The 72,089-nt window shown below is 32.4% G+C and overlaps 2 protein-coding genes across 5 annotated transcripts in view; both read left to right on the top strand.

Annotated features, from left to right (window-relative positions):
• The window catches only part of LOC134254972 (multiple epidermal growth factor-like domains protein 10), a 16,915-nt gene extending 6,781 nt beyond the window's left edge, over positions 1-10,134 (top strand). The window contains exons 5-14 of the mRNA XM_062737507.1: positions 2,365-2,502; positions 4,995-5,123; positions 6,185-6,322; positions 7,110-7,235; positions 8,479-8,616; positions 8,752-8,892; positions 8,993-9,127; positions 9,279-9,419; positions 9,526-9,640; positions 9,824-10,134. Of these exons, the coding sequence (XP_062593491.1) occupies positions 2,365-2,502; positions 4,995-5,123; positions 6,185-6,322; positions 7,110-7,235; positions 8,479-8,616; positions 8,752-8,892; positions 8,993-9,127; positions 9,279-9,419; positions 9,526-9,640; positions 9,824-9,992 (1,370 nt within the window). The 3' untranslated portion in view covers positions 9,993-10,134. The remainder of the gene's footprint in view (positions 1-2,364; positions 2,503-4,994; positions 5,124-6,184; positions 6,323-7,109; positions 7,236-8,478; positions 8,617-8,751; positions 8,893-8,992; positions 9,128-9,278; positions 9,420-9,525; positions 9,641-9,823) is intronic.
• Positions 10,135-33,128: 22,994 nt separating this feature from the next.
• On the top strand, positions 33,129-58,729 carry LOC134254974 (multiple epidermal growth factor-like domains protein 11). 4 transcript variants are annotated; one of them, XM_062737510.1, is made up of 13 exons: positions 33,129-33,242; positions 33,763-33,996; positions 46,634-46,888; positions 52,269-52,403; positions 52,723-52,860; positions 52,979-53,107; positions 54,440-54,577; positions 54,689-54,829; positions 54,933-55,067; positions 55,257-55,397; positions 55,507-55,621; positions 55,780-55,976; positions 58,592-58,609. In XM_062737510.1, exons 1-12 carry the CDS (start codon positions 33,179-33,181, stop codon positions 55,946-55,948), a joined length of 1,794 nt encoding a protein of 597 aa, XP_062593494.1. In that variant the 5' UTR covers positions 33,129-33,178; the 3' UTR covers positions 55,949-55,976; positions 58,592-58,609. The 4 variants fall into 4 exon arrangements, with proteins under 4 accessions (XP_062593494.1, XP_062593495.1, XP_062593493.1 ...); XM_062737511.1 differs by lacking the exon at positions 55,780-55,976 and having other exon boundaries at positions 58,592-58,729; XM_062737509.1 differs by lacking the exon at positions 58,592-58,609 and having other exon boundaries at positions 55,780-56,092.
• Positions 58,730-72,089: the final 13,360 nt, after the last annotated feature.

The following is a 72,089-nucleotide window of genomic DNA, read 5'->3' as shown; positions in this document are numbered from 1 at the left end:
ATCATTTCATCCTCTGAGATAATTAATTCAATCAATAACCATTACTTTCATAAGCTATTCAAGCCGTTTCTAACAGTAGCTCGACGCTTTAGGCGTCAAGATACTAAGTAAACAGAAGAAAAGTGTGTTAAGATGCATTTGCTCATAAACAACGCATTTACGGAACAAGCGTAATAAATCCCAATAAAAATGTTCTTTATTTATCCTCATGTTGTCTTAAAGATAAAAAATACATACTGCTAGCCAAAGGACTTAAATTCATCCCGTCACCACAAAGCAGTAATGTCAAAATGCTTGTCCCTAAGGATTTTGACTGAGATTCAAATTCTTTTTACAGGGGAAAATAATAAACTTCATCCCTTCACAATATCTACTTGTTATTAACCCGATCAGGCATGCGGTGCTAATGAAAATTATATTCAAAAAAAAAAAAAAACAAATTAGAACAATCATCTATGCCAATAAAAAAAATCGGGATGATTTAACTAACCAGGAAAGGGCGGCATTGGTCTCATTAAAAACCAATTGCCATATTGTAATTAAAAAAGCTGACAAAAATAACACTGTGGTCATTATGGACAGAGAAAAATTTTGTCACTGAAGCTTTAGGTCAACTTGAATCAAAGCACTACCTTGAAGTTGGAAAATCTGATTTGTCATATTTACGTAATATCATACAAGAAAAAAACATCTGATATGTTTATTGAAGGAGCTTTAGACAAAAAAAAAAACAAAACATATCGTTATCAAAGTGAAAACGATTCGTCCCTTGAATGCGGATATTTATACTTGTTCCTTAGAGTACACAAGATCAAAGATAAAATCTTGTATGCCTTTATGAACGGCACTTGCAGCCTCAGACGGCTACCACCTGGACAAACAATTATTTTACAATGCGACACACCAACACATAGAATTGGTGCTTACTGTAATTACTTTCTAATCCCGATTGTTCAAAAACAATCGACGTACATAAAGGATACTACGGAATTCATCAATAAAATCGAAGCATGATCACTTACGATGTTACAAGTATGTATACTAACATGGAGTTTGATGAATCGATGAATTATTTAGCGCTGTTGAAGAAGCCTACCGTAATAACAATCGAGATTTATCAGATCTGCCTCATCCCGAGGTCTCAGATATCCTCTTTCTTCTAAAGTGCATACTTGAAAATAATTATTTTGAGTTTAATGGAAAATATTAAAAACAAATAATCGGTTGCCCGATGGGTTCAACTGTTTCCCCGAGGGTATCTGCTATAAGAGTTTTCCAGATAACTCAATCAATCATGGCGCAATTTCAATATGCCAATAAAGTCTAATTTCACGGCAGATTTAGAGATGATGGTTTCATCTTTTTCAATGGATCAGAAAATGAGATTCTTGATTTCTGTCAAATTGGCAATGAATGCCACCCACACTTGAAATTCACTTTTGAAATCTCAACTGACTCTGTGAATCTTTTAGACACAACAGTGTACAAAGGAAGGAAATGTCAAGAATCCAACAAACTAGATATTAATTCGTACATTAAACCAACAAATAATTTTCAGTATCTACACAGAGAAAGCTCTCACAATCCAGCGGTATTCAAAGGTTTTATTAAGGAAGAATGCATAAGACATAAGAGAAATACCAATGACACTGCTACCCTCTGTACAATCCTAGAAGACTTCATGAAACACTTATCAAAGAGAGGCTACTCTGATGCAGAAATAGACCCTATTATCACGGGCGTAACTGGAACGAACAGAAATAAGATGCTTAAAAAAACAACAGTGTATCTAAACTCCGCAATCCATTATTTATGATTACAAAATATAATCCGAGAATCAAAGGATTAAAAAGACTCATCTTAAAAAATTGGAATGAAATGAAAACAGACACAAGATGCAAAGAAATATTTACATCGGAACTAGTTTTAGCTTATAGAAAGCGCAAAAGCATAGGCGATATGATTATTAGATCACGTTTACCATAAAAATACACTGCTAAGGTGGACCCCTGATGAGGCGGACCTTAAGGCATATAGCCGTTTTAAAACCGTTGAAACACTCTTTACTATATTATGATATATTTATCAAAATTAAAAAAATATCATAAAGTTTGGTTAAGAATGTCGGGTTCTTATAAATTTCATGGACGAGTTTGGCTGATTGATGTCGTTTTTCTAACACCAAGATATCAATTTTGTCAATTGTATAAGCTGGACATTTCTTAAAAATACATTTATACAACTGATACAAAAAAATCTCCATATCAAGTATATAAGGGCTTTGATTTTTTCACATATAATTGCCTTATACAATGAGTCTTCTGCACAATTATTGTGATTAATATTCCACATTTATTAAATCAGCTTGTAGTCATCAGTTTTATGGAGAACTTTGTTCACTGGCATGTGGTAACTGTAGTGAGGGAAGAACGTGTCACCATGTGAACGGAAGCTGTACAAACGGATGTGACGTCGGTGTTTATGGGGACAAATGCAAAACACGTAAGTTCATTCACTAATTAATTTATTGATCAAATGATTAAATAATTGACTGGATATATTGAATTACATCTTGTTCGAGAATTCATTTAGTGATGTCGAACATGTTTATTTTTTTAATTTACATCCCTCACTAAAAAAAAAATCAACGAACACCGTTTTTTTTTAATCATCATGACATTTACGATTTTTACTGCATAACATTTCCCTTTATAGAGTAAAATAAATACTTCAGAAAAACAATTCTACACAGATGTTACCAAATTTGAACCTAAACTGTCGCTGAAAAATTGATCTGTGTATGAGTTATATGTATTCAAGTAGTTAAATTTAATTTCCACATAAGGTATAAAATTAAAGTTCATAGTTTTGATATTGAAGTGAATGGTTTAAAAAGAACAAAGTATATAATGGTTTAAGATTATTTTTGCTGAAAATCTTAAACTCTATTCTCTCTCTCTCAAAAAAAAAATACCAAGAGTAAATTATCAGTCGCAAAAGCATTCTACATGCATTTTAATGTTGTGATATTAAACGTGCATTAAAAAAAATATTTTTCCTTCATGAGAAAATTTCTTGATATAAATTTAGTTGCCTTTAGTTGTAAATCAGTTAACTTTCTTTCTCTCATTTTGTTTTGTTTTGTTTGTTTTTTTTAATCACATTCAAGATTAATAGTTTAAATTCATCTGAAAGTCTCCATTCAATCAAATATAAAAAACAAGTAACCTCCAAATCAAATAAACAAATCCTTTATTGACGATATAACAATATAATAAACATTAAATTAGACAGCAAAAATACATTAATAATTAAAGATATTATTAACTTTTGGAAATCTTAGAATCTAATGTTTTAACGAATTATAATGTTTTAAAATATGAAAAGTTTTTATAATCTAAAAGGGAAATGATTTATCTTTTTTTGACATTTTGAAAGACAAGTTTTAAACATATAGCACTCTTAACTTTAGAGATATTTTCCGTAAGCGAGAAGTTCAGTCAAAACATTTTAGCTCATTACATTTCAAAAATATTGTTTATTGTCTAAAATAAAACGTAAAATATAAAAAAAAAACTGTCAAATCTATTTTTTTCTTCTTTATTGTTTTCAAAATAAAGCATTCATCATTTCTTCAAAAGTACTGCCATGTGAATATACAGAAAGTTAAAAATGTTAATTGAACCTGTTTTTGAGACATTTTAAGTACTCTATAATTCCTTAAGGGGATTATATTGTTCATTTACTCATTGTTTTTATCAGAATATGAGTTTCAAATTTAAGAAAGGAAAAAATGAAAAAAGGGACAATTTATCTTTATTAGGACAAATATGAATGAATACTACTGATATCGTTTATTACATTGTATTTATTTGTTTTTTAAAGAATATTAGTTTTAAGGTATTTTGTAAGTTTTTTTGTTTTTTTTTTATTGTTGATAAAACTCAGGGACAGTAATCTTACAGTTTATTTTTTCTTATTTCGTGGTTTGAATATTTACGCAGCTAGGATAAGGCTGCCCGTAAAATATCAAACTGTTCAAACTGTAGTTACTTCTCTGAACTACCTAGATATGACGTCATAATAGAATATGACGTCAAGTCACTGCATACTTGAGCTGACATGACGGGGAAAGTGTCATAATTATTACACGGCATGTAGATTTATTACGGGGATTTGTGTTAAATTTAAGAGTAAGGGTTGTTTTTTGAGCTTTTTTGCGCTATTATAATGTTTTACATTTAATATTTAAACGTCTCTATTTCTTTTGCTTGTCCAATATGCATATATTCAAGCAATAACAAAAGATTATGTTTGAAACGCTCCCCTTACACTTCCCTGGACAGAGTTAGAATTTTTGAATCGTGTTTATATTGGACTGGCACAAGTGAAAGACAAGGATAAATTGAAGATATTCTGCGTGAATCTACAAGAGAAGTATGTCTTCTAACTGAATTTTGCTGGGGGATCGTATGTAGTTTATCAGTTTTTGAATAAATCGCGATAAAGTGCGGAAAATACCCCTCTTTACGTTGGTAATTTTAATTCATCGTAAAATATTTTCTTAAGAGGTACAAATGAAACCTGCCCCCAGCACTTTTTATGTACCAGGGATAACGATTAATTGATCTATGTAACAAACTTTGCACAATATTTTCGTTTTGCACTTGTGCCGAGGCGATTTTTGTGCAACATTGAAGAATATCAAAAATGTCCATCACGTGATCAGCACAGTCATCTACCATCACAGAAATGCTTTATTAAAATACCTGTTTAAACTGTTATCTCAAGTTGATTGCAGTTTCAAACATGGATCACATATTGAAATTAAAATCAAGCTCAAAATCAAATGTATATTTTTAAGATATTTTAAGCCTTCGGACAGCCTTATCATAACTGCGTACCTCTGAATAGAAAATGGTCATTAATTTATGTTTTGAGAAAATAATTCCTAAAAAATCTTAAATTATCTACTTATTGAAAATGTGTTGAAGCATGCCCCGATGGTTTGCATGGGCAAAACTGTTCTAAGATGTGTATCAACTGTGATGAATGTGACAGATTCTCTGGACAATGTACATCTCCCTGCAATACTGGATGGAAAGGACTCTTTTGCAAAGATGGTACCTTTGTTTATCTATTTCCCCCCTCCCCCCCTTTTTTTCTAATATCCTCTATATTAAACAATTATATATTAAATACGTTTAAGATACATGTATTTAAGAAATGAAGTGATTTTTAATATAGTGTAAAAGGCCTTTTTTACTGAAGCACGATTATATCGACATTGATGTAAAAAAGAACAACTAATTTTCTAAATGGGAATAGGATTTTGTCAAACGCAAAGTGGAAAGTGCAAATATTCTCCAAGAGACTGTTTAACCAAATGCTACCTGGAAGTAGTTCATTAATTTTTCTTTTTTTTTTTACTGTTTTAAAATTCGAATGCTAACTGGAATTACAATACTTTTTCTTTTTAATGGCAAGACATGTTTGAACTACAAAAGCTGAGAGATTAGCCGACGTTTCTACATGTATTTTCAGATAGACACCGATGATTGTATTTTTTTTTACTAACAAAAATTAACAAAAAAATCTTAGTGTTCTCTATATGGATAAAATTAGGTCATGTCTAGATTACGCTGTTCCATTTAACACTATAGAGTTAATTATGTCTCAATTGAATACAGACAACTTAAACTTTCCTTGAATAAAAAATAGGTTTTATATAATAGAAGATGTGCTTGTAAGATTATATACTGATTATTTTTTATGAATGTACAGTACCAAAATCAATTTTCTATTTTATTGATTTTTCCACTAAACAACGGAGTTTATTTTGTATATCAGGGAAGTCCATGGAACAGTTCCGATTAACATGAAAACATTCATTCATCAGTTACATTATGACACATTCATGAGGTGTAATAAAGTATTTCATTTGATAATCAAATGTTTATTTCGACTTTGCAGGTTTTTATCCAACCGGTTATTTTTTTTTTATTGCGTTCGTGGTTTTTTTGGAGAATTATGACCACGACATTTTTTAATCTCAAAAAAAAAATGTTATAGTAGTCAAATTCAAATAAAAACTATTAGTCATAAACATGCAATTTTTTGAGCAAATTTATTTGGAATTGAGAAAACATTCATGAATATGGTGAGTTGTTAACTGTTTCATTAGCTTGTAGTGCAAACTTTTATGGATATAGCTGCTCTTTGAAATGCGGTAACTGTACAAAGGGAATGACCTGTAACCATGTCAATGGAAGCTGTACAAACGGATGTGACGTCGGTGTTTATGGAGTTAAATGCCAAACACGTAAGAGCTATCAAGAATTACAAAATATTTTTTTGTCAATTGTCATATTCCTTTTCTATCTTGGCTGAATAACATGGAGTGGATAAACTCATGTTGCAAGTCTTCTTTAAAAGAATACCCGTTTCGTTCATATGGAGTTCTCTACGTGCAAAAAAATATTTAAACAAAAATGCACACTAACCTGTTCAATTATACAGGTGTTATATATAATGTTATATTCTTTACATGTATACGTGCAGTTCCCAATTCATTTAGATTTTTTAAAATTAATACTGTTATAATTAAACATAGATATATCCTGAATTTATTTTGAAAATGTATTCTTAATGGCCAGATAAAATTATCTTCCTACTTATTCAATTTTTATATGTAGTGATAAGAGGCAAAAACCAATATGTTTTGAAGAAGACCCCATTTCATTTTCAAATTTATTAAAATTATTTAGAAAAAAAATATAATTTATGAATGCATTCCCCTTTCCAGCGATCATAGCTACATGAAAGGGTTAATTTCATGACCCTTTAAATAGTATGTGGTTTCTATACAATGCCTCAGCATCTCTCTTTTTTATTTCAGTGAATAAAAACTTTTCCCATTCAGATCCTCCCTATGCTAAAGAACCTTTTAATAATATAAAAAAAACATATTTGCTATCTAATTAGTTTCGTTTTCAATTCTAAAATAATTGAATGTCATCAAAGATCTAATTTGAGTGTTTGATATACGTGTATTATAATGACTCATTTAAATTAGATTTTTTTTTATCTCTACCTTAAATATGCCTCAGCATGTCCCGATGGTTGGCACGGTCATAACTGTTCTCAGATGTGTAACTGTGATGAATGTGACCGATTCTCTGGACAATGTACATCTCTCTGTAAACCTGGATGGAAGGGACTCTTTTGTTTAGATGGTACAGTAATTTTGAATCTTTTCAAGAAAATAATGAAAAACTATCTTTAAATTCAACAAGACTTAATCATAAAGAATAGATATAACTTTATGAATGCTGTATTGCTTTTTTTAAGCGGAATTATATGACAGAGATATCGTGAAGAAATAAATAACAATTCATTCCATTCTTACCAAAAATGGCTTTTATAAGAAATAGAAGATTAAATGATTGTATTTCGTGTTACGTCTCGTTCTTGAAACTTTCACTCATATAGAAAAAACACCATATACTGGTGAAGGGCTTCAAATTTTGACCTTTACTTGGCACGCAGTGAAATTGAGCTATGAGAGATCTTTATCATGCTTACACCTGTCGTGATAGAAACCTCGGCTTTTAAGATCTCATCCCAAGGATCTGCAAATTTTGTTTCAGAATCCGCAACCAAGGATCAACTTCCACTTTGCAACTCTAGAGCAGTACTATGTGTTGTCGATTTCAACCTTAACTGCAAAAACTAATTACACGTACTTTCATAGAAATAATGATTGTTTTAATGAATATCGGCTTTTTCATCTCTGACGCTGATCATTGCACACTCACACAACATTAAAAATATCAGAATTTTGAATCAAAATTTATACAAAAAAGAGAATACCGAGATAACTTTTCATATCATTAAATACTTTCTTTTTCTTGCAATGGTAGCTGCAGTGAGACCATCAGATTGAAAAGCTAATTTAACTATCGGCATCAAGCATATATATATATATATATATATATATATATATATATATATATATATATATATATATATATATATATATATATATATATATATATATATATATATATATATATATATATATATAAAGATAACTAGGAACTGAATGTAAATTAATGTCTCACACCCAATCCCAGTACTCGATCTTGAAGGATGAAGAACTATCTGATTATTTGACAAAATAAGAAAATGTGATTAAAAATTCACATATTAAAAGTTATTAAATTATTATAATTTTATATATTTATTTATTTATTTATTTTTTTTTTTTGGGGGGGGGTATCTTTTTCATTGTCGACAAGAAGGAAATCTCAGAATTCATTTTTGGGTGTAATCTGGAGGTCATAAATCAATGCTTAATTTTGACATTGTCGTTAGGTAGGATCTTAAAAAATCCAGTTGGATCGCTTCAAATTGTTCAATATATTACGACACAATATCTTTATTGAATACCGGTAAGTATATTGATATCACCAATAGATTGTGATGGTGGCAGATATGGACAGAATTGTGGACAGAGATGTGGAGCCTGTCTGGGATATAAACAATGTCATCACATCAATGGGTCTTGTCTTGAAGGCTGTGATGCTGGGTTTGAAGGGAATCTTTGTAAAACGGGTAACCAATAAATGACTCATACTCCGCATTTCTGATTGACATTATTTTTTTATTTCGTTTATCATCAACCATTACAATTCACAATACGTAAACACTTAGAAGACCAATGACTTTCAAGATAGAAATTGATATTAGGTTGTTCATCTGGAAAGTTTGGAATCAACTGTCAGCAGATTTGTAATAAAAACTGTGGTGTACAATATCAATGTAACAGAACAACAGGAGATTGCGAGGGTGGATGTCAACCAGGCTGGGAGGGATTTCGATGTGAACAAGGTACAAAATAAAGGTCTTAAAATTGGTAATGGCTCTTGCGCTATTAATTTTTCTTATGGCATCCATGTGTACAAAAAGTTGACAAGTGTATTTTTTTCAGTGTGTAAGCAAAATAAGTACGGTGAAAACTGCTCTCAATCATGTGGATTCTGTCAGAACTCAAACTGCCATCATGTTAATGGTTCTTGTCCAGGAAAATGCTTGGATGGATATCAAGGAACTACTTGCAATGAAAGTAATCATTATTAATGTAGAAAAAAGTAATTATGACGGCAGGAATTCAATACTTTTATATGAAGTAAAATAACATTTCATGGTTTTAGAAGTCAGGTTGTCAAAGTTTTGATTTTGCAAAGATATAATGAACTTTTAACCTTTAATGACAGTATGTGAGGCAGGATTGTATGGGGGAAATTGCAAGAAAGAATGTAGCCTCTTCTGCAAGTCATCGCGTGACTGCAACCACGTGACTGGACATTGTAATGAAGGGTGTGTTAGTGGATGGCAGGGTCCTGTGTGTTTGCAAGGTTTATAGTCTACTTTATATTATCACAACATTGAAATAAACAGATATTTAGCAATATCAAAAAATCATAAATAAATGAATCAAATTTGATTTTCTTTAATATGCAGTTGCAGCGAAAACGGATGATACTGTTAGCGTTTCAAAATTTAATGGCGTTCTTGCCGCTCTATGTGTCTGCCTTATACTACTCGGAATTTCAATTGCTTATATATTTATTTATAGGTAAGATTTCTTTGATAAATATTTAAGGGCAAACATATCTTTCTCATCACCGCTATACAGAGTAAAATTAAAATCAATGGCTGTATGAAATTTCGAAAATTAGATTGGATATTTTAACGTCCCTAGTTTCGTGTAGAAAAAGTGTTATGTCTTCTTTAATATATATTTTGAACATCTCTGTAGATGGAACATGAAAGGGAAGCTGAAGAAAATGACGTATAAGGAACATAAAGAGCTTAATGAATCAACATTTAACATGGACATTATCTCTAGTAAAATTGACGAAGATGACAAGAACGGGTATCAGGAGCTGGGCGAAGTGGCGCTACCATCAGATTATGATCGACTTTGAAATTTTGCATTTCATACTCATACAATATTTTCCAAACTTATATAAAAAAGTCTTTGAACACATAATTACATGTACTGTACATATCTGTAGCTATTATGCAAAAACATATTTTGGTATAGATTTAGGCTTATATCTTGAATGTTTAAATAGTAAAGACAGACTCATGATACTTTATTAGTTATATCATTTAGTACGAAGAAATTCATGATTAAACTTCTTATAAAAATACATTGAACATTCTATTACATATCGCCTTTCAGCTCTGCGAGGGTATAATATAGCATTATCTCCGAGTGCAGCGAGGCGTATCTCAATTTAAAGAAGCTAAAAAAATAATGACCTTTGTGACGTATACACACCTTTGGTCGGTAGTATATAAAGCACAGCTCCAGGTGCCGAAATCTTTCTTTTTCTCTGACGGGCGTGCGTGTTTACCTGTACAGCAGGTAAACGTTATTGAATAGAGGTGTAACTTAGAACGTTGTTCAAGTTTTTTGGGCAATGTCCTGTCTTTCACGGGAAGTGACCTTGATAACTACGCAGATATTGATAAATTGTTTGCTGACAATCCTCGCACGCGGAGTGTAACAGATGACACTACAAATAAGAGAACTAGAGGGATGAAGCGTAAAGCGCAGATCTCTACTTGTTCTGCAAGTGCAAGTGCACTGCCGTCAGGGGCGACGAAACAAAGTAAAAAATCCAAAAATCAGTCCGTGTCTATTCAAGAATTTGATGTTGACGAACTTAAAAGTCAACTTGGCATAGAATATTGCAAACTCCTTCATCGCTGACAGATACTGTAAAACAGTTTGGTCGTTCTGATTCTATGGCGCGTAATACGTGCATTGAAAATACTGGTACCACGGAATCTACGGTGCACACTTAGGGTAATAATTATCCCGGTGTTTTTACACAAACTATGTTGAACAGATCACCGAGAAATTTGGTTAGCATACCTGATTATTATTTTCATCAAACTATTAATGAAACCCCTGATGACTATGACTTTGATTTGTCTGATTTGAATGGTCAAGTCTCTCCTTCTATTGAAGGTTTTAATCCAGCAGATAGTATTCAAAGAAATAAAGTAAGAAAAAACTTAAATGAGCTTGATCTAAAAATTTTTTTTTACAAGGGAGTTCGGAGTATTCGTTCCAAACGATTCTCAATATTATAAAAAATGTACATCAATATATCAAGTTAACAAAACGTTTTTAATCATATTTTCTTTTTTAATATGCATTCTTGTCACTTTATACATGTTTATATTTGTGATGCTTATTTTGATCTGGATCTGCGCGAGTCAGGGTGTGATTGCGTGTGTGAGTGAGGGTGTGTGTGTGAATGTGTTTGAATGCGTATGTGAGCACTCATATCTAAATATGAATTGTAAATATATACTCTGTTCATTGTATTGTAACCTTGACCTGTTATATAGAGAGGGTATTTATAGGCTTAAGCCTGTTGCCCAATCTATTCAGTTTACTGAATGAATATTGTTTAAATCAAGGTTTTAATCCTCACAAGACATTGAAGGGGATTTTGAATGATGAATCAATTCAGATTACATTTGATAACAGTGCTAGTAACAATCACTGGGATATCCCACAGTAAAATACAAATGAGAAAACTGGTCCAAATATAAACGAAGCACTGGGGAAAGCTGTAAATCCAACAGTCTCTAAGAAAACTAGCAAAGAAAGTATGGCTGAGTTGGATAAATAGAGTGACAGACCAGATAATTGTAATCTATTTAAAGTTCAGCTTCCAGGGCCCAAACACTGTTGGCTCTTGATTTAAAGTACATGTCAGGGTTTGCAGATGAGGTTATTTTTCAAATTCAGAAGTTACTAAAACATGTAAAAATGGAACTCCTGTACATAGAGTTATTTTACATAAATTTTCTGATGAAAGACTTTGTATTATTTCAACGTTACACGAATATTTAAAAAGAATTGAAAATAAAAGAAAATCATCTACATTATTTGTGTCCTATAGAACATTTTAACCTGTTTCAACATGTTCATTAGCAAGATGGCTGAAAAATGTTCCAGAACTGCCAGGAATCAGAGACTTTACTGTCCACCCTTTCCGAAGAACTTCAGCTTCAGTGACCTATTCATTAGGAGTGTCGTTAAAAGAAATAATTGATGCGAAAATATGACTTCTTCAAAAACATTTTTTAAGTTTTATTACAAAGATACAACTGAATGTGATTCAGATGGACTTTTTGCAAAATCAGTATTGAATGGATGAACAATAAATTGTTTGGTGACATTTATTTAATTGTTTTGTTGACAATGAACCCTTTTGTGAATGTGATTTCTCCGAAGTTTATATGTCGTCTATAAGCTTTGAATTTGAATAAAATTTAGTTGCAATGATGTGGTCTTCTGAATGAATACTTTGAAAATATACGTTTTTATTGTAATATTTTGTTTGTGACCAACACCTTAAATATGCTACATGATATCCTCGCAGAGCCGAAAGGCGATATGTAATAGAATGGACCCTCCTCCAAGCATCCTTCAGGATGTACAGGATGAGGGTCATTATAAAGTTATAAAAAAAATACGTGTGTGACGTATACACACCTTTGGTCAGTAGTATATAAAGCACAGTTCCAGTTGCCTAAATCATTCTTGCAAGCTTGTTTGTGACAACTAACAAACATCATTGGTGGGTTATTTTCCCTCAAAATAAAATCAATTTGTGTTGGGTACATGATACCCTCTTGAGCCTCTTGCTCATTACATAGTATAACCCTAATCCTGTCCATCCTAAAGGATGTTTGGAGGAGGGTCTGTTATCTGAAAAAGGGTCTTTATATCATTTTTTCGTATGTTAGGTAAACTTTATACACAGAAAACGTGGATAGTTCCACACAAATGAGCAAGTATAAAAAATTTTTGACAGAGATTTAGATTTGAAATAAAACATTTAAAGATTACGAACAGTATTTGAAAAGCGAAGTCCACAAAACAATACAAAATGGAAGCAGAGAAATCACGGACCTCCAAAACATTAGAGGTAGGACCGGTCGCCACGAAGAAGTGAACATCCCCTGCAAACCCGTTAATCCCGCCATGTGCTTCATCTAATGATCGGGTAATAAAGGGGAAATCCGTCCGTCAATTAAATGTATAAATAATGGACAAACAAGCCTGAAGTGTTAAATTGGTTAAGCCCACTGTATCTTAACTGTCAAAACATATTTGACTTCCTGACCAGATTGTTACTATTAATATTTCATAGAAATAATCAATACTAAAATAGAATCTGGTTGGCTACGAAAGTCACATGACCGCTTTGTTTTCCCTGCAACGGAAGGTTCCGCCACAATGGATATCTCTTGTTTTACCTTTGTTTCTAATGAACAAATTCTGTAACTCAGACGAAAACAAACATGGCAATGTTTCTCCAGCCTGATAGTGAGGATTTCATATCATTATTGCATGAAAATGACGCTATTAAACCGAACAGAAAAAAGGAAGATATTATCTGAGTATTTTGCGGAGTGCTCTGATTCAATAACGAATTTTGAGGATTAACCGGTGGGTATACAAAAGGTTGTGATCTTTATTGTGCAAGAAAATCGTCAGAAAAACTTTTCAAGAAAATGCAGTACGGAACACTTTTTATGTCTAGAGATAAAAAAAGATTGACCTCGTAAAAGTCCTCGTAAGAAGTTAATGAGAGTAACGAGATTTGTAAAAAAAATTTCCACAGATCTGAAAAAAAGACTTTAGGGAATTTACCATCACCCTCCATTTTGGTAAAAGAAATTGAACAGCGTCGATACTCCGGTATTTTGATATTGATACTCCTAATGGGTTGCCGAAAAAAAAGATTGGTTTGAAATAACTGTAACCATGCAGAATAATACTCCCATTTTATAAGTTATCGAAAGAAGACGGAGATAGCAGAAACCCTATGTGCTGCACTTACTTTTTGTCCCTGCTTTCGCGAAAGGGAGGGGGTATTTAATCTTCTTCGTCTGTCCGCCTGTCAGTCTGTCTGGCTGTCTGTCTGTCCGTCACAAAAACTTTCATATCTCACACCATCAGGCTTGGGGCGAATTACATTGAAAGTAATGCATTACCATTACCATTACTTCAACAATTTGGGCATTAAATTACCATTACCATTACACTATTTTCTTAAAGTAATGCATTACATTACCATTACTTCAGTAGAGTAATGCATTACCATTACCATTACTTTTGGTAACAGTTTCCAAGGTCTCCCCCACTACCGAGGGACAACATTTTGACTGTTTACCTCGTAGTCATTAAATAAGTGTATACTGTGAATCACAGTGAAGCAGGAAATACCTGCATGGCTCCTATTTTCTTTGGTACAATGAATTTTTCATGGTCAGTACAAGGTAAATCGATCAGCACAATTAATGTTTTTAAAAACACAGTCAGGAGAAAAGGACTAGTAATTTGGAGCACTTCTCCAAACAATGCATTGTTTTAATTGTTACATAAACCAGAGTCCTAGTGTGTTTTGATGACACTCTAGCTATTCAAAAGGAACCAGTTATCAATTAACAGTGTACATTAATTAGTGTATCTCATATGTGATCTTGTTAAAAAAAATCTTTTATAGCTATTTTATATAATTCTTATCTGAAATAAATTTGAAAACTTTATTGTAAGGTAGGTGTACTTTCAACAGAATAAAAGGTTTATTTAAATAGATATATAAATGTTATCTAAATAGGTAACTTTGCATTTTTATTCAATAGCATCATTTGCCAAAAAAAAGTATAAAAAAAATAAATAAATAACCTAAACAATAATTTCCATCATCCAAGTACATTTCAATTTCTCAAAATAGGTACTTGTCTTACCAAATAATGCTGTGTAATGCTATGTAATGCCAGCATTACACTGGATTTTATGAAGTAATGCATTACATTACCATTACATGTAATGCAAATTTTTGGGCATTACACATTACTACCATTACTTTGCGATCATGTAATGCATTGCAATGCATTACCATTACAATTAGCATTACCCCAAGCCTGCACACCATTATCCCTTAGGACAAGACCTTTTTCTCGGTACCACCAAATTTGATCCTTTGACCACGACCTTGGATTTGACTCACTTTTACACAAAAATTATTATCTTTAATTTGGGCCATATCTTTTGAGCAACAGGCACTAGGACTTATTCGTCGAATATGTACTTAAAAGTACTGAAAATTTCAGAACGTAGTTATGGTTTTTATCCCAGCGTGAATTTAAAACCATTGCAATTGGAACTTTTTGAAAGATCGGGAAATTTAACACCGTAGAATTAAAACGATTTAGTACTATTTAAAATATGTATGATCGGAGAAATTTAATACTTTTAGTAAAAGCTATATCTTTTTGAAGCATTACTTTAAAATGAGCAAAACTACGTAGTAACGATACTGCTTCCCAGAAAATATTGGAATGTAATCTGTGCATCACTTCTCTAAACTACAGATGTATGACTTCATAATAAAAATGACGTCAAGTCACTGTTCACTTGAGCTGTTATAGTGGAGAGAGTGTCATAAACTTTAAATCTAATTTCAATCTGCATATAAAGATGCAGAATATTAGTTTAAAATAAACGTCTTTTAATCATTTAAAAGAAATTTATTATATCGCATTATTTACATAACTCTGTTTTGTTACTAGTATGCAAAAATCAGCGTGTTCAAAATACGTATGAAAACATTTATGCTTGACATTTACCCTTTTTAATACCAGTGGATAGAGGTTGAATTCATAATATTTGTATAAAAGAGCCTGGTGCAGTTGATTAATAAGTATCTATTTAATATCTTTTGTGGACATCTGTAAGTGGAATTTCCCCATTAACTGAATCTTGCTTTGAAAAAAATGTACGATGGCTTTGTTTTAAAACAGATGACGATATTGAGAGGAAAATACCCTCAGATGTTTCGGTAAGTCGAAGTTAATGTGAAATATTTTGTACCAGAGTAATTGTAAAACTTTTCCCAGCACATTTTGGGTTCTCAAGAATGCAACGAGTTCATTTACATGACAAAAAGTTATAACTAATTGTGTTATAGGGCTGCACCGAAGCAAATTATGTGAAGCACTTCAAACAGTTTAAGAAATGACCATCACGTGATCAACGAGGTCATGTTATGTCGTAACAAATGTTTATATATAGCTTTGAGAAATATCTATACGAATCAGGCGTACTTATGTAAATAATTTAGAACTAAAACTCAAAATCATCTTTGTAATGCAGAGTTACATTATCTTTTAATATAAGTGCATTTAAATCTTTGGGAAGCCTTAACAGTATTGCGTATATTTCAAAGTTTTAAGGAGAAGTCATTTTTTAAAGCTTAAATGAACTTTTATCTGAACGTAACTAGACATTGTAATGAAGGATGTGTTGGCGGATGGCAGGGTGTTATGTGTTTGCAAGGTTACATTTTTGTAATGCTTAATAGTGTACGTCATGTTATCATAGCATTGCAATAAACAAATAGTTTGCAATATCAATAGATTCGAGAGAAATGAAACAATTTTGTTGCCTTATAATAATCGGAGTTTTAGTTGCTTATATATGTATTTATAGATAAGATGTTTTTGTGAAATATTTTAGGGCAAAGATCTCTCTATCTCAAATATCCGAAAAGTATGGATATCTTAAAATCCTTAGGTTCGTGTGAAAAAAGAGCAATACTTTTTTTGTATTTTGTCCATCCCTGTAGATGGAAAGGGAGGGAAAAACAAAAAAAAACACGTATAAAGAATAAAAAGGAGACAAAGGCAACAACATTTAGTATGGATATTGTATCTAGTAAAATTGACGAAGACAACATGATCAGATATCAGGAACTGGGCGAACTTGCGCTACCATCAGATTAAAATAAGCATGGCAAACATTAAAACACAAATCTTCTGTCTCAGGAGAGACCTTTATTCGAGGTGGAAAGAGAATGGGTGCATCCTTTTTATCATATCTAATATGTTTAAAATCTAAAGTAAACAATATCTTAGATATTTAATACGTATATCATTGTTCAAATATTCAACTATTTTTCAAAGTGCTAATTAGAGGTCTTTGATTGTAAATTACTTAATTGAAAATACATATCTTTTCAAACTTTCTTTCACTGGGCAAGATGAGAAGTATCATTTTTAATCATCAGCCTTCCTTCACTAAAACGATTAATCCAATCATTAATTGTATTTAAAGGAACTAATTTATCTCAATTAACTGTCTACAAATTATTATATGATACTGTAGATGGATTTTTAAGGTATACAATAAATTGTACAGTCGTTTGTTGAACGAGTTCGACTGAGACAACAATTTTTCGTTACAAGTGACCTAAATAGTGACGTCATTTTCACATTGTGACGTCACAAACAAGGAGAGAAACTTTATTCAGCATCTGCTATTTATAGAACCTGTGTATGGCTATGTGTGTACTGAATTTCATTCTAATCTGAATTGTGGTTTTCTAGATATAGAGATAGTTTGCGAATTTTTGATCACCCTTCGTATATATAAGGGAAGGGGGTGTAAAACAGAGTAAAACTTTACATAAGTAATTGCTAACAAATTCTTTTGAATTAATATACTTTTAAATTACTATTGATATATATTATTGAAATTGCAATTTAATTGCATATACCAAAGGCAAATTAGATGTAACTGTTTTATATGATTCTCATATAATCACTATTTCATATAATTCTAATATGATCACTGTCAAAATATTCATATGATTTCAATCTGAGTATAACAAAAGCAAATTAGTGAATTTAGTTTCATATGATTCTCATATGACCAGTTTCATATGATTCGCATATGACAACAGTAAAAATATGCATATGACCTTCATATGCAAGGCCTTTCATATGAAAATCATATGTATATACAATCATATGATATACATTTGTGTAATCATATGATTCTCATATGATTAGCCATCTCATATGATTAGCCACATATGACTCTCATATGCTTGTATATACATATGATTCTCATATGATCAACATATGATCTTCTTATGAAAGGCAATGCATATGTCGATCATATGTGGCTAAATTGCCTATGTTTGATATAAAACATATAATCACATTCCTGTATCTCTGACGTTAAAGCATATTTATAAGTATACTATAGATGTAAGCTTAAGCTTATATCTCGAATGCTTAGTTCTACATCAGAGAGACAGATTCATGTTACCATTTCAATTATATCATATACTACTAAGAAGTTCATAATAAAATTTAAAAAAATTACACGGTACATTATCTGTAAAAGGGGTCTTTTCCTCATTTTTTTCGTATGATAGGTCAACCATATACAAAAAAGCCCTGGTAGTTCTGCTACAATGAACATCGAGGTTACGTTAAAAATATTCAAATTTGAAATATAATATATAACGATATCAAACAGTATTCAAAATATATAAATCAATTAAACAATATAAAATAGAAGCAGAGCAAACAAGGACCTTCAAAACATAAGAAGTCTACGTCGGGAGCCATAAAGAGGTGAACATTCCCTGTCGAGCAGTCAATCCCGCCGTGTGATCCTTCTAGTGATCGGGGAAAAAAGTTAAAATCCGACCGTCAATTTAGTGTATAAATAATGGACGAACAAACTGGGAGTGTTAAATTGGTCCACTGTATTTCAACTGTAAAAAAGGTATTTGACTTACTGGCTAGATTATTATCATCATATCTCAAATAAATAATTACTACTTAAATTTAATCTGATTGGCTGAGAAGGTCACATGTCCTCTTTGTTTTCCCTGCAACAAAACGTCTTCTGACCTAATGGATATCTCTTGTTTTACCTTCATTTCCAATGAACTAATCCCGTAACGCAGACGAAAACAAGCATGGTAATGCTTTACTAGCCTGATACTTAGGATTTCATATTATCATTGAATGAAAAGGATGCTATTAAACCAAATAGAAAAAAAAATCGAAAATTTCAGTTAGATTTCTCTTGAATAATTTGATTCAATTGAAACATTTAATTTGTTCGCCTCTCATAGGTTGATTTCAAAAAAGGAACGCAAATTATTCTTTACAGTCCGGTTTGGTATGGGGACACACTCATCTATGTTAAGGAAGTTCGGAGTTGACATTCCTTGTACACAGTATTGGATGTTTATTTGTGGCGTCATTATAATTTAACAAACCACAAAAATTAATCAAAGACATGATGATGCTTAAATAAGAACTTGAATTTATTTTTATTTTATCAATTATATATAAAATTTTGTAAAATTGCCATTCTTGATAGCAATAAAATCGAGTAATAGAAGACAGTCTTTCGGTAAATTTGACGTCCTCACCTTGACACGACGCAGTACACGTGATCAAGGGGATTAGATTCCCAGGTTTAATAATTATAAGAATTATTAAATCAATATGATATCATCGCGTATATCAAAACCTAATCATTAAAACGAAAAGGAATTTCCATTAAATATAATTTGTACAGAATATGAAATTATCTAGTAGCATTGGAGGTGCACAGGGACAAGGGATGTAGAGAATATCGCTAAAACGATAAGCTTATTTGTGATTTACATAAAAAGTGCAAGGGCATAGCCATAGTCTATTTAGTTTGAGCAGAAATATGGAATATTTATTGCTTATATTGTGCTTATTTTGAAAAGTGCTTCATGCTGATCCTGGTCTCCATAACATTATTTTTGTGTTTAACAGAATTTAAGCGAAGTGGAAATTTTTAGCTATTGTAAGCGTTTTCAGCAAAACTTGCAGTACTTCGCAAACAGCACTGACTAGCTCCCAGCACTTTTTGGGTAGATTAAATAAACATCTTTTAATGTGTATCATTTTTTTCTGAAAAACAAGCGTTTTCTCTTGCACTATACTCATTTCCTTCCTTCAGCTTAACAATTCTAATTCTAAAAAAGTCACGTGACAAACAGCTGATACATGCGACATAAATGGTAATAGCTACGGCCCAGTCCTATCCATTATGGAAAGCTATATTACATTTCTATAGCTATTCAGTTGCTTTGATACCATTTTCTGAAAGAAGTGATACATATTAAAATGGTGCTAAGGTCACATTTTCCATTTCGGTCCTTAACATAGCTGAGCATCCCTTTCACGACCAGTTTAATCATTTTATCCATGAAATACCCTCACTTCCAGTGCTCAGAGTCCATGGGAAATTCCACATTTAATAAATGTACCTTTAACTTCAAACAGTTACTCGATCTTACAAACATCATGGCTGCTAGATCTATGCATCATTTATTACCTCCCCTCGCTTCCTCATCGCTTTTGTTAATACGGTTGTATTATTTCACGGTATGTGAACTCATACAAAGCGCCATAATTTTACATCTAAAGTTGTTTATTTGAAAATTACGTTTTTTTTTTCATCCTCTTTGCGAATTATCAAGCGTAAACTGACCAAAATCAGATTATACTCGATAATTTGGCTAAGAATAAGAGTCATTCCTTAAGTGTTAAGCGGAGTGCTCTCATTTAACATCGTGAAAGATACGAAGTTAAGGAAAGTAACGAAATTTATTTAGCAGTTTCTACAGGAGTGTAAAAAGGAGTTTAAGGAATTGACCATCACCCTCCTTTACTGAGAAAAAAATGGATAGCGTCGACACTCCGGTATTTTGATACCAATACTCCTAATGGTTTGCCGAGAAAGGTTTGGTTTGAAATAATCCTGTACCCATGCAGAATAATACTCCCATATAATAAGTGATCGAAGGAAGGCGGAGATGGCAGAAACCCAAAGTGCAGCCCTTGCTTTTTGTTCTCCGCTTTCGCGAAAGCGATGAAAGCATTAAATCGTATTAGTCTGTCCGTCTGTCAGTCTGCCTACATGTAGCTGTCTGTCAGTCTTTAATTTGAGTTTTCAGAAATTCTTAAGTCCACAAAGGCCCTTACTGGCCCTTGGTCTTTGGTTTCTGAAAAAAAAACAGAATAAATAGAGGATATTCAATGTTTCGTAACTGAATATGGAATTCATTTCACTAGTGAGACGTGTTTTTTTTTTATTATTCGTCTCATGATGGAGATATATTTCACATTCAACAACAAAACATTGAATTTTCTGTTTATAACATTTTATTTGATCCTTCCTTTTCCTCGGTCTTCATCTACTGCAGTCATAAGCTACAAAACGTCATAATTGAGCGATTGAGATGCTATATCTAAGTGATGTGAGATTTATTAACAGCATATTACGAGGATCTTTGGCAGTTTTATTTATGTCAGAATAGTTTATTTGATAAATAAATTACAGTATTTCACTGTAAAAATAAAATAAAACCTTTAAAAGCATAAAATATTGCAATATTGTTTGGTTATCAATGTTTCGATTTTTTTTAACATATTACATCCCCTCCTCAGAACGATTGATGGAGTAATTAAATGTTGTTTTTATGTCCCATTCGATAATGTTGCTCTCGTGTAGGGATCTCATATAAAACAGTGAAGTGTTTCAAAATTTTCACCTGTCCTCGGCACAAAGGGCAACTGAGCAGTGATGGAACATTATCGAACCAACCTTGACATTGACACGGGACCTCGGTTCATAAAATCCCATCCAATTGACCCACTACTTTCACTTCAAGCGCAGAACGCATGGCTAGGAAACAGTTGCTACACATTTTTATCAACATAGGTCAGTTGCGGCCGAAAGCACATCGAGTGCTCTATAGACTGAGCCATCATAAACGGTTGTAAAACCGAAATATTCCTGATTCAAAAGAATCACCTTCTCCGCCTCCTTTTAGGTACGAGCAATAATGTCGTAAATCTTATCATACGGAGCACAGTTCAGGTACAGTAAGGAGGCACCCTTATGTAGACTTTACGCTACTTCCATAGAATTCAAAGGCATATTCCAAGGAATTCTATAAACTTTTCTGTTTCGCAGAATACTAAGAAATTTTCCTGAGTTTTGGGAAAAGGTCTTGGAAAAGGGCGGTTCAATGTCAAAATAGAAATCAATAGAATTCCAGATTCTTTGTAAATCTAAAATCCATGGAAATGCGTGAAATTCATTTGGAAATACAATGAAAACTGTATTAGTGTTATATGATTACCAAAAGACTTCATAAAATCACAATTTTTCATACATAAAACTACATTTGCAAAATAAAAATTTCACTGTTTCTTTTACAACTTTTTTTTTAGACAAATTTTGCATATACCTCTCTGATGTTCAATATAAGCACACTTTTTAAATGTATTTTCACCTCACTGGAAAGTATTTAACATCAAAGGTTATTAACAAAAATACAAAGAATTATAAGATTACTGGATAATCGCCATGGGTTGATTACGTTATGTAATTATGATATACATGTACATGATGAAAGGTTCTGTAGTAAATTAAAGCCTTTTTTTATACAATAAGAGATTAGTTTCATTAAATGATATTGGCCAAGGATTGGAAAAGTTATTGGAACTTCAACAGGGTATAAAAAATTTACAATTAACTGCCAGTGGCTCATGTACATTTACTTTAAAAAGTTAATGACTGGAGTGACAAACACATACTTATTTTAAAAAAGCAAAAAAAAAAAAAAATGAACTTTACAACTATATCAATACAAAGATCCAAAAAAATCAACAGCTGCTATTTTAATAATGACTCTGATATTTGTAATTAAAATAAAATAGAAAACGGTGTTTATATTTTAAAAGGTGCGTAGAAAGTAACGTTAATATGCAATCAATTTAAAACAAAATAAAGAATTTATCAACGTTTAGAATTTTGAAAAAACAGACCCCTGAAGAGCTCTCTGATAACTTGATTAATGGTATAAAAAATGTGTCAAAAATTTTTGAAACTTCAAACTCCACAAATGCCTGCGGTAGTGTTCTAATATCCTTTCTTCGACTAAAAAGCTTTAGAATAAATACAACGAATACAATGAGAGTTAATTTAACAGAATGATGTTCTACTGACATTTTTTTCAAACAGGACAACAAATAATCTCTCAAGAATACTAGAGGTACTGTGAGCACTGAGCTAACTAAATGATACCTCCGCAACCATTTGATTATAATGGCAAAATACATGTTTTTTTTTACCACGTGTAAGATATGCATGTTACATTGTAGTTGTGATACATGTAAAAGACTTAAGAAAACACAATACAGTATTACAAAGTCTCACCACCAGTAACTTTATTATTATCTTTTTGGTGTTAATTATTGATATTACTTTTTGTACTAGTTGTTTGGTTTGCCTCATCAATATTGTTTGGTCTCTTATGAACATTTCTCACCAAATTAGATTCCACTTAACTTGCATCTTTCTATGCTTTAGATTTTTTTTTCATCTACGAAACGTCCTAATGAAAAGTTCTGCATCCGAGCATTGTGCATTCCTTACGGTATATATTGCATCTATCTGCCATACGTTAGAAACTCTAGAGTGTGATCTCAATATCATCTGTAGGTCTATACGTGATTCTTATGATGTCATTACTGGTTGTAAATGATTTAATCTGACCTTGGCAAACACAATATTTGAAAAGATTGTATTTTGTTTTGAATTTAGCTGCCTATCTACTAGCAGATGTATAACACATTGGACTATCCCTATATAAACGTTTAATAAATATATACGGGATTAATGCCAATTTAGGAAGAACCATTAATATAGTTTGAAATTCAAGTAGCACCATTAATAAATTAATCGTTTGAATTCTTCTCCTTGGTAATAATCCAACATTTTTGATAAGCAAGGGTGACTTTTCAAAAAATATTCAATGACTGTGCAGACCTAGGAGCAGGGGTTCATTTGTGTTAGAGGCACTATTGATTATTGCTGAATATTACTGATTAATTGAAATACATTTTGTTTCCTACCCTGCCTGTGGGTATTAAGTAACCAAACTTAGCAATTGCAAAGTGTATGGCTTTGATTAGCAATGTTTCCTCTTTCAAATCAAGAACTGAATTTAATCCATGGAAGTTGTTGCATGATGTTTAGGTGACCTTTAAGGTCCAAAGGTCTCTTGTTGTATTTTTATATCCACTATATGTTATAAGTAATGAACAGTAAATAAGTATTAAATAAGAAGTGTGCAGCAGGAATATAATTATAGTTTGAAGGCTTCATTATAATAATTCGCCTAAGAATATGATTTTTCAAGAAGCCCACTATACATTGTTCTTCCTGCCGTGCTCCTTTGCACTCGCTTATTTACTTGAAAGAGTAATCTGTTTTAACTGCGTTATGTAATTTGGATGCACAATGTACCATAACATTCTTGTATGTCTTCCTAGTTTATAAAAACGATATTTTCAGATGAATACTATCTCTTGTGTTGCAATCGACTTTCCCCCTATATTTCGGGGAAGAGTTGTTTTATCTGTATACACCCACAGTTTATGAGTGTTGGAAATATATTTAACAATAGACACTGTTTAAGTACTCCATCCCATCCAAATTGTAAAGCTCTATACAAGGATTTAAAATCAGAATAAAAGAAATGTTAGCAAAGTCATAATAAGTACATTTAATAAGGGATGTCAAAATATAAATTTTTCTTAGTCGAACATTCGATTGCATTATTCGAGCGATAGTCGACTATTCGGAGCATTTATTAATTTTTTTATAGCACAGGGTTTTTAAAGATTATTATTTAAATTAAATTTGGGAAAATAAAATATATTGGAAATAGGGAAATGTAAACGCATACTATCCACACTTTCGATGGAAATGTTAAATACTGTTTGTTCAACAAATGATTTCCCGAGCTATATATCTAAATGACTTTTATGTAAGATTATTGTTTTAACAATTTTCTAACTTTAAAACTTCACGGCTATGCAAATATGGTGTGTTCCTAAGCATTTGAAATTCCTGGAACTGATAAATATATAATTGGTACAAGTCAATTATAGAATTAAATAATTTTCATAGAGCAGTATAGCATTGCATAATTTACTGCTAACATGTACAATAGCCAAAAAAAAATTATTGAGGTATGTAATTACTGAATTTTCAATTTGTACAATGTCAAAAATTATTTATATACTGTGACTGTTTTCAGCTCTTATTTGTTTGGGGAGGTACACTATACAGCTGAAAAGTTTGAGGAAGGACCCTTTTTTTATTTTGAGGTGAAAATTTCATCATCACCTCCTTTTCTAGCATTTATTTAATATTCGAATGTTGTTTCATTATTTAACCGTCGGTCCATTTGACTGAGAGTCGACTATTCGTTGACATCCCTACATTTAATACACATACATGGGTTACATTTAAATCAAATAAACAACTTCATTTGAAAAATGAATGTAATGATTATTAAAAAAAACATTAAGATTGTGATCAATTCAAACGTATCATCTTTTTTTTAATTTTCACAATAGACTCCTTCAACATGGGCACTATTAGGAAGGAATTTTGAGTCAGATTTGTTGGATAATGCTCCGTAAAGCCGTGTTTAAAAAAATACGTAAAACAATTAAACCAAGGTTATACCTGTGTAACTTGGGTTGATTTTGAATTCACACCTCATTATTTAATTTTCAGTCATATTTCATTACAGAATACAGTAGTATAAAAACAAAGGCATTTTTTTTCTCCCTTAATAGTCCCTTCCCCTTCAAATTGTTAATGTTCTAAACGTAACCTGAAACGGATCAATACGTTTTTACGTCCGTTATTGTGACGTAAGTAACATAGGCTATATAATTTGATTAAATCCAATGTTTTATTCAATCAAAAGACGCCTTACAACGACAATTGAATTAATTTAAAAGCTGAACACAACTCGTAAATAGGCATACGCCATTTTCGATATCATTATCTACGATACATCAACACTTTATTGTACGCCTCAGATTTGTCACACATGATTGATTTATTTTCACGGGTATCAACTTGACATGGCGACTCGTGTTCGTGCTGGTTAACCTGCGTTATCTTTGTTAAATTTTTTTGAAGTTACATATATCTGTGTTTGTTTGTACAAATCACAGACCTGTACAACTTTATAATTTTAAGTGTCTTTGGTTTCTTACTTTCCTGAATTAGACAAAGTATTACGCTTTTTTTGTTGCTACCGAGTACTGTATAGCATACGTCCATTCACACCGGTGTCGACTGATTACACTGAGCAGTGAAAAAGTCCTGGGTCCGCCGTCATAAACCTTTGAGAATTCTCAAAATAAATCTCGACTCAACTCTTGAGAATTACTCACCTGAGAATTTGAGAATAAAACATTTTAAGGTATTTTTATTTTTCTCTCAACTTTTTTATGACAGTCGCTGAGTCTTAGAATTTTGGATTTGAGAAAATTCTCAGGCTTGAGAGCATTCTCAGACTTTAGCATGTTTTATAACAGCGGACCCTGCACTTTATAAAGGGGTTCTGAATTTATAACAATTCTCCTGACAAAAATGACGGACACATTCATTTTACGAATTGTGGTCAGCGTTAACAACAAATGAAATAATAATCATTTGATATATTTTCTTTAAATTTTATTATACTCTATTTCGAATTCCCGATGTCTTAATATCAGAGGTAAAGACACAAACACATAGAAGAAACTAACAAGAAACCATTGTCATTAGAGCTGCAAGATTCTAAATGTAGGTTCATTCTTTTGTGTAAGTTATTATATATTAATAGTCTAGAAGCTTTAAGATGCACTTCGTATGATAAAATAACTTATGAGATTGCAATATTCTTCCTCTTTTTTTTCAGTATACAGCAGGGAATAAATGAGACTCTGTACTGCTGAGTTATCGCTACCAATTGATAGATAATTGAAAAAAAAAACAAAATATCATTTGACCTAATAGGAAGTTTTGTCATTAATTAAGGGAACATTCTGACGCGATGTTCATCAATTGCAAGACATCACTGTTGTTTCTGGTAATTGGATTTAGCTGTAGCCAAAGATATGGTGAGTTTTATTAAGAATACAATATATGTAGAAAGTAGCCATTAACATTTTAACATATTAAAAGCTCAAAAGAAGAAAATAAGAAAAAAAAATCTAATCGTTTATTTCATACTGTCAGCCCACACTTTCCCACAAAATATATAGCTTTCTAGAGAAATTAAAATAAAACTGATTTTTTGCAAGTTATTCGCTCAAAAATGAGGTAACTTACAGAGAATCATGAATTTATGTAAGATTCCAGAAAGTGTTTCACTCAGTATAATATTTTTGTAACCTCTTGAAACGTCACTATTACAACTCTTGGTGTGATTTTCAGAAACAAGATTTTAATAATAAGTAGTCAGAAGAGGATATTTTTATATATTTGTATGTTATCAAGAGCGATAAAACATGCATAGTTAAAGAACGTGATCACACAGTATATAATGATATTTAAAAGTTATTGAAGCAAAAATTCATATTTTTTGTCACTTAAATATACGGATTTAGTATTTGAATAAAGAATGCAGTCATTGTTGATTCATTTTTAGAAGGAAAACAGTAAAATGTAGAAACTACTAGTATTTAGAATCTCGTGTTTATCCTACAATCTTTATCATTCACAACTCAAAGGTAAATCAAATTGTAAAAGGAAAAAAAAAACAATTTATTTTCGTAGCCCAATCTTCCGTCTTCCGGCATATTTTCGTCTTATGTTTCGTTAATTTATCCCTGTACTTCCTTACTGATGAATATTTTGTCATAACAATAAAATATTTTAAAAATTGAACGTCCTTTCAATAACAAAGAAAATGGTTTCCCTAAATTATTTCCTACGTCTTGAAAGCATATAAAATTCCGGTTACATAAAAAAAATTGCTGAAAAGCTAGATAGTTAATGTGAGTATAGAAGGATATGGAGATAACGATGGTATTCAATCTCAAAGTCCAATAAACAATATGAAATCAGAGCAGAGCAAACACGGACCTCCGAAACATCAGAGGTGGGATCAGGTGCCATGGAGGAGTGAGCATCCTCTGCCGACCGGTCACATCCGCCGTGTTCTCGTTGTCATGATCAAGAAATAACGGAAAAAATTCGTCGTCAATTCAGTGTATAAATAATGGACTTACAATTGCTATGAAAAACGGCAGTCAGCATTTGACTCAATGATAAATTGTATTTGCTGACAAGGTCATTGTATCGACTATAGAACTTACGAAATGATGACTTTAAAAGGCCTACAGACCTCGACACTCACCTGCGAAATATAGTCGTTTGGCCCGTTTTACAAAAGGACTAACGACTTAAGACTAATTTTAATTCTTCATACAATTTTTTAATCAGATTTATAACAAAATTATTTTAAACTTTTAAAAAAGAATGTGGTAAAATCTTTTTACGCAGACAATTTTAAAGAGAATCATTAAATTTGCAAAAAAATTACAACAATCTGAAGGTTTTGGTCTTAGTTGTAAGTTCTTTGCAAAAACGGGCCCCTAAACAAAGGCGACCATGAATTGAATAATTTACAATCTACCTTTGAGCTTCATGTTATATGACTTTATGTTTTTTATCAAATGTTCATAATACTGTCAGTTTAGCATTGTTTACACATTTTACAAAATAATATTCAACAAGAATAGTAAGAAATAAAAAAAATACATACATGGCGATTTTAATTTTCACTTACGACTGAAACATCTTAAACCTATATGTTTAATACTTAATGATAAATAATGTCTTCTGAAATGAGATTAACGAGAGAAAAAAATCTTTCACAAAGAATTATTTTATTATCTCTATTGTTGACTATAGTTTACTCTAGTACCAAAGTTAAAACTCTAAAAAATTGATTTACTTTAGTAAAAAGTTTTAAACTCTGATTAATTATAGCGTAATATAGTTAACATGTATTTTTGTAAACATACTTTGTACTCCATTGCAGTCAATTTGAATAAGCTACGGCACAAATCTAAAATGGGTCAAAAGGTGAAGTCAGTAAAAACAGGTGTATGACAGGGGAGAACATGAGCTCCATGAACCAACTGCATGTGCTTAATATCTAAAAAAAATTTTTTTTAGTAATTCAACACAATTTATAAGTAAATTTCACTAGAATTGCAAGTTTATATCCCTTGTTAAGTGTGACACGAACTACTCATCATTTTAGCCAGTAAACATAATGATCACTAATCATTACGAAAGCTTTACAAGGCACACTAGTATGATAAACTAGGCTTACTTTCAGTATAGATTCATTTGAACTCATTTACCCGCAAAATTAATTAAAAACATCATTTTAACACTTCTTTCGGTTTAATTTTCATACGTTTATATTGATATACAAGTGTGAAAGTAACTAAATATTCATTTTGGCAAATGGACCAGGCGCAGATCCATGTTGTTTTTCCAGGGGCAGGGGAGATTCTGTGGAGAGGTGATAATCTTTGTCAAGAAAAGTTCACTTAAGAAATATGTTGGCAACCCCCCCCCCACCCCCCCAAGAAAAACCGTAAATTAGATCAAAAGTTAAAAACCTATCCCTTAATGGATAGGTTTGACATTTCACTCCTTATGCTTCATATGTTTTGCCTCTATCACCAACTTTACACAGGTCCGCCTTTCGAGGCGGTATGCGATTTCTTGGGTTTGTGTGTGTGTTCCATGATAACTTTTTGCTTGATATTGTATATAATATAAATGAAACAACTGTGAACATTCCGGAAGGCAGACCCCCCCCCCCCCACCCGGATTCCCCCTAGATCTGCGCATGTCGATATTATTATATTTATTTGACTAAATGTATTGTGTATCGTTTACAATTTTTGATATCAATGACAGTTATTATTAAGGAATATGACGTCATAGTAGGCTATATGACGTGAAGTTAAGAGATAACAATTTCTTATAATCGATATCTAAGATTGATTTGAGGTCGTAAAAATTAATCAAAATATGCAGAAGCATAATACAAACAGAATTTTGTCGTTTCTGGGTCTCTGTAGTTATCACAGTGGTTAAATACCAAACCTGTGACGTCATAACAGTTGATCATGCAGTAGCAGAGTGAAAGTGAAACGTAACGAGAATTCATGTAAACAAAGAAATCGGATTTTAAAAGCATTTAGAATGAATATCATGTGTGATTCATGTGGGAATAAAGCTTATGAATAAGGTATGGTAATATACTTCAACAATTTCTTCGTAAAATTAAAGCACGGAGGGTGTTTACTTGCCGATCAGCCTTTCCTCTGTCGTTCGTAACAAACAAGATGCAAAAGCTCAACACTACGCCGCACATTTTGAAACTTAATTTTTGTTTTTATCTAAAGTTCTTATTCTATTGTTTTTGGAAAGTGCTGCTAGAATCGTATGGTTTACGGGAATTAATGCATTTTTTCGATGTTATGAACAAAATGTAAAAATTTTGGGAAGGTTTCGTCAGAAAGTGTTGAATAATTATTTCTGTGATAGGACAGTAGGATTCTAGCAACATTTTTCATGGTACAGAGATGTTTTTACATAAGTATTATTACAAATTGAAATTAATTTTCCCCGGGGTAGTGTTGAACTTTTCACTTTTTCATTTAGGCATATTTTCTAATTATAGACGTCACTTGGTGACGTCGTGGTGAAGTGCTTCATGTAGTATATGTCCCATTGAAGTCTATAGAATGCATAATTATTACAAAAGTTTTAAGCTTGACTTTTCCGATATATTAGTGTTACATAATTATAAAAAAAAGTCTTAATTCGCCGAATTCTGGTCCATGTGCTGCCTTAACATACCCGCGCCTGCAAAAAAAACATTGCTTTCCGCCCCATTGGATAGTTCTTGATTGTCCTTTGTTCCAAATCAAATGAACAATCCCGGTAAAGCTGTCGGTAACAAGCATGGCAATGTTTCTGTTTCACCAGCCTGATACATGTAGTTAGGATTTATATTATTGTGAATAAAAAGAAGGCTGCTAAACCAAAAAAAAAAAAAAAAGGGTTAAATGTATCCGTGAGTGTTTTGCGGAGTGCTCTGATTTAACAACGGATTTTGAGGATTTACCTGTGGTTATGCAAAGCGTTGAAATCCTTTTCAGTGCAAGAAAAACGTCAAAATAATTTTTCAATAAAAATGAATTACGGAACATTTGTTATGGGTTAAAAAGAGAATAGGAAGACTGACATCGCAAAAGACTTAGAGGATAATGAAAGTAACGATATTCATAAAGCAGTTTCGATCTAGAGATCTGAAAAAAGGACTTCAGAGAATTGACCATCAACTTTCTTTTTTGAGAAACGAATTGGACAGCGTTGGCACTGCAGTACTGGGATATTAAAACTCCAAAAGGTTGCCGAGGAAGTCTTGGTTTAAAATAGCTATGCACTCATGCAGAATCATACTCAGATTTTATAAGTGATCGAAAGAAGATTGAAATAGCAGAAACCTTAAGACTTAGAGCAACCCTTGTTTCTCTTCTTGCCTTTAAAACAAAGGACTTTTTTAAGAGAGAAATTGTAATAATGAATGTTCCACGATGTTTATCAAATAACTTCTTATTGTGTGTTAAATAAATTAAACAGATATGATCATGATTATTTTCATACCAAAGTTTATGCATTGCTTGATTCGTTATGATAGATAATTTCTTGCTTGAATGTTGATGCAGTGTTACAACGCACTTTGAAAAATTACGCAGTTTGAAAAAAAAATCAAAGTGCGTTAAATTTCGGACCAAGCTATTATTATTAATGTAAAAGGGGGACTAAAAGTGAACGACTTAAAGCATTGAATTTATTTTAAGAAATGGGGGCAATTTGATTCTTCAAAAATATGAAAGTACTTTCTCTCTCATTAGTTTTACTGTATTTAAATTTATTTAGTTTTTCATCCGTATTGAAAGTTTTCAACGCGCGTCATACCATTATGTAAATACATATTATACATACATGTACCTGTTTGGGGTATATACATGAAGCATAGGCATCGAAACTGGGCGAAGACAAGAAGAGGGGGCTAAGCCTCTCCCCTTACTTTGGAAAGACATACATCATATTAACATTGAAAATGCGGCTTATCCTTTTAGGGTTTATTACTCCCCTCCCCCTTTTTGGTTACTGACGCCTAAGAATTGGAATGATAAAGATTTGGACTGATAGATATTCTATCCGTCTTCCCCTCTTCCCGACGGGAGTAAATCAATGCATAAGTGTTTTGAACGATAAATTACAAATAAAGTATTTCCATTACTAAAATCTGAATCCAGAATTTTTTGTTTTTGCATATTTTTTTAAAGTGCATTAAGTTTCTCCATGATAAAATATATTGATGTAAACTCTTAACGCATTTTGAAAAAAAATTCAAAGTGCGTTGAGTTTTTTTCAAAGTGCGTTAATTTGGTCCCAATTTTAACGCACTTTGAAATTTTTTTTTCAAAGTGCGTCATTTTTTCAAAGTGCGTTGCCACAATGCAGTCTGTATAATGTTGAGTCGAGTGACATGGGGCTAAAGAGCTTAATTTTATTTCTTTCATATTGACAACTGTACTTAGCTATGGTAGGTATAAAATATAAAAAGAATTATCCATATATATTCAAAAAATATATTGGCAAATTCTTTCTTTAAACCTTAATGGAAACAAACCCACAACAAACCGGTTTAAATAATGTATCAGGTATCAAAATGATATTGCTAAAGTGTAAATAGAAAACTAAATATTAATGATTGAAATTGAGAATAAAACGGGGAAAGGGATTGAATGTATATGTATTTCTGCTTCTAAATCATGTGAGTGATTCTGAAAAAATTTGCTTTTTTTTTGCAATTGAATGCAATTATATCTAAATTATAATATTCTTTGATAATTTTCCTCCAATGGTGATCAGGATTGGATTCCGTACACATGCACCGGATTTCACCAATGAGTTTATAAAAATACAAACAGAGGGAATGGAGTGCCAATTTTTTCCCGTTATTTAAGAAAATTTCATTTAAATGACTTTTGAATGTGTCATCCAAAACTTTTTATGCATGTAATATGACAGTTCTACATAGAAAGTTTAATCTTAAATTGTGATACCTCTTTTTTTAACATAACACTGAGTGATTTACACAAGTGCACATGTGTTGTTTTTTTTTTTATTCGATGAGAAAATATTTAATTGTTAAAAACTCAGCCTGCACTAAAGATTTATATCAGCCGGTAATATATAAATAGTCGAATTTACCTACTGTAAACAACCCCTTTTACTTCCTAGTTTGGTGAAAGTGAAATGGCGTTTGTTTATGTTGCAGTCGTGTTTTTAGTATTTATAACTGGTTATACTTCTGGGTATGGTAAGTCTTTTTTTTTATATTGGAAAATGTAAACGGGAAACAATAAGACAGGTTTTCACTAGCATCAGTAGATGTACATACTCCCTCTGTAAGGGATATATTCTCTCACATGAGGTTGATCTATGTACACTGAAAAGCAAAATACATGTTCACAGTATTCACATTGCGAGAGAGAAAAGAGACATGTAAGTGGGCATATCTTATAAAAATATGAATTGTATTATCATAAAAGTTAAAGCAAGATTTTTTTAGTATTATTTTTCAACTTAACTTTGAAATTAGCTTATATTCATTTTTATACTGAAAGTAATGAAGTAGAAATAGAACGTTTTGTTTTTTCATTTTGCTATAATTGAGAAGATTCATTATTCGCCAACCTTGATGGAACATAAAAGCTTTGAGGTTTTTTTCTTACATGGTAACTTTAAAGAATATAAATCAGTTTTATTTCAATCAAGGAATTGAAGATGACAAGGATGGTTGGATTTGTCATTATTTGTTTGTTTTTTCTTTTTTTTAGAAAATATAGCTCTGAATAAACCAACATGGCAATCAAAACAGTTTAATCCTCCGAACACTTTTTTCAACGCCAGCAACGCTGTGGATGGACTGAAATCTGACTTAAGCGCGTGGGGAGGACAGTGTGTTATATCAGATAGTGGTCAGAGTAACGCCACCTGGTGGGTAAACTTGATGTCTGTTAAAAGTATACATGACATACGGATTTATTACAGAACGGACAATGTTGTGTGGGGTAAGTACACACATTTTGTAAAAACAAGCAAATATCAATGATGGACTTCTATTAAACTGACAACCAGTATTCTGTTATTATCAATTTGTATTGTTCTTTCGTTAATATTTAAACTAAAGGGGGCCGACAATAGTTTTATTGTGTGGAAACTACAGTAGCGAACCTCTTTTTTATACCATATATAACTAACATTAACTTCAGTGTACATGCAAAGTTTGGGGGAAATCTACTGTCAAGGTATTTTTGAGGGACCATCTCAAAATACAGATACATTTACTGTAGGATTATATAGGGAAATGCCAGTCTTTAGCACTTTACAGAAAATTATACGAATACAACAATTCACATTTCGTTCAATCTTTATTTTTTTTTGAGTAAAACTATATCATACAATATATCTAATAAACACAAAATTCTACCGTCTTGTTACCAGAAGAGGCATCTCAAAGTGCAAAAAAAAGCAAATTTTACTATTTTATAGAGTATTACAGAATATGACGTTCACAAAGAATTCACATGAAAACATAATAAAAAATATTTTAGATATTCTCAAATATTTATATGTAAAATATCAAGAGCCTATTTTTATATCTTTTTTGTAAATAAATAAATAAATAATAATAGTTTTATTATCCCTTTCTCTAAGAGCTACAGATTATCATAACGTCAAAAACACACTGCAACGACGTCAACCTACCTATCAATTGCAGAATCGTTTAAAAAATTAGTTATATCAAATTGTAATAAAATTTTTATACCTATAATTTCTTAATTTTGTTTAAATTTTGATAATCAAGCGAAAAAGGTTGCATTAAAACAGTAAATACGCTTCATTTTACTATGATGTGCAAAATATTGCGCAGTGGAAACTATAGTCGCCCCCCTTAAATGAATTCTGAGTTTTGCTTGCTGCAAAAGGACATGAAATCAAACACAGTTAAACTCGTAGGAATAAATAATATTTTTTATATATGTATTAAACAACCCGCATCTATGCTATTTATTTACATGAACATAAGTATTTAAATGCAAATGCATATCCCGAATATGTATCCAACACAGTAACTTTAAGCTTATACGTATCTGGAAAAAAAAATTGTACAGGTCTTATGGAGTTGGGTTTGTCTAATAACTACGCAGCTCCCTTCTGGAAACTGCATTCCACGTTAGGATTCCCATGAGAGAAAAACACGTACAATTTTTCATTCTTAGAGTAAATTGGCATCTTAATCTACATGTATGGTCAAATGAATGTTAATTTTCCAAACATGGACTTTTATTTTACTCTTGTAGACTGAACTACAGTACAGTTAAGGTTAGCAATGGAAATATAGGCGATTTTTTAAGATAAAAAATACATACTTTATTAGGATTGGCGATTCTTTTTAGGACTTCATTGATATCTATAGGTCATCTATAAATTCCAATATTGCAAAGGTATAATCAAAATTAAAATCTTAGTTTAATTTATAATTCTTTTCAAAACTTTATTTACTTTGTGAAAAGTACTGCGAACCTATATAGATTACCTTATTTAATAGTAAAATTTAATATTTTGAACAGTACGAGGGCTAAAAATTATTTTAAAAAAATCACTATAACTCTATAAAGAGCAGAGACAAATTAAGGAAAATTTGTCAACATTTTAGAAAGAAAGAAAAAAAGAAATAAGCAAAATTTCTCCTTCATAGGATAATTAGATACGTTCTGCTGAAATTATACACATGCATATGTTTATCAGCCATGAGCAGCATCGCTACGTCAATTTATCGTCACATCAGCGAGATGTTTCCGCATGTGAACCAATCGATTGGTTCACGTGTTTTTTTTTCTTCCTTGTCATATATCATATTACAAAAAATCCAACTTTATCTTTTCTTAAACGATTTAAAAAAATACGTGCTGTTGCTACATCAGTGTAAACTTTTTTTTTATTTGTCATACATGTAGGGTGACTTTGCATCATGCAGTGCCGATATACGCAACACGGGTCAACGTTGCTGATTATGTTAGTTAGGTCAAAATTGATAGTCATCCGGAGGATTTCATTTTACTGTGGTTAAATCAATGGTCAGAAAATAAAAATATAGCAATGAAATAACAATCTTAAACTTGTGCAGTATTTTTGTTATTGTTTTATCAGGTTGATCTGCCTGGAAAAGAGTAATAGAGAGCTCTTTACAAAATTTTAAGTCTCTTGCTGCTCTGCCTTGAGGTTAAATTCCATTTTTTCGTCGTTGTCAGAATTCTTTATTGCGCTTAATTTTTTTTTTTCATGATTTTCATATTTCTGATCAAAATTCTAACAAATTTATACAAAATGCAGTCAAAATCAAATTGAAAAATTATAAACAGAAATTGAATTAGTATCGCCTTTATTATGGGTGCACCGTTGGTTTGCACGTTGTTGTTATATATTCTAAATATCTGATTTCGTGACTGTGCCGGGTACCCCTACCATTGACATATTTATTTACCACTGAAGAGAAGAAATTAAATATTTGTAAAACTTTTAGTGTTTTCCAATTTCCATCGAAAGTCGTTCATTAGAAAGAAAAATATACATAATGTCTCAATAATTTCCAAATAACCCTCGTATATTGAATTATTTGCTGGACAACTAAATTAAATATTAGCTATAATTAATTCATTTGCAAGATTTCATAAGGTTCGCAGCACTTTTAAAATATCTTCTCGAGTTTATGTGTAAAAACATGACAGGACAAGTTGAGAATATGCCCTTGCAATACATCAATTTATCAGGGTCCTTCTATTACTTTTTCAATGAATTTGCATAAAAACACTCGACATTATCACTTGTCGTTGAATATACGGACAGCATATATATATAACATAGTAAACTAGTGTTGATTGTAACGGGGACCCTTACAGATGTTCCCCAAACGCTCCCCAAATCCCTTTTTGTGCTTTATTCCTACAAGACATTTTTTTACGAAATATGATCAGTATCGAATGATTTCATCACAAAAGCAACAGTGATATCAACTATATGTCATTCAACGAATTGTTCACGCAAGCACATGCATGATGATCATAGCATGTTGTCTATACCATTTACATATCTATATTTTGTGAGAATCAATTTTTAAAAAAAATCTTTAAAATATACATGCTATTGCTCTTCAAATATATTGGTCATTTTGCATATTTCGCGCGCACACGTGCATGCATGCATGTTGTGCATTCAACTTTGATAGTACCATATTGTAGGAATCCATTACACCTATGTTATTCAAAATTATTCCCATTTTGTTGAAGCTAAGAAAGTCATAGGCATTTAAAGTTTCAGCCAATCAGATTGCAGCACACATGGATTTACGTGCTTTCCTGATAATTCTTATATATCATGCTCTAGATCTTAATAATGTAAAAGCATGTTGCAAATTTCAAAGAATTCTGTCAAAGAAACAAGAAATATATTGAAACTTTAGTTTCAGCCAATCAGAGAGAACTGCACATGAATGCACGTGAGATCTTGCTATTTTGACTATGTCCTCTTGTCTATGCTTCTAATACATCCTTTTATCATGAATTTCAAAGCATTTCATAAAAAAATGTTTAAAAGTTATATCTATGTCAGTTATATTGGACATTTCTCGTGTTGCATGTGCACACTCTTGCAAGCACACGTGTATTTGCATGCTTTCATTATAATTCTTATACATCAAGCTGTAGATATCCCAAATATATGGCTGTGTTCAAAATTTCAAAGGATTTTATCAAAAAACAAGAAAGATATTGATACTTTAGTTTCAAAAAATCAGAGCGAAGCACATGTGCATGCGCGCGAAATGCCGCGTTTTTAACCATGTCATCTTGTCTATGCTACTTATATATCCCCATAATATGAGTTTCAAAGAATTTCATCAAAAATTGAAAAAGTTACGTCTATATCAATTTTACTGATCATATCTCATATTGCACGTGCGCTCTTGCAAGCACGTGCGCAATTGACCTTTGTTCGGCAAATCTACATAACATGTCTCCTGACCCTAAAAACATTTCACCTTAGTCGGATGTGTAGTTTACAAGATCACTCGAGTACAAAATTTTGCCAGGAAGAAGAAGAAAAAATAATAACTAGAAACGGTCTCGTTGCGAGCACCGAGTAGTTCTTCCGTCCGTTTTTTTCGATAAGATGAGATATGATTTTGACTATGATCTTTGATAAAAAATTTAATTGATAAGGCTTGTAACTTTAAAGATTTTTTTGCTCAACAACGTTTCTTTTTCTTTTTGTTTTCAAGCTATGTAGAATAGAAATATATAGGTTCCGGCCCCTCAAGTCCCTAAAGTGGTCGTTTTGCAAAAATTGAATGGTTATATTGCTAAGAATACGATTTTGAGCATCTTTTATGCAATACTCCTTATCAAAATATTTCTCCTTTCCGAGGTATAAAGAAGCAAATATTTAGCATTTTGGGAGCTTATGGCCCCTTATTACGTAACATATGATAATATTTTTGAAATGTATGGTTGCAGATTGTTAAGATAAACATTTTCGCTTCAGAAATGTATAACAAAATCTTGATAGTTAAAAGTTATAAATCAAAACGTTTTGGCCCCTATTTGCCCCTTATTTTAGAGGTCGGACCCTTTTTCTTCTTGTCAAATGAAAGAAATTGTAATTCTGAACAACTTTTATTTTATATCCTTTAAGGTAAGTCACTCGTCAGCTTTTTAGAAAAGTTCACGCAGAAGCTTTTACTTCAAAACTACTTACAGTACCCGCATCGTTATTCTTTACAGGATACACGATACGATAGGATACATGCACGATACGATAGGATACACGCATGATACGATAGGATACACGCACGATAGGACAGGATACACGCACGATAGGATAAACGCAAAACACGATTAACGCAAAACACGATAAACGCAAAACACGATAAACGCAAAACACGATAGACCTGATAAACGATCTACACGATAGGATAAACGCAAAACCTGATAGGATTGTTTCAAAATGCGGAACATATTTTGACAAGACGAAAAGATTATTTTGAATTAAATCTAAAGATTAAAGATTATTTAAATTAAATTATATGTTTAATTTTAATACTCACAGAGCTTCAAATCTAAACTATAAAGTACATTTAATTATTATAAAAAGAACTTGAGATCTCTGTATTAATTTTACAAAAGTTGTTTATTAATATATATATATAAAAAATTGACAGTGGTTAAATGGATGTTTATGAAATGGAGACTGTATTTTTTTTTAAATTTCTTCTCAAGTGTGTGAATTTTGAAACTCTATAAACAGATTTATTATTCATGAAAAATATACATTTTAATTTTTTATCAAAAAAATTTATCTACAAGTACCAAGTTATTTCACGGAAGAAATTTACGCAATGAATTAAAATTTGTTTTCAATGTCTAAAGCTTACAATCTGCGATGTATCCAAAAATCGCAATTAAATATTAATATTTTAGAAAATAATACAAGTAGAAGACTGGCCGAAAGAAAGGTTTAAAGAAAACGGCTGTAACAAAATTTATAAATTTAACCTGATAGATCTATCAAGAACGAAACAGTTCAAGAAAATTAAATTTTCTGAATAGAAATCTAAATAATTATTTAAATAATGGCGATCTGCATTAATACATGTAAACTGTGTCATGAGAATATGAATCTGCTACAACTGCATATGTACATTTACGCTAAGCTCTGACTTATGTACTTGTAAACATTTTACATTACAGATACTTAAAATATCGTATTTATTAACGAACATTGAATGGTTAAATACTTTCTTCTTAACAATACAATACAGAAAAATGAATTAACAAATATTAAAAGAGTGAAATACGACTTTTCCGACTAGATAATTATAAATAATTGCTATTAAACTCTGTGTGTACTGTTCCTAATAATAACGAAAAATAGGTTTAATTCGGCAAATAAATTATTAAACCTTAAAAATCATTTTACACTGACCCGGTAATCTCATATTAGGCATATTCGACGGGCGGTATTTTGAAAGTCCGCAACCAATTTAAAATTAGATAAACAAGATCTAACCAAATAGCCAAATATAATATTGAATTCTTAAATAAAGTTATATACGTATGGAATAAAATCGATTAATACTGTAATTGATTCGGTGTTTTTATTAGTCTTGGATGATCACAGCGGATCAGACGACTCCTTTTGTTTTATTTTTATAGTAAGATACCGTTAAAAAAAATATTGCGAGCTAATTTTCATAGTTTAGAATGTTAGAACTATTTCATCCGTTTCTACGATCAATGAAATTGTTTCCTAGAATTAATTTTGTCCGTTTTACGTAGAAAACCCGATGACCCGAAAGTGCAAGTGCCATAATTGCAGTATATTCTTTCATGTTTATAAAAGACTTATTTACATAAACATAATGGAAACATTGTTCGAAATGAAAACGGAGTAAGTTTAGGGACTTCATTTCATTAAATTGATTTATTTGAATTTTTATTTAACATTCAAGATGATTTTTTAATCCAAAAATCGTACAATTATTTAATGTATTTTGAATTAAATCTTTGATAAAATTGTTCAAACAAGTTATGAACAAAATTCCGAAAATAAAAAGTTGCGTTTCATTAGAACCAGGTAGTATTCGAGTTTACTAATTGACCCCAGGTGAGAAATCAGTACAGGTATGTTGACGGTGATCACACACACACGGGCCGAGGTGTCAGTTAGGGGAGAAGGGGGAGGGGGTGGTTGACCGCACAGGAAGACATTGTGCTAATTAGAGAGCTACACATAGTGTCTGTTTTTTTGTAAGGAAATGTCTTCGATTTATTTTGATTTTTGGCATCCCGATGGATTATATTTTGAGTTTATTTCCACGCGGAAATTTAAGGTAAGCTGTTAAAAAACTTCATGTTTTCCCCTGTACATGTATATATTATTTTTATGTTATCTAATGCCAGATAAAATTAATGAAAATCTTTTATTTTATAGTAACAGCCATGGTGTGATAAATTGAATTGGGTAGAAAGTTTTCATTGATTATATTTTATAATTTGATTTCTTTTATTAATTTAGACATTAATTTATAATTAACTTTTAAAAATAAATTTAAAATTTGAACAAAAACGGCCAAAATAGTTGTTAAAATCATCTGGATCATTTTCTTATGTTATATTATATTTGTAATATGAAGACTTGAAATAATTGTGCATACATGCAGGTCAGACGCGTAAACATATTTCTAATGTTATCAGACAATAAACAAGGAAAAACAGAATATTGCATGAAAAAAAGACACATTTTAATATCCTGCTTATTATTTATTTATTTGCTTTTTGTCTACACGAACATCGTAGCTTACCAAAAATCTTTCTCCGGTAACTCCGATTCATTTGAGAAAATCATATTAATAGTATTTAAATTTGACAAAATAAATCATACAATTCGATTAATTATTTTTTAAAGAAATAGATCAGTTGATCGATCTACTTATAATTTCATTTCCGAAAAATAGAGTTACTGTTTAAATTTTGACAATTACTCTCTGCTTTACCATGATATAATTATTTTATTTGTTTAAATAATTATTTATTAATATATCAATTTATTCATTCATGAAATACGCGATTAATTATATTTTCCTTCTACGCTTTAATATTTCTTATATTGATGTAAAAGAAAGGGATAATTTTTTTTTCTTCTCTTTTTCGGTTGAATTAATCTTATTTCTATTAACAAAACGAAAAAGAAACTCGGAATAGCTCAGTAGTTTCTTTACATAGTAAAGATAAAAAGCGAGGGTTTCCGAATATACACAATAAACGCAAAACACGATACACGATAGAACCTGATAAACGATTTACACGATAAACGCAAAACACGATAAACGGAAAACACGATAGAAAACGCAAAACCTGATAAACGGAAAACACGATACGATAGGATATGATAGGATACACGCACGATACGATAGGATACACGCACGATACGATAGGATACACGCACGATAGAACACGATAGAATTGTAAAGAATAACGATGCGGGTACTGTATCAAAATTCAAATTTTATAACATATTGAAATTCAACAATGTAAATTTTTTAACATTCAATGAAAAAACTGCTCAAAAATCTACAAAAAAGAAAGATTTATGAGGGACTATTTCTTTTCGTGGAAGGATATTTAGCAGAAAATTCTACAAATCTGCACATTTATAAAATATAATGTAATGGAAATTTAGCCTCATATACTTTTACTCGGAGAATATTTTCCGTTTTGATATTGCTAAAAATATTTAATATAGGTCTTAATTTATATTTTCAGACCAAGTTTCACACCTTCCCTCAATAAACTTTTCCAAAAAATGAAAATATATTAAAGAAGTCAAGGTTAAATTTACACCATTTTTTGCCTGAAAATCACATATTTTGACAAATATTTCAAAATTAACATCACTGACCCCACCTTTTTCTTTCATTATTTCAAACTACTCGATACTTGTGACTGATCAGCACTCAAGTTGTAAAAAGTTTGATATAAGAAAATTTTTTATTGTCTATTAAGTTTTTAAATACCCCAAAAATGTTATTTTTTAGTGCAAAAAGGTCACACAATAAATTATGCGCATTAATTTGCAAGATTTGTTTAATAATAAATATTATTCAAACTATTTTACGTAAAATAAGATTATATTTATTGCCATGCTTACATCTAATCAAATATAATAAGGGTTAAAGTAATTAACCAAAGAGGTGAATTTTAAGTGCAAAAAGGTCAACTTAAATGTACCTTAGATCAGTAGGATGCACACTGACCCCCTATTTTCTTTGCGATTTTGAGCTACACTTTATGAGTACTTATCCAAAATATACTTCTCAAAAAATCCTTGATATAGCAAATTTCAGGAGTGACTTACCTTAACAAAGTAATTACAGGTACAAAGATATCAAAGAAAAAAGGTCAAATTTTGCGAGACATTTGTGAGTCTATTTTTCGAGCCCGAACGAACTTAAAATTCTTTCGCGCTGGAAAGATGTAGACTCAAAAAAGCAATTCTACAGTCCTTCCTCTACCTTCACTGAAAATCTCAAGTCAATATCTTCATTCGTTTTAAGTGATTGCCAGGACGAGAGACCTTCTAAAAATCAGTAAATCAAACTTCGTTTGGGGAACATAAATAGACATTGCATCCAAGTGAACGGCCTTTTACATAACTGCAAATAATTTTATTTTTAAACAAAAGACATTTTTCATTGTACAAAATGTGACTTGATCAAACTCTCACTGTGTACACACTGCGTCATTTACGCGAGTTAACGTCACAATGACAATTGCATTGCTATCAATCCATTGTTTATATACGCAGGTACGATACGGCTTCCCGGATAATATTGCTGTATATTTTGTGCATGCACTTCTCTGAACTACATATGCATAACTTCCTAATTGAAAATGATGTAAGGTCACTGCAAACTTGAGCTGTAATAATGGGGAGAGTGTCATACACTTTACACCGTATATCAATCTGCATATAAAGTTTCAAAAAGATAGTGTAAAATAAACGTGTCTTAATCTTTCTTTTTTTTAAGTCTAATATATATGAATAACTTTGATAACTTTGTTTTATTTGCCTTGTTTGAAAGACAGGGTGTTTAAAAAACAATGTATGTCTGAAAATGTACGTTTGATGTTTGTTCTTTATTATACCCGTGGAAAAAAGCAGGATTCATAATATGTTAAGAAAAGAGCCTGGCGCAGGTGATTAATGAGGATTAAATTGAGGTCTCTTGTAAAAATTTGTTAGACAAGTTTCCCCTTAATTGAATATTGATAGGGGAAAATGTATGATGGTTCTGATTTTCAATGGATGTCATTGTTGATTGGAAAAGACCATCGGTCTGTAAGTTTTTCTGAAATATTTTGTACTATAGTCATTACATGTATATAACTTTTCCCAAGCACTTCACAAAGGAAAAAAAAATGACAGTCACGTGACCAACGAGGTCATGTGATACCGTAACAAACATGTTTATATATAGCCTAGGAAACCCTTTATATGAATTGGCCATATTTAGGTAACTAACTTAAAATTCAGAATCGACCTAGCAATGCAGTGTTCCGTTTAAAACGCATTTAAAGGAATGGGATACCAAAACATTGCAGCGTATTGCTGAGCACACTGCTCCTCAACAATAGCTACCTAACCCGCTAACCATATTTATCTGGTGCGTATACATGTAGCACATGAATGGGTTTTTTTTGCAGTAGACAGACTTGTTTCGAGAGAAGAAGTATTCTATATTATTTGAGACCCAATGTACTAATCTTCATTTCATAACCATCATCATTTCCATCTCTGTAGACTTTGCAATTTACAGTGCTCTGGAAATTACCACGTGTCTGTCAGAAAGATTCCTTCATAAAGCATATGGAAATAACAAACAGTATTCAAAATCAGAAGTCAATAAAACAATACAAATTAGGAGTAAAACATACAACGACCTCCAAAACATCACAGGTCGGATAACAATCAGAGAGTGGTATTTGTATGATCGATACTGACAGTATTTTTTCAATGAAAATTAATATCCGAATACGAAAAATGGAAAGGTTCAAAAAGTTCATATACTTAACTTTAAAAAAGTCACTTTGGTGCTACTTAAATTGTAAAAATTGTAAACAAAGTATTTCTATGAATTGACACTCAAGCATTAAGATCAATTTGATAAGAAAAAAAAATGTTCCTAGCAGATAACGTATCATATTATACTGAAATGCAAAAGAAACGCAACAACCTACTTTAGGGGGAAATGATTATGTAAAGTAAAGAATTTTGTAACTTAGAATTATAAACATCTTCAATTTTGTAAATACACAAGGTGTATCGGTAATTAAACGGATGAACGATTTTCATACCATAACCGGAAGTCAAGGCTGCTTAACAGAAACCAAAAATTTCAAGTTTACCAAAACATTTGGCAATGTGATGGAGTTTTAAGGGTTTGAACTGTTCATCTTAAGTAATGCAGCAATATAAATTAACAAAAAAAAAAAAATAATAAAACCTCCTTTCATTTCCCGTAACGATGCTAAGGATTGTTACAATGTTACAACTTGCGAAATGTAATACATTGGGATTATTACATTTTGCTTTATTACATTTTGCGTTGAAATCAACGCAAAATGTAGCAACGCATAATGTTTTAATATATTTGTTGGATTATTACATTTTGCTCGACGCAAAATGTAATAACGCAAAATGTAATAATCCAAAAATTATATTATTACATTTTGCTTATAACATTTGGCTTGATTTCGACACAAAATGTAATAACGCAAAATGTAATTTTCCCAGTTTATTACATTTCGCATTGTTATTACATTTCGCGTTGTAAAAAAGGCTTCTTGAAAATGGCTTAAGTACGCATTTACATTACTCTAGCTGGAAAATAAATGATTGTCCTAGGACCGGAAGTCCAAGAGTTACTACAGTGCGCTAAGTTAAAGAAAATTCGACCTAATCATCTGAAAAACAGGCATTTAAAAATTGGCAAAGAATAATTCCTTCGCTCAGATGTCGATATTGATTAACCTATTGTATCATAGAAATTAAGCTACAAATGGTGTTTAGGGCAGTCTTGCATGTTGTAATTGAATGTCTAGGATGGGGTGTTTTAACAGTCATATGTTACTTAGTAATGTTTAAAGACAAGCATTTAACATTTTTATCATATCTCTGATGTTCTGAAAAGTGAGTTAAGCAGTACTGTATTCTTTTTTGAAAATCATTAGATAAAAAAAAACAAACATTTGAAGATTACTGCTTGTTGCGTTTCTTTTAGGTTTCAGCATATCATTTTTCTTTTTCTTCCTGGATACTTTTTTGTCCGCGAATGATCTTGTTCATCTGATGTAGGTAAAATCTCTATAGGGTCAGTGGACATGTTTTGTAGATTTGCGGAATCAAGGTCATTTTCCGTGCACGTACTTGCAAGAGCGCCTACGTACAACATGTGAAATCACCAATTTAATAGATATTGTCATAACTTTTTTTATTATATGTTTTGAAACTCATAACATAAGTATATATTAGTTGTATAGACATCTACAGCACGACATTTAAGAATTATCATGAGAGCATGCGCATGAACGTGTGCTGCAGTCTTACTGGCTGAAACTTTAAATGTCTATAACTTTCTGGGTTCTTAACAAATTGGGATGAAATTTACAATATGAATAAGTATAATGGATTCCTACATTATACTACTATCAAACTTGAATGCAAGGACATGCAAGCATGCGCGTGCGTGCGTGAAATAGGCAAAATTACCAATATATTTGAAAAACGGTAACATTTATATCTTTATGATTTTTTATTGGTTCTCATAATATAAGGATATGTCAATGGTTTAGACAACACGCCATGTTCATCTTGCATGTAAATGAACGTGCGTGCGCGTGCAATGAGTTAAATGATATATAGTTGATATCATTGTAGTTTTTATAATTTTTTTCGTGAAATCTTTCAATACTTAGCATATTTAAAAAAATATTACAGGAATTAAGCCCAAAAAAGGAAGTTGGAGAGCGTTTGGGGAACATCTGTAAGGGTCCCCGTTACAATTAACACTAGTATTTTCTTTTGTTTAAGATGATTCAAATGGATACACGATGAGATTTTTAGGGTTTTATGTTTACATTTCGAATACAACAAACAGACTTGATGGGTATTTATGTTTTCACGATACAAACTACACCAGATCAACCATACCAGCAGTTGTAAACATAACCTGTCCTGTACACGGTCAATACGTCATCTACTACAACGTCAGACCACAGGATGCAGAACGTGCTGCTCAATTCAGCCAGTATGCTTACAACGAACTTTGTGAAGTTGAAGTATACGGTATGTTCGTTTGTTCTCTATGTATTTCAAATTAAATATGTTCAACGTATTTCAAAAAAAAGAGAAGGCAATGAATCGATCATTTTCCTTTTCGTTTATTTTCAAAGAAAGATCCAAAGAGTAAATCGATTTTTTACTCACCGCCAAAAATAGGGAATATTAATTTACGCTCAATGCGTCTATCCGTTCGTCCGTCTTTAGTTCTGTCTATTTGTAAAGCCTTCGTTTCCATGTGATATCTCAGGAAGTCTTTGAGCATTTGCAATACAATTTAACACATTAAAAACTTCTGTGACGCCAGATCATTGTTATTAGTCTAGGTATATTTAACCGATTCAACTAGCACTAGTTCGATATTTTAAAGATCCATTGGCCATTGCCTATCGGTTGGATATTTGAATACCCAACTGAGGTGCATAAAACATATAAAACAATAAACAAAAGAGATAAAACAATTTAAAAATGTATTTCCAATGCACATGTAAAAATGATATTTACTCCACATTTGCCACTCTATTAGAATTAATGTACAGTGCACACAGAATTACCGTAATAACTTTGAATTTATCACATTTATCGTGTTTCAAATGCATTTTCAATGTTCACAGAATAACAATACCCCCGAATTTTGCACACTTTTAGAACTATTTTCGGTCTTTAAATTTCGAAAGCATCACTTTTTGACACATAAATACATTTTTACTTTGAGTCTGAAACTACATCACTTCTTATTGATGAATATTAATTCAAGGTCTATTATCAGTAAATCCTTTCAGATTATCCGAGATTCATCACTGTTTCATACTTTCCGTAAGTACTTTCCAAATCAACTTAACTAATTGACAGCCCGTCTATTTTTCGATACCGTTTTTATTGCAGATCTTAATATGTCATGTTTTTAAAGCAGGTTCCGCATACATGTAACAACGCCAATCTTTTTATCTGTTTAAGCACTACTGCAAGTTTTTTTCCGAATGGAACTCCATAAGAATCCAACACTTTTCCTCAACAAACACTCATCTTATGATATGAAATGACAAATTCTCAATCTTTTAACAAAATTCTGTTGTTATCTTCGGCTTTCAGGTCACAAGTATTCAAAACACTATCTGAACCTCTCTAATTTACTTTCGATTTAAAATATTCTTCGTCTGATTTCACGACTGTTAAGTTCAATGAAAAGGTTTAAAATGACATCAGCACGATGTAGTTTCATGCTCACTAGTCCATGAATAAAAGGGGTGTTCGATTAGGCTACTATTTTGTGTCACAGTTGGATATTTAAATGGGCTACTTACTATTATGTTACAGCAAAGTTGGATATTTGAATGGGTAAATGTTTCTTTGAGGCCCAAAGTAGGGAATGTTTGAAGTAAGATAAATAACTCGATCATGTTGAATGGTTTAGAGAAATCATCCCCTCCTCGGAGAGAATGTTTTCTCTAAACTATTCAACACTATCTCTTTATTTATCCCTTATATAACTCCCTATACAGTAGATCTCTATAAAGGTCTACAGGTCCAAAATCCAGGTCATAGGTTACAAAATCTGTTTTAAAATTTCAGGTTTATACGATATCTTAAGAAACCTTTGAGCTTTTGTAATGAAAGTAATCACAACTCTCTATGGCTTTAGAAATACCCCTTTTAATTTTAAGGTCAGACGATAAAATGTCAAGGTCATAAATTTACATGTTTATACTTTTTCGTTTAGTAAAACTTACATTTGGACATCTAAAGCAGCTGCCCCTTGGGGGTCCGGGTTAGAATAGGTCCTCAATACCCCCTTGCTAGTGTAAAAGGCGACTAAATAAGGCGATCCTTCGGATGAGACCGTATAAACATAGGCCCTGCGTCACAGCAGGTGTGGCACGATAAAGATCCCTCCCTGCTCAAAGGCCGTAAGTGTCGAGCATACACCTATATTTGCAGCCCTTCACCTGAAATGGTGTCGTCTCCATATCAGTGAAATATTCTGGAGAGGGACTTTAAACAGTACACAAACAATCAATCAATCTAAAACAGCTTTTGCTTTTTTGCATTTAAATTTCATACCACGAAGAAAACTAACAAGGCGTGCTGTCATTCTGTCCGTCACTATGATCGGCTGTGTATATGTTTGTCTGTAACACTTTCGTATCCAAGCGTTATCTCGAGAAGGCTTTGAACTTTGCAATTAAATTCTACACGACAATTTCTTATGGTCGAAAGATTACGCCTTATGATTGTGAAGCCTTAACTAAGCCTTAATCATTTTTTTTTTATTTTGACAATATACATGTATAACGTGTAAACATGTATACAAGATTTAAGTAATCTAATGTTTGCATTCAATTCATCACTATATCTTATTCTTCTCTAGCCAACTGTAAAGAATCTTGCTTAGTATACCAAATGTCCATGGCTCAGATCACGGCTAAGCCTTTCTTTTATTTACTTACTTACTTACTGACTTAGGCCTGTCGTTCCGTGAGGAACATAGGCCATCAACGACAGTCCTCCAACGAACACGATTTTGAGCTGCTCTGGCTGCATCGTGCCAGGTCATATTCTGTGTCCTTAGCTCCGACTCCAGGTGTTTCTAGGTCGTCCTCGTTTTCTTTTGCCCTGTGGGTTCCAAGTCAGGGCCTGGCGTGTAATGCTGGATGGTGGCTCCCTTAATGTGTGTCCAATCCAGCGCCACTTCCTCTGTCTTATTTGTACCTCCATTGGTTCCTGCGTCCACGTCTCTGCACCATACAGTAGGACGGACTTTACATTGGAGTTGAGGATCCGCAGTTTGGTGGTAGTACGTATGCTCTTTGAGGCCCAGATGTTCTTTAAAATGGTGAATGCAGTCCTAGCCTTGCCAATTCTTGACTTGATGTCGCAGTCTGTGCCACCGTGTCTGTCCACCACACTCCCCAGGTAGATGAAGAATTCAACTTCTTTGATGGCCTCACCACCAACTGTGACTGGTGTTTAGACAGTGGTGTTTATCTTCATCAACTCTGTTTTCCTCAAGTTCATTGTGAGGCCCGTTCCTGCCGATTTTGTTGCAAAATGGGTTGTTTTATCCTGCATTTGGTTTTGGTTGTGTGAAAGGAGAGCCAGGCCATCTGCAAAATCAAGGTCGTCGAGTTGCGTCAGGAGTGTCCACTGTATGCCATTGTTCCTGCCTGCTGTGGTTGTCCTCATGATCCAATCAATGACCAAGAGAAAAAGAAATGGTGACAGCAAGCAACCTTGTCGGACACCTGTCTTGACCTCGAAACTCTCAGACATCTGCCCAGCATGTGTAACTCTGCATATCATGCCTTGGTAGGTGTTTCTAATCAGGGAGACTAGCTCTGGGAGCTTACTTACTTTACTTACTTAATGACGATATTCAACATCTGGAATGAAGAACTTATGACGTCAGACGGATACAAACTATTCTATTGTGTGATAAATATGTTATGGTAAAGATTCTTTATACATGTACATCAATTTATTGAATAGACAGTCAACTCTTTTAGTTCACATTTGCATTTGTTTTGCCTAAGTGCATAATTTAATTTTGAGTTATTCAGCAAATCTCTGAAAGGGAGGGGTTGACACAAAAATCTAAACATCCTATTCTTTTTTTTTTCCCTCAAGCGGCGGGACTAATTCTCTGAATTACTTTGTTTTTATATAGATTGGACGGTCTTTCAACTTACAGTCCAAGATTATTTTGAAAAAGTTCTTATATTTATTTTGGTGCACCCCCTATAAAGTAAAATTTAAGGGCATATAGTGTTTGCACTGTCTCTTCAGCTGTATGTCGCTTTATCTATTTGTTCCCAGAAGTTACATTGCTATTAAGTTTTGATTAGTAGGACCTATAGTTTTGGCATGGAAATAAATGACCTCGTAATAATACCAATGGAGTTTACTAAAATTCTAAAACGAATTACCAAACTTAAACCAAGATCATAATTCTGGAAGAATTAATGCAAGGGTTATTACATTTTCTTATGTTCAGTTAGAGTAATTTGACCTTTCCATTAAGAAGAATATGGAGTTAACGTACATTATTAAATATTTAAGCCCATTAAACAATACAAAATAGGAGCAGAGCAAACACAGACCTTCGAAAAACAGAGGTGGGATCAGGTGCCATGGTAGATCGAGCATTCCCAGCTAACCGGTCACATCCGCCACGTGCACCTTGTCATAATCAGGAAATAACGGAAAAATCCGTCGACAATTCAGTGTATAAATAATGGACTAACAATAAGTAAGAAAACCGTCAGTCAGCATAGAACTTACGAAATGATGAATTTGCAAGAGACTGCTGATATTCTTATTTTATCAACTTGCTTGTAATTTACCTGGTTTTAGAAATTGTTCAGATGCAGATAATGCTCTTGCGTATCGAATCAACAGAGATAGATACACCTCGTATGCAGGTGATGAATGTATACTGCAGCAAAAGTAAAGGGAATAGACTAAAGAAAAGTTGAATTCATAACGTTTATCGTATAGCTTGGATGTTAGATATCTATTAACGTCTGTTTGAGGTTAAATAACCAAGTTTGCAACAGATGTGTTAAACTCTGTAGTATCTTTTATCTCAGCTCACTAGGAAATATCGTTTCAACATAGGAATATATATTACCATTGTTAATTGACAATACGTCGTCGATATATATAAATTTCGAGTTGAAGGCCACACAAAGTTTTTTTTCTTGTAATATACAAGATATTTCCCAGCCTTTTTACGTTGTCCTTGTACATTGATCTACTTTAAAAAGACTACATCATTGAAAATATTTTTTTGAAACAATCAGGCTACAGGCCCTCTTTTTTTTACAAGTGTATTCCACGTGAAACGTTCTTCTTTTACTATCAACTAATGAACTTTTCGGACCGTCACGACCTTCAAGTTTGACATACTTAAAAAAAATAGCACCTTACTTCTGAACAGTGCTTAGTGTTGATGTTATATATATATATATATATATATATATATATATATATATATATATATATATATATATATATATATATATATATATATATATATATATATATATATATTACTTCACATGTGTGTTTTTATTACAAGTCATATCTTAGGTAAGTTTGGTTTGACTGTTTGACCTTGATGATATTTTTGTTCTGCTAATCAATGGTGCTTATTAGATTATGGCTATCAAAGATACATTCATCGTAAACATATTCTTTCTCAGTCAACTTTTCCCAAACCCCTTTGTACAGGGGCATCAATGTTTAAAATGTTTAAAAAAATCAATTTTGGCTACAATTGATTACCAACTGGATTCTTATAACGATGTTGTAAGAAATTATTTTTTTTCTTCATATCTCTATACTAAAATGAAGACATTTTAAAAAGTTAAAAAAAAAACACTTTTAGGTTGTATCGAAACTGGAGTGTATGGACCAGACTGTTCCATCCCCTGTCCCGATAGAAACTGTCGTTATTGTCACATAGAAACAGGTGTTTGTCAGGGATGTAAACCTGGGTATCAGGGACATCAATGCGAACTACGTAAGTTTCAAAGTAGATTATTCACCAAAAATATTTAAATAAATTTTACCAACTGCAAAGTTCAATACATTTCCTAAAGGAATATTTCGTTCTTTTTTTTTCAAAAAATAAATATTTACAATTACTAATCAAAATTAGAAGAAAAGTAACTCGTTAGGAGATTGTTTGCTTTTGTGCAGCCTTTTCTTGAGTTTCTGAACTTTTGAAAATGAGGAAAAAATTTATCAAAACTGATGTAATTTAAATTAATTAAGAGAAGAAGCGAGAGATAAAAGAGTTTGAGATTCATATATTCTAATCATCTCCGTTTATCATTTAGCTTGTAGTCCTATGGTCTATGGAGAAATATGTTCTATGACATGCGGTAACTGTAGTGGGGAAAATACGTGTCACAATGTCAACGGAAGTTGTACAAACGGATGTGACGTCGGAGTTTATGGGGATAAATGTAAAACACGTAAGTACTATCACGGGTGACAAGAAGAGTCTTTTTCTTCAACTAGTACGTTTTTTTCAATACCATTTTGAATTTTAATTTTGAAAAAAAGTCCCTAATGTTTTCCAACTAATTTTAGCATGCCCCATTGGTTGGCATGGACAAAACTGTTCTGATATGTGTAGTAATTGTAATGAATGTGACAGATTCTCTGGACAATGTGAATCTCCTTGTTACTCTGGATGGAAGGGACTTTTTTGCAACAATGGTAATTCTGATCAATATAAATGTCATAAATAGCATAGTTTTAATTTTAATTCACTGCGTTATTATGCAAGATGTAAAAGCCATTCATAAAATATATTAAGCATTAGACATAGTTGTACCTTAAATAGCATACTGAAAGACAAAAAAAAAAACCTGCAACAATAAATTGAGTGGAAAATATAATTATAAAATTTAGACATTCTGTCTGTGTGTACACTATCATTTCGGGCGATATTTCAAGAAGATTTTGAGCTTATGCAATGTAATTATATACCAAGTCTACCTAGGACCTTTCTCACCCCTCTCAAAGTGCCCGCCCCGTTTGTTTTATTAGTATTTATAGTATTACATATCTCGCTGTTTTTAGCACAGGGGCATGAGAAGAGTTATTGCGTATAAAACGGGTTCTCGGCGGACTTTATGTTCTTATTACATCTTTTAGAAGTGTTTAATAAAGGCTAAATAAATTAAACACCATGGATTGTGTAAGATTTTGATAATACCGAACATGAATATATACATGTATGTGACGTCACTTCTGCATATATTTGACTCCCTGTGAGGCGATTCCGTGGTCTAGTGGTAAAATGTTTCTCGCTTCCCTTCGAGAGGTACCGAGTTCAAGTCTAGGACTCACCATTTTTTTTTTAGAAATACTATTTTTTACTTAATAATAGTATTAGGCATGCGAAATGAAAAAAAAATTCCACGTCTGGCTTGTACAAACTCATAAAATCATCATTACAGTGTGATAAATATTCCTTATAAAAAGAATCTTCTATACACATAGTAAAGAATAAGCAATTTTAAAAATCTTTATGTCCATAATGGTACATTTTAATTGCTTCAGTATATGCATGCATTCAATTAATAATTCTACAAATTTAGTGAGGGGGATCCTACTCCCCCCCTCCCCCCGAACTGCGCATGTTTTACTTAATTTTCCTTAAGCGGGGGACACAAATTCTCTGAATAACCTTGTTTAATTGTGCAGACTCTTCTTACTGTACACGCTTGGGCTAGGATGTTGAAATGGTAGCAATGTTTTTTTTTTCTTTATCATTATTAAACATATTTCTCCACAATAGGTACTTCACGTATCCATAAATTGGCGTATTAAAAATATAGCGTAATCACTAGGCATGGAGTAGTTGGTGTTATCATGAATCAGCGCTACAATTATCTATGTCATATATTGTATTTATAAATGATTTCTAGTAGTATTAATAAATTAGCTAATCTTTGACATGCCAAACCCGCTAAATTATGAAGCCTACTGTTGAAGTACTCTTACAGTATTTAATTAAATAAGTAAAATAATTGGATTCAATAGAATGCAGCGGTGGTGGATATGGTCAGGCCTGTGAACAGAAATGTGGAGCCTGTCTGGGATATAAACAATGTCACCACATCAATGGTTCATGTCTTGAAGGATGTGACCCAGGATTTAAAGGAGATCTTTGTAAAACGGGTGATAATTTAATAACTGCTAGCATTTTTCTTATCATCGGTCGTGTTATTAAACGATACGTGTGCACTTTAGACGACAAACGCCATGGACATTAGAAAATATATATTTTAGGTTGTTCATCTGGAAAATTTGGTATCAACTGTAAGCAGACTTGTAATAAAAACTGTGGTGTACCATATCAATGTAACAGAGCGACAGGAAAATGTGAGGGTGGATGTCAACCAGGCTGGGAGGGACCTCGATGTTATCAAGGTAAAAAAATATAGGTCAGAAATGTATAATGACCATTGTGCTTTTAATTTTTCTTATAACATTCAAGAATGAAAAAAAGGAGTCAAGTGTTATTCTTTTTCAGTATGTAAACAAAATAAGTACGGTGAAAACTGCTCTCATTCATGTGGATTCTGTCAGGACTCAAACTGCCACCATGTGAATGGTTCGTGTTCAGGAAAATGTTCGGATGGATATCAAGGAACCTTATGCAATGAACGTAATTCAACTTTTATAATGAATATAAAAAGGCATAAGTATGACCACGGGAATTTTTTTCTTTAAATAAAATCTAATAAAACATCAATATACCTTTTCTTGGATTTAATTGAAAGGAAAATCTTTTGTTTTTTTTTTCATTTCGCAAAGTTTTCTGTATTTAAAATGAACATCTTACCTTTGATAACAGAGTGTAAGACAGGATTTTATGGAGAAAATTGCAAGAGAGAGTGCAGTATTTTCTGCAAGACATCACGTGACTGCAACCACGTGACAGGCAATTGTAATGAAGGATGTATCGGCGGATGGCAGGGTGCTATGTGTTTGCAAGGTTAATACTTTTTTATAGTCTAGATAATGTTTTTACTGCATTGCAAAAAAGAAATGTTTTGCAATATCAATATATCTGTGAAACATTTGATTTAATTTTCTTTATGCAGTTGCAGAGAAAAAGGATGATGCTGATTTTCAGTCAAGATTTTATGGTGTTCTTGCCGTTCTCTGTGTTTGTCTGATAATAATCGCAATTTTGATTGCTTATATATGTTTCTATAGGTAAGGTGTCTTTGATAAATATTGGCAAACATTCTCTCTCTCTCTCTCTCTCTCTCTCTCTCTCTCTCTCTCTCTCTCTCTCTCTCATATTTTAAAATCTATAATTTTGTGTACAAAAAATGACGATTCTTTCAAATATATTTAATACATTCATGAAGATGGAATATGAAAGGAAAACTAAAGAAACTAAAGTATAAGGAAGATAAAGAGACAAAGCCAACAACATTTAACATGGACATTATCTCTAATAAAATTGACGAAGACGACAAGAACGGATACCAAGAGCTGGGTGAACTGGCGCTACCATCAGATTATGATCGAATATGAACTTTTGAATATTTTAAAATATTTTAAGGTTATACAATTAAAAAAGTCATTTCAGATATAAAATAAATACAATAACATACCTGTAACTCTGGTATGCTGACTATATTTTTTACCTTGTATCTTGACTCAATAACTGTGAAAAGTGTCAAAACTCAAATACATTAAATACTGGAAATATATCTGAAACTAATAAATATACATTTAATCCAGTAACTACTTACTACTCTAATTTCAGGGATTTTTTTTACATAAGTGTATGTGTAAATTAGGGTATGTCATTCAATTTGTAAAATGACTTCTTAATTTTTTTGTAATTGTCCGAAAGGAATGGCTAAATATCCAATATCAATATCCAAAATGAGGGGAAAACCTCTTCGCTACAGTGACGTTACAATGAAGAATACAATTATAAAATTCTTTTCAACTACAGGAAAGAGAATATAAACACTTCGAAAACGTCGGTACCAGTTTCAATGTATACTCTCTTAAAGAAAACGTCATAGAATTGCACAAAAGAATTATAAAATAGAATAAAATAGATAAAAAGTTTTCAGTTGTACTTGCATTTACAGTTTGCAAATCTAAGTTTCTTACAATTTTTTTTACCAAAACTGACAAGCAGCATTCTTTCATAAATTTCAGATATAAAGTCAGTAAGAAATGATCCATCGTACCTTTACTGAAGTGATACAAAAGAAAGACATGGTAGTTATGATGAAATGATTTTATAAAATGTTAATCATGAAAACTAGCTCTAAATACATTTTGTAAAACGTGACCAAATTTTGAGAGGAAAATTAGCCGATATTACTATAGACACGATTTATTTTAAATGAACAGGAAGGATATCCAAAAAAATATCACTGGGCTTTTTCGAAACACATCTTTTTTACTCGTCTCTGCCTTTTAAGTACATATGTACCAACTCTTGCCTCTAATGCACTTTTATGGACGACTGTACTGATCAACTTCTAAAACCGTTTTGTTCAAATCTTCATTAGGAATATCAACATACAGGTATGATAATAAATTATAGACCAAGGGTAAATCTTGATTGCGATTGCGTGGACCCTGCGGTCCACGCAGTAAATATATAAGCGAAGTTAAACCGGATGCCCTGGGCAAACGACAGGCTACGCATGCGCGCAAATGCTAGAGAGTTCGCACCTTAGATAACTTGTCCGTAGAATAATTCGCCCTATTCGAATTTAAATATGCCATTCATTGGCAAATCGCGCTTTTAAATCTGCACATCGCATTTACATATTCATTGGCAGATCCGATTTCCTCTCTTTTACATATACTTTTATACTAAACATTGATTCTTAGTACAAACATTTTAAGAAGTTACAGCATATAGATACATGTAACTTAACAACATGAATGAGAAACGTCACTCAACGAACAGAGATACATGTAGTTTATAAAGCTTTGAAAGTAGAGCAAGTTTTCACCGGCATTAGTTTTGTGCATCAAGACTCGCAAAATAATTTAATATTTCAGCAATCTAATTATCGTTTGATAAAGGTCTGTAGCAAGGGCTTTTAATGTGTGTGTGTGTGTGAGGGTGAGGGTGTGTGTGTGTGTGTGTGTGTGTGTGGGGGTGGGGGTGGGGGCTTCGACAAAATACAAAACAAACTGCGATGTACAGAGGTGTGCTACACGTGAACCATCAGATCTCCAGATCTCTCAAGATTGCTAATCGGAGATAAAAAGTCACATTTGTGCTTTGAGACTACGATCAGTTATAAGTGGCAGATAATTTTAGAATAAGTGAACAAACCTTACATGAATATTCCCTACACCTAAAAATTTTCTTAATTGAATTTCAGTTAGAAAAAACATGCATATGGTCCACGTATTGCAGTCCTTTTTTAAAGGACAGCAACTTGTTTGTATCCATTTCCATATAGGGGTAAATTTAGTTAAGGAAAGAAAAGAATGAAGTCGCAGGCGCCTAAATCTGTAGAAAAAAAAAGGTGAGGAGGAATGGGTCAATTACGCTTTTTCGTCTCTCAATTATCGACCACAATGCTTTTTTTTTCGTGCAGGTGTACTGTCGTGTACAAGTTGTAGATTCTTCATATTTATTTAGAAGGGATGATTGTTGTACCGGGTACTTTAAAATATTCTATAGATGTTTCATGTCACTTTTCGTTCTGTGTCACAGGCAATTACAAGAACAGACCTTCACACATGTAATTGAAGTTATAGAATCTAGAACATGAACCCTTCAAGGCTCATTTACTTTTAACAAGTCTAGGACATCGCAATTTGCGATTGTAAGATTATATTTAAACCTGTTCTTTTTGGTCCAAAAATAGTATTCCCATGTTTATCCATCAGTTAAAATATTATTTTAAAAGGTTGTTTTATGCGAATTTTTGATACAATTTAAATATATATTTTTTTCCTTCATATTTTGAAACACACACACACACACACACACACACACACACTCTCTCTCTCTCTCTCTCTCTCTCTCTCTCTCTCTCTCTCTCTCTCTCTCTCTCTCTCTCTCTCCTATTGCTTTCTAACCTAATGAGATCGCATTTGGAGTTAATCTTTCAAAGCCTGTAGTTTTAAAACAAAATAAAGAATATATTAATACGTGTTTATGAAAAGGTTTTTTTTTTTCATCAGAGCCAGTTGCCTCACAGAATGTCTTGCAGATACTTGCAGGACTTCGTGGATTCATACGTTGACATTGTTAGCTGTAATTGTTGCAGGGTTATCTTAGCTAGAAGCATTTCGAGAAGTTTGTAGCCTGTTAATTTTCAATTTGGCAAACCACAGCCCGATTGATGCAATGCCTATACTTATCACAGCTCCAGAGCATTCCCATGAAGACAGCTTGAATAGTAAGGGGACTACTGATTGATCCTGCAGGACACGTGTTTGCAATACCACAGCTATATTTTTTATAATTTAGAGGCATAATCATATGTTTGCCAGAAAGGGTGCAAAATGCGCACGTTTTTGCAAATTCAAATCTATCTCAGAGGAGAATGGAGATATTGTGTGAATCCTTGTCTTCAGAGTTGAAAAAACAAAATACATACATAAGTAAATTTGCTGCGTGTTCATACGACAAAATTTACTCACGAGAACTAATAATTTGCGACAACATGTATGCAAAAGTTAATTTGCACCTAGTCCTGACTAGGTGTAAATTTACTCAACTGTGCAGTATTTACATGTGAGCAAATCAGTTCATACGACAAAAATTGCACATATGAATAAATTTACATATGAGTAAAATATACTTAGGTATGCAAATCATGTCATATGAATGGGGTATAAATTATTACTTGTCGGAAATGCAATATAAAATCCGGAAATAAAATGCAGCAAAAATTGGTAAACCCCCCCCCCCCCCCCCCCCCACTTACCCAAAGAAACTAATACATGTAGTACATGTACACACTTCGATGCTCGATTGAACACTCTAATCGGCACAAGATTTAGAAATTCAAATGTTTATAAAAAGGAAACTTTATTGACGCATAATAATCTTTGCCAACCTTTTTTAAATTTTATTTTATTTATTTGACGACCTGCGAATAAATAAAAACTGTCGCGTATGATAATTGATCAACATTATAATAGATTTCAACATTAGCCCTGACCAATACTTACCCAAACAAACTTACCAATTGACATTCTCGACTTTGAAGGAAAAAAAAATGTATCATTAATGTATCACAATGATAGGAAATTTAATAATCTCTTTTAATCCAAAAACATGAAAGAATGGCTTGAAATATTTGTATGCAACTACACGGCTTTCTAAGGAGAATTTGGCATTTGTTAGAAAAAATTCTAATTATTCATTTTTTTTCTCTCGTATTCTGAAAGCTCGGAATGTAAATATTGTGGGCGCTTTTGCGTGTAAAACAGCATGTACTAAGATACAATCATGTACCCGAGATATCGTGTCATTGTTATATTCTTTTTATTCGAGGAAATAAAAACATAAGCATCTTATTCGATAAAATATACTCTTCAAAAAAAGAAACGCATCGTAGAATTTCAGTGACAAATTGAACATAAAGATTATTTATTAAAATGATGCATTGATAAAACAGAAATGTGGTAAGCCACAGGAATACTATATAAATATTAAAAATACTCAACAATTTTAAAATTAAAGTCAGTTTAAGACCATTAAAGATCAATATCTGATATACCCCCCGCAGATACAAATGATAGCCACAAACGGCATCTAATGGAAGCAAAAGTGTGTAATAAAAACTGCATAGGAATTCTCTCTTACTTTAAATGAAGACCTTTGGTGAGCTGTTGCAGAGTCTGGGGATGCGATTGTCTTTGGCAAATCATTTCAATCCATTTTGTCCAATGCTGCTTAATTTGGATTAAATCTAGCAATTTAGATGACTGTGGCTGAAACAGGTTGTTGTTTCTTTGCACCAATAGGTGTGTCAAACTAGCCATATGTGGCTGTGTATTGTGAGATTGCAATACAGTTCTAGGATGTTGCAAACTTGAATGGGTATGTGTAGGTAGAACATGGTTACAGTACCCTTTTCCACCAAAGTCCAACGAATTCGAACCAAATCAATCTTACTTTCTTAAAATACCGTTTCCCATATCATTACACTACCACCACCAACTTTTTTTTAACGTCTAACATTCATAACAAAGCATTAGCACTCTTAAACTTATAAGAGGTTTTCAGATAAACATTCTGGACTAGTAAGTTGACCAAAATGTTCAGCAGTGATGCTGTAGTCATACTCTATTGATCTGATATCTCTGAAGCCGATATTTGGGGTGTTGTGGGGTCGGAATAATCCTCTTGCAATAATTCGTAGTCAACTGAAAACGGTCTTGTTAGATGATCTGTGCAGTTCAGGGATCGCTAATGCTTTAGATGACGTCCTTGCATTACATTCATGCAATTTACGTAATCCTCGGAAGTGATGCTGTGCTGCTGATGTCACACGTAGTCTACCATATTTTTTGCGAACATTAGGTGTTCGATGTTGATGGTTTATGTTTTATAGGTTAGATATGGTCTGTGTGTAACATTAAAACCTCTTGCAATTGTAGACTGCAGTACCCCTTCTTCCAGTCGCCCATTTTCCTTTTTGTACCACGCAACATTCAGATACAGCATTTTTTGGAAACGTCATTTTTCAGATAACACCAGATTCAAAATATCGAGAACCCCCGCTTTTGATAGCCCCTTTGTACCTGAAGGAATTGCATCGGAAATCAACAAATGAAAGTTGAGAAAAAAATTTTGGGGGAAATTTTGCAAAATCAGGTCTTTTTGTCTGTGAGACTTTTAGAATAGCTGTAAAGTTAACAATTGCATTGGGAAATCATGCATTTCACTCGAATACATCGTATCCATACAAAAATAAAAGGTATGACAAAACTATCATACATTTTTCGAGACATTGTTCCTACTATGCGTTTCTTTTTTTGAAGAGTATACAATTATCAGTTATATAGGAAATGATGCAAAACTCAAAGTTGATTAATTTAATTTTTGATTTTCATGAGAATTCGAACCGTCACTTCCACTTACAATTTACGGTGTGCATTTGTCATGTTTATTAGTATTTCCTCATTTAAACAACATCGCAAATTTTTCTGATATAAAGCAATTAGAATTACTTGATACAGGCCCGTATACACGTAACAATTACTTCAAAGTGGAGAGGGAGACGGGGCCTAAAAAAATCCTCGTACTACATATGTACCTTTCTAATAATAGAATCATCCGTAAAAATCAAAAACAATATCGATAACGATATCGGTAACATAACTGTAAACACAAAACAGTCAGGGTCCGAGGAAAATTCACGATGCGTGAATTAAATGACAATGAATTTTCTTAAGCTCGATTTTTTATAAACAACGAGACATTTAATATTAATCGAAGGAAAGATGAAAAGTATTTTTTTTTCATCTTGTTATTTAAACTAAACACAAGGAGCAAGGTGTCTCTGAATAATCTGTATGACATCCAGCTAGAAAATACATTAAAAACCTTATTTCAACAAAGTATTACATTCATTTAGTTAGGTATATTATTCTTAACCAGTTTTTATGCCCCCGTAACGAAGTTTCGGGGGTATATAGTTTTTGTCGTGTCCGTCTGTCTGTCTGTCTGTCTGTCTGTCTCTCTGTCTGTGTCTCTGTCTCTCTGTCTGTCTCTCTGTTTGCCTGTTTGTCCGCAAAAACTTTAACCTTGTCCATAACTTTTGATTTGGTGGAGCTATGACTTTCATATTTCATATGTATATTCCTTGTGACAAGACCTTTCTTAGGGAACCACCAAATTTGACCTTTTGACCTTGACCTTGGAGTTTGACCCACTTTTACATGAAAATTTTAAACTTTTTCTTTGGCCATATCTTTTGAAAAGTAGATACCAGGACATTTATACTTCACATATCTAATGTTTGTTGAAAGACCTTTCATTGGATACCAACAACCTTGACCCTTTGACCTTGACCTTGTAGATTTCCGTACTTGTGAAAAAACTTTAACCTTGGACATAACTTTTGAACGATAAGTAATAGGACTTTCATACTTCATAAATATAATTCTTGTGAGAAGACCCTTCGTTGGTGTACCACCAAATTTGACCTTTTGACCTTGACCTTGGAGTTTGACCCACTTTTACATGAAAATTTTAAACTTTTTCTTTGGCCATATCTTTTGAAAAGTAGATACCAGGACATTTATACTTCACATATCTAATGTTTGTTGAAAGACCTTTCATTAGATACCAACAACCTTGACCCTTTGACCTTGACCTTGTAGATTTCCGTACTTGTGATAAAACTTTAACCTTGGCCATAACTTTTGAACGATAAGTAATAGGACTTTCATACTTCATATATATTATCCTTGTGAGAAGACCCTTCGTTGGTGTACCACCAAATTTGACCTTTTGACCTTGACCTTGGAGTTTGACCCACTTTTACATGAAAATTTTAGACTTTTACTTTGGCCATATCTTTTGAACAGTAGATACCAGGACATTTATACTTCACATATCTAATGTTTGTTGAAAGACCTTTCATTGGATACCAATAACCTTGACCCTTTGACCTTGAACTTGTAGATTTCTTTACTTGTGAAAAAACTTAAACCTTTGCCATAACTTTTGAACGGTAAGTAATAGGGCTTTCATACTTCATATATGTAATCCTTGTGAGAAGACCCTTCGTTGGTTACCAAGAACTTAGTCCCTCTGACCTTGACCTTTGAGATTGACCTACTTTAAAAAAGCAAACCTTGACCATAACTTTTAAAGAGTTAGGGCTAGTGCTTTCATAATTTACACATTTGATTCTTATGGAAAGACCTTTCATTTGATAACAAGAACGTTGACCTTGACCTTGGAGTTTGACCTACTTTTAAAAAAAAATGAACGTTGGCCATAACTTCTGAATGGTTAGGACTAGGGCTTTCATGCTCAACATAAGTATTCTATGTGGCAAGACATTTCATTTGATACTAATTACATTGACCTTTTGACCTTGACCTTGGAGATTTTTGTACTTATTTGAAAAAAAACTTTAACATTTGGTTACTTTTAAATTTCACAATTGTTTTCCAGTGAGAATACCCTACTTTTGGTACTATTTAGTTAAATTAGCATTTAAGAAAAGCTTAATCTTTGCTATGTTGCCATACGGGGGCATCAGTGTTTCACAAACACATCTTGTTTTTGATTTAGTAAAGCTATGATTTTCATATTTGACATGTGTATTTCTTGTGACAAGAGCTTTCTTTGGGAACCCCCAAATTTGACCTTTTTATGCCCCCGTAAACGAAGTTTCGGGGGTAAATAGTTTTTGTCGTGTCCGTCTGTCTGTCTGTCTGTCTCTCTGTCTGTCTGTCTCTCTGTTTGTCTGTTTGTCCGCAAAAATTTTAACCTTGCCCATAACTTTTGATTTACTGGAGCTATGACTTTCATACTTCACATGTGTATTTCTTGTGACAAGACCTTTCTTTGGGTACCACCAAATTTGACCTTTTGACCTTGACCTTGGAGTTTGACCCACTTTTACATAAAAATTTTAAAATTTTACTTTGGCCATATCTTTTGAACAGTAGACACCAGGACATTTATACTTCACATATATAATGTTCGTTGAAAGACCTTTCACTGGATACCAACAACCTTGACCCTTTGACCTTGACCTTGTAGATTTCCGTACTTGAGAAAAAACTTTAACCTTGGCCATAACTTTTCCACGGTAAGGGTTAGGGCTTTCATACTTCATATATGTAATTCTTTTGAAAAGACCCTTTATTGGATACCAAGAACTTTGACCCTTTGACCTTGACCTTTGAGGTTGACCCACTTTAAAAAAGCAAATCTTCACCCTTACTTTTAAAGATTAGGGCTAGTGCTTTCATACTTTACTTATCTGACCTTTATGACAAGACCTTTCATTTGATAACAATAACTTAGACCCTTTGACCTTGGAGTTTGACCTACTTTTTAAGAAATTGTACGTTGACCATACCTTTTGAACAGTAGACACCAGGACATTTATACTTCACATATGTAATGTTTGTTGAAAGACCTTTCACTGGATACCAACAACCTTGACCCTTTGACCCTGACCTTGTAGATTTCCTTACTTGTGAGGAAACTTTAACCTTGGCCATAACTTTTGAATGGTAAGAGCTAGGGCTTTCACACTTCATATGCGTAAACCTTGTGAAAAGACCCTTTATTGGATACCAAGAATTTTGACCCTTTGACCTTGACCATTGATACTGGCCTACTTTAAAAAATGCAAACATTGACCGTAACTTTTAAATAGTTAGGGCTAATGCTTTCATACTTTACATATTTAACTCTTGTGACAAGACCTTTCATCACAAGAACTTTGACCCTTTGACCTTGACCTTGGAGTTTGACCTACTTTAAAAAAAAGTTTAGCCTTGGCCATAACTTCTGAACGGTAAGGGATATTGCTTCCATACTCTCCATAAGTATTCTATGTTGCAAGAGCTTTCATTTGATACCAATTACATTGACCTTTTTACCTTGACCTTGGAGATTTTTGTACTTATTGAAAAAACTTAAACATCGGCTTATTTTCAAATTTCTGGCTTATTTTCAAATTTCACAATTTTTTTCAAGTGAGAATACCCTATACTTTTGTTACCAATTAATTAAATTAGCATTTAAGAAAAGCTTAATCTTTACTATGTTGCCATACGGGGGCATCTGTGTTTCACAAACACATCTTGTTTGTTCAGTTATGCGTGTTATACGCGTACGCATAATGAATTCTTATACTTGCCGTCTACAATCAATTACCTGTACATGGACAATAAAATTTTCTGCTCATTTAATAACACATGATTCGAACAACATAACTTTTTTATGAGATCGATAAGATGTAAAAGAGCCCAGTTCAAATTGATAACCATATCGAAATATTTATCGTTTTGAGTTACAAAGCTGAATACGGAAGATCCAAATCACAATATTTGTTTATTCGTTCAAACAACACGGACAGGCAAAGTAAAATTAAAATAAGACAAAATATGAATGCGAATACACATAACATTGCATTGTTCAAAATATGGGTCGAGATAAAACGACAAATAGTTCTTTCGGTGGTATCAGACGAGCTGAGGATAAGAGATGGGTTCGCCTAAGCGTATCAGAGGGAAGGACAGACGGATGGACGAACATCCCGATTACTATATACTCTCCTGCTGTTCAGGTGGGTATATAGTACTAATTTCAAATGAGTCGAGGTCATGCCACGTTCAAATGAAAAAGCAATCTTTCAAGGGTAGATATCATCTTATTATGTTTTACTATTAAAAAATGATAGTAAAGGAATGTTTGCGACCTTGACCTTGTCAAAATGACCTTGGTTCACACCATGACACAAGCTGGTGATGAGCATATCCCATTTGTTTGCTACTGTATTGACAAATTCACACATTTTTTTTTCAAACAATGCATCCAGTCAAAATATCTTATCCTAAATGACCTTGATTCAAGGCCTTTACACACTCTCCATGATTAAAGCCATACCTTTCTTTTAGATAGGCCTTGTCGCAGCTAGTATACATGTGTAAAAAATTATGGAAAAGCCGGATAAACCTAAAGGTCAAAGTTCATGATATACTAGTATTTGATATGATTTTATAACAGGTTACGTACATGACATCGTGATGTTTGTGTAATATAAAAGCCCTATCTCTCCTCATTAAAAAGTTATATAACATTTTTGAATAAGTTTTCCTATTATATCACAAATGTAATAAGTTTCGCTATAAACCCTGAAAAATGCCGAGTCACACCGGAAACAGTTATGTCCGGCCGGACACAGTTATGTCAACCCCCGCCGAAAACAGTTATGTCACTATTTCGATCACGTTCACGTGTTTTTACGTTACGCATTTTAGTTCGGGTTCGAGATTTTATGACGTCGGTTGCTAAGCAAAAGTAAACAACACAGCGTATTTCTTTACGTCAAGAATGCATTTTTGGATTATTTGTGTACATTTTAACGATTTTGAATGATTTTAAATTTTCTTTTAAATGTCATATAACATATACCACATGGCTTCTCGGGCGACTATACCAGAATATTTGCCCCTCGGTGACAGGAAAGCCCTGGAGTGTTTTGTCACCCTCTGCCTTCGGCATTGGGTGACATAACACTCCAGGGCTTTCCTGTCACCTCGGGGCAAATATGCTGGTATGTCACCCTCGAAGCCATGTGATATATGTATAATGATCAAGCCTCAAGGTCAAGTAATCAAAAGTCAGTGTATTTAGGTAATTCACAGGGATAAAATTAAAGTCTTATCTCTTCTCAGTCATAAAGCATGAGTATTGTTAATGTTTTTGGAAAACAGGTCAAACTTCAAAGTCAAAGGGTAAAAAATCAGTCAATTTTAAAAGGTGTTGTCACAGTTAATACATTTTTATAAAATGGAAGTTTTAAAAAGTTACGGTCAATTTAAAGTAATGTTATTCTTTTTAAGTAGGTCAAGCTCCAAGATCAAGGTCACAGGGTCAAAAATCACTGTATATTTGAAAATCAGATGTCACAAATAATGCACATGTGAAATATCAAAGTCCTATTTCAACTCATTCAATAGTTATTATCAATTTTAAAGTTCTCGTGACAGATGGACAGACTGGCTGACGAATAAGGTTTAATGTGCCTAAAAAAATAAATACATGTTATTTGAACATGATAGATTGAGAAGTACGAATAATAAAAAAAATAGAATATATTAGAATATAAATCAGGTTTCTTACATGATATTTCCTTAAAGACTTATTAATACATATTATTCAAGAACATACAATACATGTTCTTGGAGGTTCAAGGCGCTGAGACCGGTCATTTCGACGAGAACATATACGTGTCTCGTTACGGGGTTGGTGGTGCCATTAAAGGATTGAAGTCGCCTGATTCCACCTCTGAATTTTAGCCGGGCTTATTGCTCAAAGAGCAATTGCCGGCTTATGTGATCCTGTTCAAGGCAGGATGTTAACCCCATAGTCGCCATTTTAAAGTTACGTGCAAAAAAAAATATAGTTCTTACTCTCAACCGCTTTTGAGATAATACAAACGCTAAATAAAGCAAGAAAAATAAAACGAAGTTTTATGTATATAAAATAAACATTAGAAGTAATGACTTTGAAAACTTCATAAGTCAAAGAACATAGTTCATTAGCGTAAGGATTTTTGATAATCAGTGTTACCATAGTTCTCTACACATACGAATCCCGTGGGGATCCGGGTTAGAATAGGTCCTCAGTACCCCCTTGCTTGTCGTAAAAGGCGACTAAATGGGGCGGTCCTACGGATGAGACCGTATAAACCGAGGCCCCGTGTCACAGCAGGTGTGGCACGATAAAGATCCCTCCCTGCTCAATGGCCCTGAGTGCCGAGCAAAGGCCCAAATTTGCAGCCCTTCACCGGCAATGGTGACGTCTCCATATCAGTGAAATATTCTGGAGAGGGACGTAAAACAGTAAACAATCAATCAATCAATCTACACATACGAGGTAATGCAGGAGAGGGAACCAGACTAGCCTGTTTGTTTACATTCAGCTGCGGTACCAGATCAATTCTGATTCTGACAAAATCGGACCGTGGTATTAGGATTGAAAAACTCACTGTCAGTGTCTTATCATTTATATTGATAGTTTTAAAATAATTTTTTCATCAGAATATAAACGTGATTCATGTAAGAAATCCATTCTATTCTGTAAATGAGGCCGGCTCTGTGTACTTCTGAGTACTTTGATTTTTAAAAGTCTGTCTCTGCGCTGCTAGTGATATATATTGTTTAAACAGAATTTAATTTTATGAAAAGAATTATTTTTAATGCTTATTTTTGACATATGCTTAAGTTATTAACCTATCAAATTGAGTTTAAATTGTAAAAAGGAATTTGTCACTCAGTATTTATCTAAGGAATTAGTGTCAATCCTCTACATCAAAGAGCGTCTGACTTGTATGTATGATATAAATTGCGTAAATATGTTAATTGAAATTTAAGTAAATCCCGTATGTTGTGTGAGGGAGTTTTTAAGATCCGCCGTGGACTATCCCGGACGTGAACATTAGATGTACCGGACATGCCGTCATCAAGAAAATATAGTTTTACTCTGGACTATTCCGAGTTACCAAAACGTTTGTGTGTGTGTCGGTGTGTGAGCTTTACAACCTGTCTTTGTTTTTTGTGACTTGATTAAATAATTTTGTTTTCTTTTTTTTTTTTTTTTTTTAATTAATGTTTTTATTTTGTTTATTTGTCTGCCTCTTCAATATTGTCTGTTCTCATTTGTTAATTTCTAACAAAATTTGAATAAAATTAGCTATAATCTCTCTATGCTTTATCTATAGAATTTTTCTACAAAATACCATAAACATGTCCTAACGAAAAGTTTTGTCATCCGAGCTATATACATGCCTCACGGTTTATATACCATCCATCTGTGAGACTAGTTACACGAAGAAGCGATGCGCAATTTCAAAATCATCCCCAAGTCTATTTGGATTTTATTCGTTTAAAATGATACAGTCTGACCTTGGTGAACAGGATATTTGAGGAGATTATAATCTGTTTTAAATTCAGAAGCCCATCAACAAACATATATATAACAAATTTGACTACTCCTATAGAAATCATCGATAAATATCTAAGGGATTAATGCCAAGTAAAGGCGTAACTTTAATGAAACTTTTGATATCAAGTGGTGTCACATTTTTTTTTCTGTCCCGTCATTTTGAATAACTTATAATGAAAACCTTGTACAGAAATGCACATCATTGTTAATTTAGTGAAATCGTGAAGTTCAACTGATCATTTTCCTCCTTAACGGTTCAGTAATCATTTTTTGTATGAATATGATTTTAGTATAATATTTACCTGTACATGGTTTTTCAAGCGAAGAAGGTGAAATGACAATACTGCACGATACTCTTTTCTGCACAAAATATACATGACCTTTTTTTGCGTTTACTCAATCAAAAAAAAAAAAAAATAATGCAAATGTTGAAAAGGAAAAAGAACTTTCTTCAGAAAAAAAATCAAAGTAGATCAAGAAATATTTCATATTAAGTGCAGGTCTTTAAAGTTATCCTGTTAAATAAAATGTTTCCTTCATTGAATGCAGTTTATGCCTCTTTTAAATGACTTAGGTAATTAACAATGATTAAAAGCTTATAAAGATACATTATTATATACTAAGAAGTTCATCATTAAAATTATCTAAAAAAAACTCATTTTCCTTATCTGAATAGGGTTTTGATCTGCTACTGTATTTTTTTTTTTACTTCCTTTAACAACAACTTGGGTAGTTCCACAACAATGAACATGCATAAAAATATTAAATGAGATTTAAATTGGCAAAAACATACCTTGGCCTCAAGTTAAATTTAGCTAGAAGTGTAAAATCGGTCGACTTTATCTAAATTGTCAACAATGTATTTTGACTTCCTTGTGTCAGTAAAATGGAACGTCGGCTGACATGGAGCTAGTTAGTTTCATGACAGTTTATGTGATATTGACAACTTATTACTCTCTTGGCTATGGTAAGTTTATAATTATCTATATTTTTTTTCTTATTTTTCAAAGTTAACTACTTGTATAGATCAGGAAATCCCTCCAAATGACGATTGATGATCGTTCAAAACATGTGCCTTTTTTTTTTTTTTTGGGGGGGGGGGGGGCTGAGTGTTGCGATTTTTTTTGTCGATGCTATTACATTTTATTCATTTCCTGTATATAAGGTTGTGTATTTTTTTTATTTGGAACGTAAATTTTAATAGAAATCTTAAAATTTATAAATATATAATAGAGATAAAATATATCCACGTATTTCAAAAGTTATTCATTAAAATTGCAGTTTCTTTTGCTTTCAAACTTCAAATAAGATTAGGCGAGATCTTTTCTTTAATGCAAAACATTTTAAAATACTTCAATCGATGGGTGTAAAGTGACATAAATGCAATGTATATTTTAAAAAATATATATATAAACATATTAATTAAATCATTCAGACTCGTGCAAAAACTATTTGAAAAATAAGCTGTTCATGGATATTTGCTCCTGTTATCAAAAGTTATTATTATTATTATGTTTATTCAGGCAAAGAGTCAAATTCATTACAAATCATAACACAAATTACATTCAAAAATTAATTAGGGATCGCTTAAAAGTTCTAGTACATACATGTAGCTATCAAATTAAAACAATATCACTCCAGGTATTATCACAGTTATCATTATCACAGGATTATACAGATCTCAGAACCAGATCTTATCACATAATACACAAATAAACATATTTTTAATCAATCTTTGCCTAGGATAACCCATGAAAGCAATATATAAAACATGCTTATTTCCAATAGGGTCCTAAGATGGTACAAGTTGATTATAATTTAATTAAAGTATTGGAATTATTTTCTAAAGAGTATTTTCAGAATGTGATTGGAGGTTTAAAAAAAATGGGAGTTCTTCAAGCAGTACGGAGCATTTTCTGAGACCTTTTAGCACCCCAATAACGTCTCACACACAAATCTATGTTACAAAGTTTTTCCTCTGATCTTTTTTTATCAATTAATTCTTCGATAAAACACAGCCTCATTATCATACATTTTCATATTAAGAATGTTGATTCCAAAATAGTTTCAAATTGCTTATAAGCATAGACAATTACATGTATACAATCTTTCTTTACTCAAAAAACCGGTCACGGTAGCCTAGTGGTAGAGCGTTCGCTTCGTGATCGGGAGGCCCGGGTTCGATTCTCGTTCACCGTGCCGCGTCATACCTGAGACGTAAACAAAGGTAGTGACTGTTCCTTCGCCAAGCGCTCGGCACTAGAAGTGAAAGTCACGGGTCTTTCGGATATGACCTTAAAAACGTAGGTCCGTGTCACGGTAGGCGCTGGCACGATAAAGAACCCTCACTGCTCAACGGCCCTGAGTGCCGAATATAGGTCTAAATTTGAAGCCCTTCACCGGCATCGGTGACGTCTCCATATGAGTGAAAAATTCTCAAGAGGGACGTTAAACAATATACAATCAATCAATCAATCTTTACTCAAAAATAGTTTTCTGTTGTTTTCAGATATAAAAAAAATAAATAAAAAGCAATCAAATCATTTAAAAGTAACGACATATTTCGGAAATTACCTGGTAAGCACAGTAGTTAATATTAACTTAAATATTCAGAATATAAATGTTAATTTTAGGACATTACTAAAAAGGTGTCACATGTAATTTGAAGCTTAAATTTTGTATTTTTGCAACGACTTTTACGATAAATTTGATACTTTTGCATATTTGTGATAATAAAATTCATCACAGTTAATTTAATCATGTATTTATGACCAGCATAGAGCATTACGGTTCTCAACATTTATCTCTGTGTAGATTTTATTTCAAAATAGGAATCGAAACTTAATAATACTTAATGCTTCAAAAGAAGAAAGAAATATATGCCAAAAATGAAAGCTGAAAAACAATCCTCATTAAATTCCTTGTGCGTGTGTTAAATTTGTTTCATTATTCCCGTATTGGAATATATAAATGCGATAGTGAATCACCCCTTCAACAAGCAATCTGAGATTATGGCATAAG

Source organism: Saccostrea cucullata, unplaced genomic scaffold, assembly GCF_032062105.1.
Source record: "Saccostrea cucullata isolate Sc308-1 unplaced genomic scaffold, CSIRO_AGI_Scuc_v1 ctg1358, whole genome shotgun sequence".
In the NCBI taxonomy this organism is placed as follows: domain Eukaryota; kingdom Metazoa; phylum Mollusca; class Bivalvia; order Ostreida; family Ostreidae; genus Saccostrea; species Saccostrea cuccullata.
The sequence above is the reverse complement of the archived record's forward strand: the minus strand, read 5'-3'. Positions and strand labels throughout refer to the sequence as shown.

Excerpts from the sequence above, each read along its gene's own strand:
- LOC134254974 (XM_062737510.1), top strand. The coding sequence starts at position 33,179 with ATGGCGTTTGTTTATGTTGCAGTCGTGTTTTTAGTATTTATAACTGGT. Across the intron at positions 33,997-46,633 it reads AACGGACAATGTTGTGTGGG|ATGATTCAAATGGATACACG; the intron begins GTAAGTACACAC and ends CTTTTGTTTAAG. Across the intron at positions 52,404-52,722 it reads GGGACATCAATGCGAACTAC|CTTGTAGTCCTATGGTCTAT; the intron begins GTAAGTTTCAAA and ends TTTATCATTTAG.